At 35.2% G+C, this 72,089-nt stretch overlaps 3 protein-coding genes across 3 annotated transcripts; 1 reads left to right on the top strand and 2 right to left on the bottom strand.

Moving 5' to 3' along the window:
• Positions 1-1,271: 1,271 nt before the first annotated feature.
• AMS (basic helix-loop-helix (bHLH) DNA-binding superfamily protein) lies at positions 1,272-4,917 on the top strand. Its single transcript, XM_079039820.1, has 8 exons — positions 1,272-1,369; positions 1,445-1,621; positions 1,740-1,818; positions 1,921-1,989; positions 2,457-3,152; positions 3,706-4,014; positions 4,254-4,430; positions 4,585-4,917. Exons 1-8 carry the CDS (start codon positions 1,272-1,274, stop codon positions 4,828-4,830), a joined length of 1,851 nt encoding a protein of 616 aa, XP_078895946.1. The 3' UTR covers positions 4,831-4,917.
• Positions 4,918-4,996: 79 nt separating this feature from the next.
• On the bottom strand, positions 4,997-5,800 carry LOC145102427 (uncharacterized). The gene has a single exon (XM_079039821.1). The coding sequence runs from the start codon at positions 5,612-5,614 to the stop codon at positions 5,192-5,194; it is 423 nt and encodes a 140-aa protein (XP_078895947.1). The 5' UTR covers positions 5,615-5,800; the 3' UTR covers positions 4,997-5,191.
• Positions 5,801-26,358: 20,558 nt separating this feature from the next.
• Positions 26,359-30,947, bottom strand: LOC145102424 (protein ALTERED PHOSPHATE STARVATION RESPONSE 1-like). Its single transcript, XM_079039819.1, has 4 exons — positions 29,447-30,947; positions 28,325-28,545; positions 27,802-28,025; positions 26,359-27,524 (listed from the first exon to the last, which is right to left on the bottom strand). Exons 1-4 carry the CDS (start codon positions 30,405-30,407, stop codon positions 26,732-26,734), a joined length of 2,199 nt encoding a protein of 732 aa, XP_078895945.1. The 5' UTR covers positions 30,408-30,947; the 3' UTR covers positions 26,359-26,731.
• Positions 30,948-72,089: the final 41,142 nt, after the last annotated feature.

The raw sequence follows: 72,089 nt of genomic DNA, 5'->3' as shown, positions 1-72,089 counted from the left end.
CAACAAGCTTAATTTGTAAGTGGCGTATACATTTAATTTTTTCTCAAAATTTGTGATTGAACGAGTACCTTTTTAAATTTGGATTTGTCTTGGTAGATAAGTCTTATATGGTTTCTTCATTTATAGAGTATTTATAAATACATGAAGCACTTATTAGTCTTTTAACATTTGAAAATTTATGTAACTTGTTATTAATATTAATGGTATATATGTCACTTTTCCTAGATTCGTTTTGGACGAAATTTCTTAGAAAAATTTAGGGTTTCATCGTCGTTTACATATATATAATATCTGTATATGGTTTTCTTAAATCTTTGTACAAAGTAGATGAAAGTTTATAATAGTTTGCTTTTAAGAGTTTTCGTACATACTTTCTTTGTATTTTGAATTCAAATTCACACATTATTTGTCTAAGATATACTACGTAAAGAGCCTTTATGATGAAAATATAGATTTCAACATGCATAAAGACATATAGAAGTCTACCAGATGTGATAAGACACACTAAGAATTTGTATTAAAAATTCCTTTAAGCCAATTTGTTTACAAATCACAACTTTTCCTATATTATGAGGTACATGTGAATATTGGTTGTTGTTAATAGTATTATTACATATTTTTCATGTATTTTGAATTCTGGTGTAATTCGATTTATATATAAAAAAAAACTCTTTAGGGGTTTCTTCATTTACAAATAAAACGAACTCATGCCGCTAGCAACATAAGAGAAATAAATGTGTATTATCAACGGATTTAGAAAGTGTCGCTAAAATCAATTTATAGTAGCGTTACCATTTTCTATTTTACATGATCACCAAAAGACATGCATTTCCTTTTTGGGAAATTCTGTTTTCAAATATGCCTATTTAATTCGCACATTAATTTTTTACACGACATAACAGAGAATACTTCCCATGTTTCAAAAATCTTCTATTATTTTGTCTTCCGAATGATATTCTAGTTCTAAGTGTTTAATTATTTATTAGTCGAAAACTTATTTAATCAAGTAAAAATAAAAAATTCTGTTTCTTTTTCTTTCAATTCCATGGTTTCTTCGCTTACAAAATTATCTCTTTTTCTTTTTTTTTTTTACTTTCTTTCTTGGGGTCTATATAATTAAGTCGATCCACGTAAACCAGTATATCCATCATAGATACACATGACATTTACATGTATGTATATGTATATGTATATATACGTGTATATATGGATATTTATGTATATGACCTTCACTAGGGCTTCTTATTGTGTTTTATTTTGGGTGTAGGGAGATGGAAGTGCTTCAAGAGGTAATGGAGAGGCTAAGATCAATTGTGGGTCCTGAGAGTTGGGATTACTGTGTCCTTTGGAAACCAAGTAAAGATCAAAGGTACATACATATGTGTGTGTTGATGGAGTGTGATAAATTTAAGAAAAGTGGTGATTAAAATGTGAAATGAATTAGGTTGATTGAATGGGCGGATTGCTGTTGTTCTGGGAGCAATGGAAGCCATGGAAATGGTGGAGAGGATGAACAACGAGTTCTCTTTCAATGCAAAGATGTCACCTTCAATCACTCAACCAAGGATGCTTGCCACCTTCTTTCACTTTTACCTTCTTCCATGCCTTATGATCACTCTGGGTTAAATTTCTTCTCTTAAATTTTCTTTCTTCTAGTATATTTTCTTTTGTAATATATTTGAGTAATCAGACTATTTAATATATTTTTTCCTTTGGTTTACTAAATTTATGTTCATCAGGATATATGGACAAACCATGATATCTAATCAACCACGATGGCTAAACTTTTCCAATAGCTCCAATACTGATTTTTCTGAGGTAAAATTAACCATCAATATTTACCCAATTTTATAACTTTTACCATGTATAAGTTACTGTTGTTACACCAATAATAAGTACGTAATTTCACTTGTATTGCAGGATAATCTTGGGACCAAAGCTTTGATTCCTGTTCCAATTGGACTTGTTGAACTCTTTGTATCTAAACAAGTAACTTTTTTTACAATATGATTAATTTGAGAACTAGTAGCAAAATATTGTTGATTTGTTTATTATAGCATCCAACTTCCATTTCCTCGTATTACAAAATTTGTATTTTCAAAATCTACCTAGTTTATAGCAATGTCATCAAAATACAAAGCCATTCTCACTACTATATTGAGGTAGGGTTTATAAAGTATAATGCCCCTAATAGAAAAATGTGAAACTATAATGCTATAATTGGACAGATTTTTCAAAGTAGAATAGCTTAATAAAGGAAAATTAAACATAAGTTGTGTAGTAGAAGTACATGAATAGAGCATTAGAGTGTTAAAAGTATGTTGTTTCTTGAATTTAGTATTTTGTTTATCATAAATAACAAGAATGGAAACTATGTGCTTTCGCCTTTAAAAGAAAAAATGAACTCAAGATTTCCTTGCATGTTTTTTTTCTCAAATATATGTTATTGTATGTAGATACCAGAAGATCAAAGCATCATTGATTTTGTGACCACTCTATTTAACATGTCACTAGAACAACATCCTATCTTGAACACGAACAACAATGTGGACTCAAGCTTCTCGGTAAACATGGACAATTTAGACAATGAAGAATCAAAGGATTACATAGCTCAAGTACTCGACGACCAAAAAGATCCAAATAACCATTTCCAACCACCGATTTCTCCGGCTACCATGTTAGAAAACCTAAACCTCTCACCCCACAATATCTCTGATAACCATTTGCATCCGATGAACTTCTTGCAACAATTCAACTATAGTGAAAATCGAAATGGCAAGAACATGTTCTTGGAAGGCACAAGTGAGCCGATGATGATGAACCATGATGACCCTTTTGACCCTAATTCAGAGGAGAATGTAGGGTTTGACCATGAGATTGATATGGCCTTGCAAGGGCAAATGATGGGTGAGAATATGAACAAGGGGCACCTCATGGAGCCATTGGAGAATGGTGCAAAGAAGCAAGGGGACATGAATCGTTCGGATTCTGTCTCCGATTGTAGTGATCAAAATGATGAAGAAGATGATCCAAAATGTCGGAGGAGGAATGGAAAGCCACAGTCAAAGAACCTTATGGCTGAGCGGAAGAGACGAAAGAAGCTTAATGATCGCCTCTATACTCTTCGTTCTTTAGTACCCAAAATCACCAAGGTACACTTAAAAGCTATAGTTATCATATGAGTTTGATTATCAAGTTAAATGGTAGTCTAATAAATGATGTTAAAAAATATTTAAGAAACTGATTCCACATTTCGAAGATGGGAGGAAAAATATAAATGACAAATCTGTAAAAAATTTGGGCTTGATGAATAAAATCTCGTCTTTCTGATTTTTTTTTTTTTCTATTAAGTCGTTCTTTTTTGCATTATGTCAAAGAAAAACATCAATTTATACCTTAGCATATTAAATCATGTTTATTTTTATGTTTGTTAAGTAAAAAAAAAATAGCACCCTAATAAGACTAAAAGTCAAATGTACCCATAACGGAACATTTGAGCTTTGATTTTGTAGTAAGATAGAGCCTCGATACTCAAGAATGCGATTGAGAAAGCCTCATTGATCTCACTTTCTCTATTGAGTTGTTATTTGTATGTTAAGCTAAAATGAAACACTTATATGTAGCCTACATGATTAAGTCATGTTCATGTTAAGTTTATTAAGTAAAAAAGTATCACCTATATGACATTGAGTTATGTTATGGTAGTTGGATAGAGCCTCTATACTAAAAGATGCAATCGAGTATGTGATGGAGTTGAAGAGACAAGTAGAAGAGCTCCAAAATGAGTTGGAAGAGAACTCCGATGACGAGGGTACCACAAATAACCAAAGCACAATTGTTGAACAAGAGGTGATGCATGGCAATGGAAGCAACCTAAAACGTAGGTTTAGCCATGGACACGGGATGTTTGTGAATGGTCCTCAATTAGAAGCTTATTCAGGCGTCGGTGCCATTGATGTCCCAAAACATACCCCAGACACCGAAGGTGCTAACGAGAAAGGGCAACAAATGGAGGTAAAACACACACATTATTTCATTTTTTTCTTGATAAATAATATGTAAAATAATATCTTAGAAAATTACAACACACTTGAAGAGACGAAAAGAACAAATAAATGTTCTCAAATTAGTAAAAAAATACATTTATACATAGCACTTAATACTCGATTAAGCCCATCAAGTAAAATGTAAACACCATATGAGTGTTGACTAGAAAACTTTCTAACTCATTTCTCTATTCATGTTTTGCATAGCCACAAGTGGAAGTTGCATCCTTAGATGGAAACGAATTTTACGTGAAGGTATTTTGTGAGCACAAACCAGGAGAATTTGTGAGGTTAATGGAAGCATTCAACTCTCTAGGACTCGAAGTGACAAATGTGAATGTTACTAGCTTCAGATGTTTGGTTTTGAATGTCTTCAAAGTTGAGGTAAGCACAGAAACAAAAACAAAAACCATTCCACTTCTCTTTTTCGGTATAAATGCAAGAAATAGCAACATACTTTCATTTATTTGTTTATTAGCATTCTACTTTAATGAAGAGTGATGAGTTTATTGACATATATTTGTGTTTGTTGTAACAGAGGAAAGATAGTGAAATGGTGCAAGCAGACCATGTCAGGGAATCCCTGCTTGAGATAACACGAAACCCTTCTAGAGGGTGGCCGGAAACCACCACCAAAGCACCAGAAAATGGGCATGGCATGGCGGACCACCAACTCCACCACCACCATCACAACCACAATCACCACCACAACCACCATTCCCACCTCCATAATCACCAGAAACCACAGTACCACTACAATGCAATTTATCAAGTTCTTAACTGAAGTGTTCAAAACACTTTTTAGTTTCCATGTTTTAGCTTCATATGAAACACATGATCTGTTGTCTACTTGTCTTACATTCCATCAATAAATTGCAGTTTCTGATACTATAAATTGCTATTCAATGGAGATAATTGTACAATTTCTTGATAATAGTATCACATAATCATACATAAGTGGTATTTAACTATTTATTAATCAACGAAGAAGAGTCATTAAGCACAACATCAAAATAATTGTACAAAACGATCAACTATGGCATCCAGCAAAACTCAGTATCCTTTTCTAACAAGAACAATTCACAACTCCCTAAGTTTTTGGTGATAAAAAGCACTTCTGATTCAATAAAGATGAAATGAGACGATCATACACTGCTTTTAATTATTTGTCTCCTTGCTAAAAACTTTGCTATGGAAGGAGTGAGAGCAATTGTGATTGGAACCCTTACCGGAAAAAGAGCCTTATTACAGAGAACAGCCAGCGCCAGTGCACCGCCGCTCGACGCCGCTAGTTCAGCCGTCCGATTCCTCGGTTTCACTTCCTGATTTGATTGGGACATAGTTACAACTTCTCCTTCCGTTTCTTCCTTTGGGCCTCCCATACCAACTTTTTCGAGGATCGATTCAAGCTGTTTGAAACGGACCTTTTCTAGAGCGGATTCAACGTCGACGTTGTTTTTTATAGCAACGTATAAACCGGAGATGCTTGCGGCGGAGACGGAAAAGTGTACTCCGAGAGCTACCTTTCCGTACTTCTTTAATAACTCACGGAATCGACCTCCAGCCATTGATGTAAGAATTTCTTCGTGGATTTGATAGTCTAGGGTTTGTTGACAGGGTTTTAGATGTCGGAGAGGATGAAAAGTCGTTTGACGGGCGCCGCCGATGGTAGACTTTTCAGCATGCTATCGGGCTGGGCTTTATCGGTCCAAGGAAAGTGAACCCAACCGGGATAATCGTAAATCGTAACAAATAGCAATCTATTTATCTTATCACTAGGAGTTACCCGTGCGATGTGGAGATGAGAGATAGTCAAATTGTTTTTATAATTGTTTCATTTTCGTGTCAGATAGTTGGTTTCGTTTTTTTGTTGAGTGTTTTTTGTTGGATATTTCATTTCGACGAATAGCTTCTAGCTAGACACGTAGATGTAGGAGCGGAATAGTTTCTATTTCTAATGCGATGTGGTTTTTATTTTACGATTAAATTAAATATAAAAATGTATGTAGAGGTCTTCAATGTGGGATCCATGAATATGTTCGATGGTCAATTAGTTTCATTTATTAAATAACGAATAATTTATTTTTTAATGTCAGTTTCTTTTCGACGGTTAATTTTTTTGTAGTTATTAGTTTTTATCATGGAAATTGGTTTTATTTGGTGATTGGTTTGGATTCGACAGACCACTAAAAATTTCTTTCGGCAAGTGTGGTATTCAAAAGTATGCAATTCAACAATAAATATATTTTACCTTTCAATGACACACACTATTTTATAAGTATTCAAAAGTATGCAATGCAACAATAAATATATTTTACCTTTCAATGACACACACTATTTTATAAGGTTTTTTTTACGTTGATTAAAAAATCTTATTTTATTTATTTTCATTTTTAAACCACTAACACGTATATTTTAACTGTAGATTGAAAGGTACGTTGTGTCTTGATTTCAAAAAATACCAAAATAAATCAAATTAAACTTTTTCAAATGTTTTTTAATATTTGAATAAATAATAAAATATAGAAAACGTAAAATCCTATCTAATCATTATATAACTATTTTTTAGTTTTATTAAAGATTTCTTAAATAATCTTATTATCATAAAATATATATTTTCATATTTGATTATGTGTATAAGAATCATATTACATGATTTTGATAATTATTTAAAAAGTATTATTGAACTATTATTATGAAGAATTATTAATAACCAAGTAAACAAATATTATTTTCATATTTTTATCAGAAAATATTGCCTATGATTTCCCAAAACATTGATAGTTCGTTTAATTTGGAACAGAAAATGAAAAGTAATTAAATACATGAATACACGAAAATTTCAAAGAACAATTTCCATAATTTTATAATATAATTTGAGTTTAACATGTGACTTATATAATATTGAAATCTAAACCACCCTTCATGTATTCTAAAAACAATGTACAAAAGTAGTTGTTAGAGAAGTTAGTCATGAAAAATAAATATGATGCTTTATGGATGGGCATAACGGTCATCGCCAAAGCTCCTATGGAAGATGAAGTAGCCTATATTTCTAGTACAAACTCAGAAATAGAAAAACATTGTATGAACAGTGGAAAAAAGAAATTACTAACATTGCATACATAGAAACCAAACAAAAAGGAACCTCACATATCACTTTGATGTGAGTCCTATCTTATATAAGAAGTAAACCAACACTATATTTCTTGTCCATTTTATTAGTTTAATAAAAATAAGTAATTGATAATGAAATATCTTATTAAAAGAAAACGTTGTAAATGGACATTTCTTACAGAAAAATAATCACTGCCACCAGCTTTCTTATTCTCAACTCAGGCACATTCGGAATTGGGTTCATATTGTAACATCCCAAAAATACGACCCGAAAATTTCATTTTTAATATAACCAAAAATCATAAAACTGAGTATCATATAATAAAACCATACGCTGCGTATCTCAAACCATACTAAAATACTGTGAGAAAACTGTGTCACAACTGTATCAAAACATATCTAAGTAAACTGAATCAACTCCCAGGACAAAAACTGAAGCTGTGGTGTGTGCGATGTCATCATCCCGAGCTCTTCCCTTTACTTGCGGAAGTACCTGAAACCAAAAACTGAAACCGTAAGCACGAAGCTTAGTGAGCTCCTCCAAACTACCATATACCACACAATAACAAATAAAAGCACATACTGGGCCTTGCCCACTGCATCGGACTGAAGTCCGGAACTAGCTGCATCGGACTGAAGTCCGGAACTGACTGCATCGGACCGAAGTCCGGAACTAGCTGCATCGGACCGAAGTCCGGAACTGACTGGGACCTTGTCCCCTGCATCGGACCGGAGTCCGGAACTAACTGCATCAGACCGAAGTCCGGAACTGTCTGAACATAGCATATCATAAACACGTATTCGCTAACATAACACATATACTGCATCAGACCGAAGTCCGGAACACATAACACAAAACATGCTTGAATCACAAAGACATCAAACACTCTAACTACTGCATTGGACTGAAGTCCGGAACTACTGTTAACTAAACGGACCAGCATTGTGGCCGTAGACCCGTTCCTACTAGAAGGAAACTCACCTCGTGAACTGGCTGCTGTGTGTATGGCTCTAGAAGCTATCTGTTGCTGCTCCGGTATCTCCCCGGCTACAATTCCATAAACACACTCAATCAACTACTAATAACTGAATTGGGGTAAAATGACTCTTTTACCCCTGGTCAAAGTCAACTCTCCCGGTCAAAGTCAACCTACAGTTGACCTGACTTGTCGAGTTGGGCCGCCAACTCGCCGAGTCTCTATTCTCACTTCTCAATCCTACTCGCTGCTACTCGTCGAGTATGGCATCAACTCGACGAGTTCCCTTTCGATTCTAAGACTCAGGCAATCTGCATCCGACTCGCCGAGTCGTATGAACAACTCGACGAGTTGTTCTTCGAGCTAAGAAGATTGCCTTGGACTCGCCGAGTTGTATGAACAACTCGTCGAGTCCCTCCATTACTGAGTCTGACCTCCAAGTCACTGAGTCCACTCTACTACTCACTGGTCCCCACTCGGCATTGCTCAAAAGGGGAAAATCGGGGACTCGCGACTCGACTCGCCGAGTCGCTTGCATGCAGCTACTCTAAACTCGATTCTGCTTGAATCCAGCGTATAAAACTTATAGATCTGGGCTCCCTTAGCTTGATTAACACGTAAAGATTCTATCTTTACGTGCCCATAAGCATCCATGAAGATTATAAGGCTCAAAAAGCATAATAAAGGCTAGATCTAGGGTTCTCATGCGAAGCAACTTCGAAAAGGCAATAGATCTGGGCTCTACAACTCCTAAATGAACAGATCTAGGGATATCTCGACCTATTAAGGCATCCGTACGACTATAAGGTTTGGAAACTACATCAAACTAGCCCTAGAAGTGTTCTAATGGAGGTTTTAAGCATAAAACAGAAGGACTCCGAGAAATACCTCAATGAACTCTGATTTTGACCTTGGATCCTTGCTCTACACCTCTTCTCTTTGATCCTTTCTTCTTTTTCTTCTTCAAGCCTTCAAGAATTCACACAAAACACAATAAATCAATCAAGGGATGGTTTAGGGTTTCTCACAGCTCTCTGAGGGTGAAGGAGGCGAGTTTGGGGCACATAACATTGCTTAAATAGTGAGCAACCCGGGGATTTAGGGTTTCTTCCTGGCAGGCAGACTCGCCGAGTCCCGAATATGGACTCGCCGAGTCGCCGACTTACACGTGCTCTAAATCCCGTCCCTACTCGACGAGTCGGGCTATAGACTCGCCGAGTCCCTCTTGAAAACTTCTAAATAAATACCATGGAAGCAACATACCAAAGACGGGTCGTTACACATATAAAAGCATAAGTTTAAATGGACCTGAACCAAATTTATGCTTGTAAGAAAATGAAAACAGGGGTGCACACATACATAAGCTACAATCAAAAGGGATCACAATGAATCATAAATCAGTTCCATTATTTAATCTCAAAGAAATTTGTTTCACATCATTAATTATAGGTCAACCGAGTCATGAACAGTCAAACAACACAATAAGTAAATTAATATAGTAGATCTCAGTAGATGTATAAGCATAAAAGTACATTCCAAGACTTGGGTTGACCTGTTGTAGTTGACTTTGACTTTGACAGTTGACTTTGACCAAGTTTGACTTAAGGGTATTTTGAGTATTCAGAGTAGTAATTGAGTTTGGTCTCTATTTGATGAATAGGTGACCAGTTGAGTTGGCATTCAGAGTTGTGTCCTACCAAAGATATTTTCATATTGAGAGATGAGTCTTCCTTGTTGTACTTGTGGGTCCAAGGCACCAAGTCCGGCCCAATGGATTGATATCCTGTTAGATACCGATTAATGATATGTGTTGCATGCGATAAGCCTCTATGATTATTTGATGGTTGTTGATATGCGTTAGAATGGTATGCATGTAGGACTGCCTATGATTATTGGTTGTATAATTATCTGTCTGCTGAATATGTATGTTATATGTTATATGTCGACATGTTATGTTGGGGTTGAGACTACTGCTTTGTGCTGACAGTCAACAGATCGGGGTAATCCAACCGGGAGGTTTTAGGCTAAGGGTTAATCCAAACAAGAGGTTGTGGACTCGTTATGTATTAGGCAATCCAACCAAAAGGTTTTGGGCATGGGCATTCCAGCTGAAAGGTTGTGGGCCTGTGGTAATCCAATCGGGAGGTTGTGGACCCGATACATGTTGCTTGTATGTTGTGTGTTGATACTGTGGGGGAACTCACTAAGCTTTGACTTACAGTTTCAGTTTATTGTTTCAAGTACTTCAGATGATCACGAAAAAGTAAAGGCGTGATCGTGCACATCTTCATGTGTTGTGTTATTGGGTCTTGGGGAACTCTAATTTATAATAATACTTTTAAATCAATGGTTCTTTTGTAAAACAATTATGATATATGGTGTTTTTTTAGTTTTAAATTTTTATGATTTTTGGAGTGTTACATGGGGGGGGGGGGGATTTTGTGACACGACTTGCTAAGTCGTATGGATTTTTAGAGCCACCCATTATGCGGATGTTGATACTTTTTCTAGGTCGTAGAATTACGGTAACACGGATCGATACCATGAAGATAGTTGATCAGGGATTTTATAGACATTTTATATTGGACGACAATCTGATCGAACCATTGGAAGGCATCAAATGACCCCATCCACACTTATCTATGAGGACATACGACAGACCGGTCCAGGAGCCATTGTGCGTTATCGATTTACGACATGTTTCTACACATGTTGAGGGGCTATCTGAACAGGTAGAAGGGCTTGGATTGTATTTCGACGACGAGTTGGCACATGATGTGTGGGTTGGAGGCTCATTGGAGACTATTATGAATCCTTTAGGAGTAGCACCATCACCACCATTTGACACCCATATGCCATACGTTCATAGCTAGAACAAACGTTTCCCAAGATGAGGATGTCGGACCTTCGGGAACTTATCACTCAGGGGATGACGATTGATTTTATCTTTTTATTTATGTTTTAATTTGGTTTGGTTAGACTATGTTTTTATTTGATTTTATTTTGGTTTGTTTATGTGTTTTATTTGGTTTTTAGATTGTAAACCATATGATTTTCCTTGTTATTACTTTTTGGTTGTTTTTTTATCTCACTGAATATTTATAATGTTGTCACTAAGTTCTGCGAATAGGTCAAGAGGGTTAATGAGCAATTATCGAGAGGCGTGAAAAAAATTAGGTGAAGGGTGTGACATTTTAAATCGAGAGAAATTTGAGCAAATTTGTGGGTATACACCCTTAAATACGGGAAAGAGACGTTTATGACATGAGTGGAATGTGTCATCGAACACCGTTCTTACTTATTATTTTCCAGCGACAATTTCACATATCTGCATAATGACAACGTGGTAACACTTTCACCACATCGTGATGCTCCCTTCAACAGTGATGTTTTCTCATTCATATCTCGTCACCACGTTGTGGTCCTACCTTTTCCACAGGGCGATGAAATTACATGTTTATTTTCACTAACTGGAGCAAACATGCCGAAGTCCACTTACTTGGTACATGATCTAATTCCATAGCAGTTTAGAATTCCCGTATTCCAGTATTTATACGAGATGTCAACGACTACCCATGACCATCGATTCGATCTTGTCACTACTATCACATAGGAGTTTGTTCTTTTTTCTCCCTTTTAACTTTTTTATGTGTTTTACTATTGTTTATGCATACAATGGGGACATTATATGAAATAAGTGTGGTAGGGGATCAAATAAGGAAAACGCATGCTATTTTTTTTTTTTTTTTAAAAATTGAAAAATGATAAAAATTGAAAAAAATGAAGACTTGAAAATTGGTCTAAAATAGAAAAAATCTAGCAAATTTTTTAAAAAAAAATGTTTTGGTATTATTGCATTATAATTGCGTTTGCTAGTGTTATATGAGATAATTTGAAGCGAATTCTAAGGTTTTGTTTAGCTAACAAGTATATATGCGACTTTCCAGTTGTAGTGAAATAATAAGACAAAAATGAAAACATGTGTAGTTTAAAGGATATAATATTTTTTTTCATTATTTACTCAAATGAATCTGTCACAACTAGCATTTTAGGGCTAGAAATCCCTATCCATATACAACTAGCATCCTTTGTGTAACTATGTAACACTACGTGTAGTATAAATTAATTTAAGTGTTATGCAAGTTTATACATCCAAAATTGTGTTTCAAGTCGGAACCTCCTCGTGTCAGCCCAAAATCTAACCCAATAAGCCATGATCACTCAACTTTGGGCCTTAACCCAAGCCTTCGACCTAAACCTTCTAACGGACTTAGACCTTCTTATTGGGCCCTTCTTGGTCCAAAAGCCCTAGTTAACCTTATTATGGGCCGAGAACCCATATTTGGGCCGAAATTTTTTTAATTAACATAGTTTTGGGCCGTAAGACCCTTATTGGGTCGTGAAGTAATATCTCAAAGCTTAATGGGCCCTAATCATTATTGGGCTTTCTCACCTAAACCAAAAATCCTTATAGGGATTAATTCACTTCTTTGGGCCTAGTATTGGACCGAAAACCATTCTTGGGCCGATCCAAGCCCAAAAACTCGAGCAAACCGCAAACCCTATTGGGCTTAAAGTGTTCTCGGCTATCCTCCAAGCCCAAACGATTTTTCTTTCTTCCCTTCTCATGGGCCGATCGGTTAGCCCATAAGTAAAAAAACAAAAAAAAAATAAAAAAAATACAAGGGTTGATTTATGGGGTGCCACCTCCATATTGTTCACCATGTAACTAGGCATTACCTTGCATACTTCCATGCAAGGAGTGAATATCCCTCATGTAACCAAGTTCTAATTTCTCTCATTCCTCCTCTTTAAGATCGGCCGAGACCACCCATCCCTCTCTCACTTCTAATTCCAACTCTCACTCACATCCTCCTTCATCTCTAAACTTTCAAGAGCTCTCTCGTTTTCCTTCAAGAAACTGTGAGATTGTGTGTGTTTTCAAGAGGTTTTCATCAAGTTTCATACTTTTGGTAAGATGATAACTATACTTAAGTTGTTACATTCCATTTTATGCTAAGATTATCCCTCATAACCACCTTACTTTCGTGATCATACTTCTAGAACCCTCTAAGTTTCGAAAATTGTTCCCAAAGGAGCATTCAAGATCGAAAACATCCTTCCTCTTCATCTTCAAAACCGATCAAAACCCAAGGTGAGCTTCATACCCCTTTTTTTCGTGTTTTACTAACTTTTGGGGGAGAATACAAGCTAGTTTTGTGTAAAATCTTGTTATGTATGCTTGTATGTGTATTTTTGGTATAATATATATGTTATTATGTTGTGATATTATGCTAAAAGCTCCAAAATTTCGATATTTACTCAAGCCTTGAATTTGTTGGAATAACTTACATTATGTAGTTTCTTATGTTTGGTTAAAGAGGCTAAGTAAGTTTGAATATTCAAAATAAAACTAAAGAAATCATAAAAAGGGGCCATATATGTCATTTTTAATAAAAGTGGGCTTTTATTGACATTCATGGTTTTAATGGGACAAAAATGTCATTTTCCATAAATATGGGCTTTTATCGACATTCACGGTTTTAGTGGGCCAAAAATGTCATTTTTCACAAATATGAGCTTTTATTGACATTCTCGGTATTTATTGGGCCAAAAATGTCATTTTTCATAAATATGGTCTTTTATTGACATTCTGGTATTATTGGGCCAAAAATGTCATTTTTGATAAAAAAAAATGGGCTTTTATTTGACAATCACAGTATTTAGAGGCCAAAAGTATCAATTTTTTATAAAAATGGGTGTTATTTGACTTTCACGATTTTATTGAGCCAAAAGTGTCATTTTTAATTAAAAATGGGCTCCTATGTCATTTTCGGTATCTTTGGGCCAAAATGGTTATTTACAATAAAAATAGGCCATTTACGACATTTTAAATCATAATGGGTCGAAAATGAACAAACAAACTGTGACAACCCAATATTTCGACTCTATGTAAAGACCTAAAAAGTCTAGTATTGTAACCACTTTTGATATAATGAAATTAACTTCGAAAAATAAATGTGCAAAAGTCTTTATAGGAATATCTATTATGTTAGATATTGTGTCAAGGTTTACAGAAATACTAAGAACACTAAAATCCGAGTTACAACGAAGAAGTTATGACCATTCTAAGATTTCCAACAAAACCGGCAACATCGATTAAACGAAAAACGAGAAGTTTCAAACAATGGTTTTTAGACTTAAGTATCTAAATGAAAGTTGTAGATATCATTAAACCGTGAGCGTACACAAAAGAACGTCCAAATCTGACTTCGTATGAGGAAGTTATGATTTTTCCAAGATACGGATATAGCAGTAGACATCTAAAAACTCGAAATAGAGCTCGAGAGACTTTTGACCGAAACAACCTAAATGAGAATTGAAGGTCTCAACAATAGTAGCGCAACGGCGAAAATTCTGACGAAAACGGACATCGGATGAAGAAGTTATGGATTTTTAACGGACTTTTCGTGTCCCGGCCCGTTAAAAATAGATAATTAAAAATAAAGTCAAAATTAGCCGACGAAGTCTAAACGAGAGTTGTATAGCATATTTTCAGCTACGCGTGCATATAAAGAACGTTGAAAACGGAGCTCATACGCGAAAGTTATGGATTTTACAAGTTTGGGATCCAAAATTTGAGGCTGTCAGGTCTGCCACAACGTGGCACAGTTTGGCGCGACCCGGCAAATGACTGAGGGCGTCCAATCAACGGAAGGAGATAAGATTTGCTCCCCATGACGTGGCCAGCATTTTCCACGACATGGCACCCAAAAATCCACCCCTTTAAATAGAACTCTTGGGGTGTCGGGTTTAGGTGCTCCATTCTTCCATCTCTCGTGCCGAAACTCTACGGTTAAGCTCCCGAAGCCCCGGTTTTCACACTCAAGTTCTGAAGGAAGGTTCTACACTCCCAAGATTCCCTAGATTCCCGAGAATCCCGAGAAAAATCAACTCTTCCAAGTCGAAGTTCTGCTCGATTATCATCTCGCTTTCTTCGATCTATCAAGTGAGTTCATACCCCTATAAACTACACTTTCAAATGTTTTATCAATGCTTTTTATACACTTTTAAAGGGGGGAATACAAGTAAACACGCGGTTATTATCGTGTGTAACATAAAGTTTCACTATATACGCTTTGTTATCAAGTGAATCATATGTGATTCATAACTACTACATAGGAACTTTCGTATGCAATATATGTTCTTGATAACATCTTGTCTTTTGGAAATAAAACATGTTTATATATGTATATACGAATCAAACACTTTATTTATACTTTAAGTACATGTGTTCATTTATGGCACAACAGAAGTTATACTTTTCATAACAGGTGAGCATTACACTAGGGTTTACTATACAAACGAAACACACATTTTGAGAAACTATAATAGGTATAGTTTACGAGAAAATCATGAACATTTACATACTAGAAACACTATATCAAAGAGATACTTTCATACACAAGAACAAATGGACATTTTCATATGTAAATCTGTTTTATACTAAGTTTTGTGAGACATTTCACGTACTTTCGAGTATGCATTTTAAGTCTTGTATTATATACCATAATCCCTTGTAGGGGGAGCGTGATACTTGTGTATAGATCTATACGGGATTGACAATCCCACACCTAAGTTGTTAGCTACAGTTAGGCCGGCATGCCTGGGGTGACAAACGTCATAACATTCCAACACCTGAAGAACGTTGTTACAGGCAGTCTGGGTCATTAGTATGGTTATAAAACTCACATGGAGTATTAGAAACATGTTGGTTTACGAGGTTATCAAATGCCTTAGTGATTTTATATTTACACAAATCTACTACTCTAGGCATGAAAAACACGATTTCATTTCAGTTTTGGAACTTTTAAACTACCACACACTTATGGATAAATGTTGGACTTTTAGAAACAAATATTCAAAAACAGTTGGGCCTCGATAAAAGGCTACTTTTATACTAGTAGAAAATATGGGATTTTCTAGGAGTTTTCAAAACATATACAAACAATTACATTGAACGATTCCAAATGTTATCATCAAACTTATACCAACAATGACATTAAATACTTATGAACTCACCAGCTTAAATGTTGACCTACAATTTCAAAATAACTTGTATTCTCAAGTCACCAGTAGACAGTACGATGACCAGGTTTTGAGAAGACGGAGCAGTCAAGACTCGTCTTTTATTTTGATTACTTGTTGTAATGTCTTATCACTATGAAAGAACACACATGTATTAAACTATTACTGTTAATGCAATGGACGATGTTGTTGCTTGTTTACTACTTTGCATTGTTGTGATACATTACATGATGTCCTCCGCCCCAGAACGTTTCCGCCGTTCCGGTTTTGGGGTGTGACAGATTGGTATCAGAGCATTGTTTATAGTGAATTGAGTATGTCAACCCATAAAAGATATACTAACTATAAATACAATGAGATTAAAGCACTCTGACCAAGAGTTAATACTTTTAAATAATAAAATATTTAATAAAGTATACGTGCCTGCATTCATACTAAAATCAGTGTCATAATGACAAGAACAAAAGTATTACGATTGTTGAATATCACAGGTAAGCTCGGGGATGTATGGTCAGTCTTGGGAGTGGCATAGCCTGATCAACTATGCTGGTCCGAGGAGTGATTAGCACATGCCCAAGAATGGTTGTGGTATGGCAACAAGTCTAAAAACCTACCAACACTACCACAATGAGAACATTATAACAGAACCTAAGTCTAAAATACTATAGGAGTATTTTGTGTTACTATAATTACTTACTTGAGAACTAAAAAGGATCTTCATTACTAAGTTGATAATTGCTAAGTGGATACACTAAGGTTATATGTAACTAGGATATCATAGACTTAGAATCTATGAAAATTTTGCTTTACCCCTATTCCTTGTGAATTTGGAGTTAAGGTCACTTATTCGAAGGCCTATCCTGTTTTGATTTCATATAACTAGTATGCACTTTACAAATAGTGATGTAACTAATGGATATTTTCTAATAATTATCTAGATAGTTCGTCTAATAGTTATTTCCTTACCCCAATTCTCGCGTAGATAACATGGTTGGACTCCATCCCCACGGCAACCCGTACCTTCCAAACGAAGGCAATGCTGGATGGTTTGGAGAAGAACCCGAGAATGATCATCCAATCCCTTTGAATGATCACCATGTAGAAGACCTTTCGGATGTTGATAACTCCGAACTCGAGGTTGATAACCTACCCCCGGTAGCTCCATTTCTAAATCCTAACCCTAGTCCGGCTTTTCATGGCCCGACGCCCCCTTGGGTAGAATGTTTGGAGTCATGGAGCGAAAAGCAAGATCAGCCTATGCCATTTAATGGAGACCAAAGCTTCTATAGCATAAGCGAAGGAAGCTCAGCAGACAGAATTCTTCTAATTCTGGTCCGTAGAGTTGCCCGAAACGAAATTTAGGGAAGGACGACTCTCCATCGTATCGAAGAGGTTAATGCCAATGCAAGAATGCATACCATTCACACCAATCGCCTTGATCACAAGTGAGAGATCTGAGAGAAACCATGAGACCCTGCTGCAAGCAATAGCTGAAACCCGAGCCAAAGTTATAGAGCTCCAAGTACGCCAAAGGGTGTACGAAAGATACATGCTTGATATGGAACGTCAACTAGCCGAACTAAGGGTTCACCATAGGGGTGACCGTCGCCAGCAGGAGATACCTTACTTCCTTCTTTCCTTGTTTTAAAGAACCGTGTTCCTGTCTATGTTTTGTGTAGTGCTTTCTATGTGACTACTTTGTACTATAAGTACTTTTAGTTAAGTCTTTATGCTGTCAAAGACTTTTCTACTCCGAATATGATGTAAGACCTACAACAAGGTCAATTTACCCATACCTATTACATCTTAAACATCAATGATATCGACAGTCGGCTAACTTCCGTGTCAATCTTCGTTCAAATGCTTTCATCATGCTTTCATTGGGGTCTATCTGAAACCCCATTTAGTCAAGTTATTGGACTATGGTAATTTAACTCTGGAATCATTTCCAAGTCTCTTTCAAAGGTTGGATCATGTTATCCACCAACCAATAATACCCTGGTTTGAACGTCAAACGTCTTGAGACCATTCTATGAACTTACTTTTGCTCTGTACTAGGACTGCATCTTAGGGATGTAGGTCAAACTCTCGAGAACATACTTCTACCCTTTACATGAACGATCAAGATACATCTAGGTTCAACCATAATAGCTCACGAACTCCTTTCCTTTCATGTTACAGAATCATGTCGTCATCCAGAAGTAGACAGCCGAACAACGAAGCCCCTATACTTCATATCGACGCCGCCACATTCCAAGCCGCGGTAACAGTTGCCGTGATGGCTGTCCTTGTAAACCTCAACGCTAAAAACGCAATCACGGCTGGAAAAGGAATTGAAAATTTCGATGGTTGTATAGATCCAAGAAGCCAACGAATGGCAACAGTTACGGACGTGCAAAGTTGTAAAACCGAGAGGAGGAAATGAAATCGCCGAGCTCGAAAGGAGCGCCAACGATTCCAAAGGTTTGCCATGCAACAGCAGCAAGTGGCAACTCCTGCCCCTTCAGCACCGGCATGACCCATTTCTCAAGTCCCTGGCATCGGGACCAACCCTACACACAAAGGTGGTGGTAAAGCCGGACTCTTTAAAAGGCAATTTTCAAAGTGGAGGAACGAGGAGGGCACCCGTGTCCACGTAACCCTGAGTAAACACCTCACTCCCACCACCAATACTAGTACGAACCAGGCATGTCACCAATGCGGAGAGATAGGACACCTCAAAAAAGACTATCCAATAACAAAGAACTCCAGCGCAGACGGGAAGATACTAAGGATCACTGCCGTAGGAGAAACTACTTCGGACCCTCGTTAAAGTATCTAAGGTGTTCGTTGTAACAGACTCGTAAACTGTTTAAAACTAGTGCAACTCGAATCTTATCTTTTGTAAGGACCCGTCAGTTAAGGGACCCTCGTGTTGCGTATACTTGTCTTTCGTAGTATACCTAGTTCCCAACATTAGTCTTATAGTAAACCTATATTACGGTAACTCTGTTAAAAGTTGCACTGTTGTGTTTTGTCTGTAACACCGTTATGATCAAATCTAGTGCCTTATTTCCAAGTGATTCCGATTTCATCATATGATCAGAGTCTATTTGATCCTCACAATACCAGTTTCGTGCGTAAATCTCTTTCTCCAAAATCATCTCTCTAACAAAACTATCACTTCAGAACTCCGAAGTACTCATGCGTAGAGTACCTCATGTTTCTTATCCTTTCCAAAGAAACCTCGGCAAACCTCCCTGAAGTACCACTCGTGCAGTACATCAAGTTCAATCCAAAGACCCACCTTTTCAATCTTAATTATATACGACTCGTATACCCGAGACTGTGATTGATGAACCAGGTATGAGCTCTACTATGAACTTCAGGACGGAGACTGCCTAAGACTGCGAGTGATCGTGCTTCCGTGAGAATAAACTTAGAAATACCTATCCTTTTCCCTAATTCATGAGTAGTCATACTTTCTTTTAGATCTTCATGGCATCTAATCCACCCCAAGGTTTTGACATCATAATCAGTAGGAGTTGGTTAAGTCTACATCGAGCCAACATCAGGTGCTTTGATAAAGCAATTCGTCCTAACCTCCCTAAACAACGAAGCTCTAGCTATTTACAGCGATGAACCAAGTACGAACCTTCTCATCATTTTGTGTATGCAAGCTTAGAAGTGCTTACGAAAGGAATATCATGCATTCCTTGCACACATCGCCGAGACGTTCCGAGAAGTGAAGGACATTCAGAACATCCAAGAAGTACGAGGCTTTCCCGACACCTTTCCAGAAGGACTACCGAGACTACCACCACAGCGTCAAGTCGAATTCAGAATCGACTTAGTTCCAGGGGCTACCCCAGTAGCAAAATAACCTTATCGTCTAGCTCCAACTGAGATGCAAGAACTTCCTAGTGAGCTTAACAAACTCCTCAGAAGGGGATTCTTTATGCCAAGTTTCTCACCTTGGGGAGCACCGGACTTGTCTGTAAACAAGAAAGAGCGTTCCAAACGCTAAAGTAAGCTTGATGCATCGCACCAATATTATCCCTCCCAAAAGGGATAGAATATTTCATGGTGTAATGTGATGCATCCAACCAAGGGCTTGGTTGTGTTCTTAAGCAAGAGGAAAGGTCACTTCCTATACCTCAAGACAGCTTAAGACACATGAAGTTAATTATTCAACACGTGATCTTGAGCCATGAACAGCGGTAATTGCTCTGAAGATCTGGAGACACTACTTGTAGGGTACAAGGCGTACTACGTTCACAGACCACAAAAACATTTAACATACATTCGACCAAGAAGAGTTATGCGGACAAAAGATGGAAGCCCTTGGAATTTCAGGTCGGGGACCGAGTGTTATTAAAGGTCTCGCCCTGGAAAGGGTTAATACGTTTCGGAAAACGTGGGAAACTAAACCCAAGATAAATTGGACCATTCAAGATCCTTGCAAGGATCGGCCCGGTAGCCTACAAACTTCGTCTACCGCAGGAACTCAATAACGTACACCCTACCTTTCATGTGTCAAACTTGAAGAAATGTTTGTCCGATGAGACCCTCGTCGTCCCTCTAGACGAAATCGAAATCAACAAGAGTCTCCACCTTATAGAAGAGCCAATTGAAATCATAGATAGGGAAATTAAAAGAACAAAACAAAGTCACATACCCATCGTGAAGGTCCACAGGAATGCAAAGCGAGGACCTGAATACACATGGGAACACGAAGATCAGATAAAACAAAAATAACCTCATCTGTTTCCCTAGTCCACAAATAATTACCTTACATTAAATTTCGGGACGAAATTCCCTCTAACGGGGGGATGATGTGACAACCTGATATTTCGACTCTATGTAATGACCTAAAAAGTCTAGTATTGTAACCACTTTTGATATAATGAAATTAACTTCGAAAAATAAATGTGCAAAAGTCTTTATAGGAATATCTATTATGTTAGATATTGTGTCAAGGTTTACAGAAATACTAAGAACACTAAAATCTGAGTTATAACGAAGAAGTTATGACCATTCTAAGATTTCCGACAAAACCGGCAACATCGATTACACGAAAAACGCGAAGTTTCAATACAATGGTTTTTAGCCTTACGTATCTAAATGAAAGTTGTAGATATCATTAAACCGTGAGCGTACATAAAAAGAACGTCCAAATCTGACTTCGTATGAGGAAGTTATGATTTTTCCAAGATCCGGATATAGCAGTAGACAGCTAAAAACTCGAAATAGAGCTCGAGAGACTTTTGACCGAAACAACCTAAATGAGAATCGAAGGTCTCAACAATAGTAGCGCAACGGCGAAAAGTCTGACGAAAACGGACTTTTCGTGTCCCGGCCTGTTAAAAATAGATAATTAAAAATAAAGTCAAAATTAGCCGACGAATTCTAAACAAGAGTTGTAGAGAATATTTTTAGCTACGCGTGCACATAAAGAACGTCGAAAACGGAGCTCTTAAGCGAAAGTTATGGATTTTACAAGTTCGGGATCCAAAATCCGAAGCTGTCAGGTCTGCCACGACGTGGCACAGTTTGTCGCGACCCGACAAGTGGCTGAGGGCATCCAATCAACAGAAGGAGATAAGATTTGCTCCACACGACATGGCCAGCCTTTGCCACAACGTGGCACCCAAAAATCCACCCCTATAAATAGAACTCTTGGGGTGCCGGGTTTAGGTGCTCCATTCTTCCATCTCTCGTGCCGAAACTCTGCGGTTAAGCTCCCGAAGCCCTCCCGAATCCCCGGTTTTCACACTCAAGTTCCGAAGGAAGGTTCTACACTCCCGAGATTCCCGAGATTCTCGAGAATCCCGAGAAAAATCAACTCTTCCCAAGTTGAATTTCTGCTCAATTATCATCTCGCTTTCTTCGATCTATCAAGTGAGTTCATACCCCTATAAACTACACTTTCAAATGTTTTAGCAATGCTTTTTATACACTTTTAAAGGGGGAATACAAGTAAACACGCGGTTATTATCGTGTGTAACATAAAGTTTCACTATATACTCTTTGTTATCAAGTGAATCATATGTGATTCATAACTACTACATAGGAACTTTCGTATGCAATATATGTTCTTGATAACATCTTGTCTTTTGGAAATAAAACATGTTTATATATGTATATACGAATCAAACACTTTATTTATACTTTAAGTACATGTGTTCATTTATGGCACAACAGAAGTTATACTTTTCATAACAGGTGAGCATTACACTAGGGTTTACTATACAAACGAAACACACATTTTGAGAAACTATAATAGGTATAGTTTACGAGAAAATCATGAACATTTACATACTAGAAACACTATATCAAAGAGATACTTTCATACACAAGAACAAATGGACATTTTCATACGTAAATCTTTTTTATACTAAGTTTTGTGAGACATTTCACGTACTTTCGAGTATGCATTTTAAGTCTTGTATTATATACCATAATCCCTTGTAGGGGGAGCGTGATACTTGTGTATAGATCTATACGGGATTGACAATCCCACACCTAAGTTGTTAGCTACAGTTAGGCCGGCATGCCTGGGGTGACAAACGTCATAACATTCCAACACCTGAAGAACGTTGTTACAGGCAGTCTGGGTCATTAGTATGGTTATAAAACTCACATGGAGTATTAGAAACACGTTGGTTTACGAGGTTATCAAATGCCTTAGTGATTTTATATTTACACAAATCTACTACTCTAGGCATGAAAAACACGATTTCATTTCAGTTTTGGAACTTTTAAACTACCACACACTTATGGATAAATGTTGGACTTTTAGAAACAAATATTCAAAAACAGTTGGGCCTCGATAAAAGGCTACTTTTATACTAGTAGAAAATATGGGATTTTCTAGGAGTTTTCAAAACATATACAAACAATTACATTGAACGATTCCAAATGTTATCATCAAACTTATACCAACAATGACATTAAATACTTATGAACTCACCAGCTTAAATGTTGACCTACAATTTCAAAATAACTTGTATTCTCAAGTCACCAGTAGACAGTACGATGACCAGGTTTTGAGAAGACGGAGCAGTCAAGACTCGTCTTTTATTTTGATTACTTGTTGTAATGTCTTATCACTATGAAAGAACACACATGTATTAAACTATTACTGTTAATGCAATGGACGATGTTGTTGCTTGTTTACTACTTTGCATTGTTGTGATACATTACATGACATCCTCCGCCCCAAAACGTTTCCGCCGTTCCTGTTTTGGGGTGTGACACAAACAAATACGGGCCATCCTTGAGTATTTAAGTCAAAATGGGCCTCTTATGGCCATTTTATCCTAATTGGGCCTTATATAACATCTTTTGTGTTAAATGGGCATTAGCATCAATTTTATGAAAAATTGGGCCTTAGTGTCCATTTTATGTAAAATGGGCCTCTCGTGGACTTATCATTAACAATCGACTATTTTGATAACAATGATGAAACAACGAACTATTCTGACACTCTCGATAAAAATGATTACATTTTTACTATTTATGAGTTATAGTCAGAAATATATACTCGTATCATTATTTTAACACTAAATAATGGAACACACTATTCGCGTAAAAATTTCGATAAGGCTATTGTGAGACGCACCTTCACCGTACCTACCTTAGTGTACACCGTAAGTCCTGTAGTTATAACCAGCGTCTCCAAGAGGGAGAACGAGAATTTGTGTATAGATCTATACGGGGTTGACACCCCACACCTGAGCTGCTTGCTATAGCTAAACATGCCATTCTAGGGTGACAAATGTCTTCTACGAAACTGACGCCTGAAGAACGTCAAGACAGGCACTCCGTCATATTAGTATGTTTATAACGACTCACATAGAGAATAACAAAACTATTATAAATTTTACGTTGAATATACATATCACTCAGTTTTGCAAAGTATAAACATTGTGTTGATTATTTGTACTACTCACCTCACTCCAGTCTTTGGGTTTAAGACCACGATTTCTCATGACACAAAAAATACAGGATTTTCTAGGAATTATTCTCGATACCTTTTTCAAACAAGATAAAACAAGGATACACATGCTTTACTACAAGATTTGAAACAAAGCTCACAAACTATTTTTATGGAAAATATCGGATTTTCTGGAGTTTGCAACTAATACAAATTTTTCATCCAAATATGTTTATGAACTCACCAACATTTTATATGTTAATGCTTTCAAAATAACTTGTATTCTCAGGAACCCATTAAGTAGGTTGGCAGCTTTGGACTTTTGAGATGTTGTTGTATTATGTTTTTCATCATACACTTGATATTTTTGAGATGTAATTTTATCAACAAACACAATGATGTAAATTATGTATGTTGTTATATTTTATGCATGGTGATGATGATGTCTATGTTTCATTTATACACACTTGTTATGATATTACAAGATGAAGTCATTCGCCCCCGTACGTTTCCGCCGTTCCGGTTCGGGGGTGTGACAGTATCCATGAAAAATTATTTTAGTCATTATACATTAAACTATATCAATAAATGTTGAAGTTAAGTTTTCAAGCTTAGGCATATGTTTTATTTAGGTTTTATGTAGAGAAAAAAAATATGAGTATGAAAAAAAAAGTGAAAAAAGTTATGAAAAGAAAAGTGTGCAAAAGTTATTATAAGAGCTTATAAAGTATGAAGATCAAGAAATCATGGAAAAAAATACATAAGTCGATAGTTGTAAAGACCTAAAAGTTACAAAAGCTGTAATTTTTATTTTTATGTTATTTTATCGTATGTATGTTTTGAAATTTAGCAAAAATATCTCAAGCATAAGGGGATTTTTTGAGGGTATATTTTGATACGATGCAAAAATGAATATGGTTCAAAATAAGTGTGATATGTTTATGAAGATTGTATGTAGGATTTTGAAGTAATTAGGCTTTTAGATACAAATATATGCATTGAGTCGAAACATAATTGTGAATTCAATTTAGGCTATTCTATGTGATATTGGTGGTTTTTTGAGCTGTCAAAAATCGACCCGACCCATTAACCTAACTTGAACTCAACCCAAAATTAGCGGGTTGGGTTGAGATTTGCAACCCACTTAAGTTAAATGGGTCAATTCACTTAACCCATTTAATTAAATAGGTTGGGTTGGGTAAAAATTATCAACTTGTTTTCAACCCGCAACTCATTTAACTTTAATATATATTTAATTTAATGATTATTTGAATATTATTATGTATTAATTTATAAATTATAATTTTGTACTATTATTTATGTTTAAAAAAATTCAATCATAGTTGTCATTCTTTTTTTTAGCATTGACAATATTAGTCACTCTTCAAAATCACTTCGAAATTAAATATTTTTAATGTTATTTGGATAACTTATATGTACTTTTGAATTAGGATTTTGCTTTTGTCATACTGTGAAGTTTTATTTATGTTTGGAACTAATTTAAATGATAAATGTTTAGTTAATTTTTTTTATTTTAAATGGATTAACCAAAGTTTAACCAATTTATATAGTAGGTTGTGTTGGAAACTACATAAGCAAGTCAACCCAGTGATAACCCATTTATCTAAAGATTGAGTTGGGTTGGAAATATCAACCCATTTAAGTAAACAGGTTTGGTTGGAAACTTCAATCCAATTAATAAATGGGTTGAATCCGAACCCAACTCAGATTGATCCATTACCAACTCTAGTGGTTTTTATGTATTAAAATGAGGTTATAATAAAAAGTAGCTTTGTTTGGGGATAATCAAAAAAACAAGTGTCGGGTATTTTAATATCATATATAATCATATATTTTACATGATATCTTATTAATTTTAGGCTTTTGGCTACATTTTATTCATATTTGGTATGTTGATATGTTGTGTTGGAAGCTAGAGAGCTGGAAACAATTCTCAAGGAAGAAAAATCGACAAAAGAAGACCACCACGCTGCCTTGAGGTATCATTATCAATATATTTACCGAATAGAGTACAAGTCGGATTACTTGGAGGGCACATGTAGAAGACAACACGACCCCGTTGTAATGGCACAATATTTGGGTATCTACTCCTGATTTTCAATTTTCTTAATTCTTTTTGACCAAAATCTTCCTTTTTGATTTACAACTACCAAGAATATGAACTTTTTAGCAGATTAATATCAAACCCAAATGAACAATAAACTGCAGAAAGCTACTCAACAAATAAACAATAGAACCCCTGTTCCTTCAGAAAAACAGAGACTACTACTTACAAACCAATTGCCCACTTGAATCTCCAACTTTCTCTACAACTTCTTGGAACTTATTACCAATAAAGATTGCAAGAAATTAGGAAATTTCAGTTCTTACCAACAAAATTGTGAGCAAAAACACCAAACCCTAATCAAATCAAGAAGAAAAAACCACTTCTTGATCACCTTAAACAAATCCAACTAATCATCTAAAGTCTAAACCAATGTTATCTCAGCAAGCAGCTTCGATCACAATCTAATGTACAACAATCACCACTAAACAAACCATTAATCAATAAATAAATAAACCTGTCATCTCCTGCTCTCATCGTCTTCCTGAGAAGAGCCAACAAGATCATTATACATCTTTATCGACCCTTTTGAGAACTCAATTGACGCCTCAAAAACCCGACAAAATCCCGTTTGGAATCCATTCAATGTGATCCTCTGAGTCTCTTGCATACAAATTTGATGTTTTCCTTTCTCTAATTCCACTTTTGCCCTAAACCCATCTAAAAAATCCTTCCTTTCTTTCAAATAATCTGCCCGATGATCAACCCCAATCTCACATAGTTCAAGATTCGGCTCAAAAACCCTGTTTTCAGTCTTCTGAAAAGCAAGAATCTTGCGATCGAGTTCTTTTGACAAGCTATCAACTTTCCTCTTTTGGTCTTGTTCCTTTCCTTGTTGCGTCCACAAAGAGTGTAAATCTTTTGAGAAGCTTTTCATGGCAAAGTAAACCGATTTATCAGGCAATTTATCCATCAAATTAAACCAATCTTGGCAAATCATGAGCAATCGAGGCCCATTTATTGTTTGAAAAGGTTGAGATGTGTTTCGGCTTTTTGAGTAGAATTCTATTTCAGGTACTATGAACTTTGAAAGCCAACTGTAAAGAGCTCCAACGTATTGTTTTTGTGCAGTGAGATATTCTCTGAAGCATGTCCTCCAGTTTTGAAGCTCAGCCTCCAGCTGTAGGGTTGCAAGACGATGAGTGTTGTTTGAGAATTTTCCATACGTTGGACAAGTGAATAGTTTGACTTCATTCATGATCTTGTTTTGAATTTCATGTGATTCCAACATAACCTTCCACATGTTCATCATGCTGCATCAAATATGAAACGGGTTATCAAAAAGATTGTTTCTTACTTTCTTAAATGATTGAAAAGCTCGTTTCTTTAAGGGTGTACAAGTTTTATTGCATATAGTACAATTGTCCGATGATTTAGCACATCAAATTGTACTAATGCAGAGAACAAAATACAACATGGGTATTAACAAGATCATCGCTTTAACAATGTACCATCTTTATTGCGTCTAGTACAAGTATCAAATGTATGAGTATGTGGAAATTTACTTGTTATTAACTATTAAGTACTTACCCATGTAAAAGTTCAATGATTTGAGGCTGCAATTCTTCATCTCTGAGTTTCTCGATTCTTTCAGAGATTGATTCAGCACTTCGAATTGCAACCAAAATTCGGCTATACAAATCTTTAACTGCAGCTCGTGTTTTGTCTATTGAAACTCCCTCATCCCCCTTCACATCTTGATTCCTCAATTGGCTGCATTTTCTCTCGTATAATTTCCGAGTGTTGTCTCCCGCCTATGAATTATGCAAATGTTTCAATGACTATTAACTAAATGTCTAAAATACCCTTTCAGAAAAAGCTAGCCCTGTTTTTATAGAGGTCAAACATACAGTTTTTCAAATTATATATCCACTCCGATATTGAAAGATCGACCACCAATATTTTCTCTATTTATATTATATGTTAGATGGTTCAATGGGTAACAAATGTTTTCTTGTAATTTGAACAACTCATATCAATTTTGATATTAAAACTTTACGCAGTTTGACCAGAAAAGTCAATCACACAAAGATGATAGGATTATAGCAATTACCTTAACTTCTTCATATAGCTTCTTCTCCCAAGCATAAAGTCTTCCTAATGTTAATGTATGGCTTCCTGAATTCATTCCCCCTCCATCATCAAAGAGATCATTATTGAATTCTGTCCATGTAGAAGCCGTTTTAGAATTTGATGCCACAAGACTCTTACATGTTGTTAATCGATAGGATGTTGATCTGTGTGCGATTGCTTGAATGAGTTTAGTTGAGTTTTCTGCATAAGCATATGACAATAACTATTACAAATATTAAATGAAAGAAAGGTAGAGGAAAAGTAGATTTGTTAAGCTCACACCACATTTTAATTTGTGAATTCCTAAGTTTGACTCTAGAAAGTCAAAAGTATACAGATATTTTTTAAAAGAAAGGGGTAATTCAAGAAACAAGAATAGGATAAGATAAGCATTAAACATGTGAAAGGTAATATTGATGTAGAATAGACTTCTTTTAGTTAAGAAAAAAGGAATGACCTCATCGACTGCATGAGTTATATGTAGGGCTGACAATGGGCAAATAAGTAATTCACACATAAGCAATTACTGCAATTCTCATGGGGCTTAGGAGTACTTTTTAAAGGGTCCACTTTTTTTTTTTTGATCGTTTTTCTTAATTAGCCCCAGCCTCACAAACAAGGTCCCATGAAAATTAAATGCAAAAAGTAGCTAAAACAAATAAAACCTGAAATAATTAAGTACCCTTTTTGGTTTTTACAATAATAAAGGAATAACAAAATTGGTAAAGAAAAAAGCTTAAACAGATGCATGTCCAATGAAACATGCAAAAAAACAATCATAAATAAAAATTTAACATTGACTTTAGATAGTCAAACCAAATACTACTCAAATAAGTACTCAGTAAAGGCTTTTCTTACAGTTATGTAGAGTAATCTTATAAAATTTAAATCATGTCAAAATAAGATAAATTAATGTTCTTTTGAAAATCTTGATTAAAGAAAGAAGTGACATTTTTTGAGGAGAAAAATGGCAAATCAGAAGGAAAGATCTACTCGCATAAGAAGACAAGTGAAGTTATGAAGAAGTAATTTGTACAAATTTGAATGAAAACCAACCAACCAGGTGTGGGTTTATGATGTAAAAAGACGAAAAAGACCCTACCTTTTATTTCCTCTAAGCCAGATTGTGATTGGATCCTGTTAGATTCCAACATCTTGGATACACCTTTTCCAGAATCATAAATCCGTATAAAATAGTCTTCAATATCTTTCAATGCTTCCAACAACTCTCTTCCACTTTCGGGTGTATCAATGACTGTTAAACCCTTTTGAGGTTCACCCTGGCTCACGTTAGCACACTCCACTGTGGACCCTAGAACTTCACCCCCACAACTTTCCTCTTTCTTTTCTTCACCCCTCACCACCTTGTTTTTCACTTCATCCACTCTCTCAACTTCTTCTTCAAGCTCTGGTATCCCTTCTTCTTCCCTAACTACCCTCAAATCATCATCGGAATTACGATTATACCCACTGATGACCTCTGGCCTCATCGTCACAAAAGGGTCAAAGAAATCCCACCCAAACTCCCTCTGTGGTGATGGCATCGATGGAATATTTGAAACTGGAGGAGGCATAGGCATATGCATATGCATCGGCATTTGCATTCCCATATAAAAATACCCACAACTCTCTACTTGTTCTCTTTCTCTCTCTACCTCCCTCTCTCTCTTAAACTTATCTTCTCTCTCTTCGTCTTCTTCGGAAGACGTTGAAGAGGAGGAGCAAGAACATGAACCAGACGCACATGCAGTGGCATCTTTATTCTTTTTGTTGGGTTCTTCAGAAGGGTTTTGTTGAAGAAACAAAGGGTTTGAAACAACCTTGTTTTCTTTAGGAGGAGATGGTGGTGGAAAAGTGATGAGAAATGGCGAAGAAGATGAAGAATGTCTGGCAACAAAAAGTCGTATGGCTGCTGAAACGCCATAGACTGATTGACAGTACCTGAAATGAGCTTCTGCAAGCGCGTACCTTTTCTCTACGGCTAACTTCAAGAAATGCTTTCTCTCTCTACAAATAGACACCACTTCCTCTTCTTCTTCTAACTTTGTAGCAACACACCCCATTATAAATGTAAACCCCCGAAAAAAAAAATTAAAGGAATGGTTTTTAGAAGGAATGAACGAAGGGTTTTACAGATTTTTGGTAGAAAAGTAATGGGTTTGCGTAAAAAAGGTATCTTTCTTTGAGGTTTTCAGAGGGAGTTCAAGAAAGTGTTGATTTTTAAAGGAGGAAACAAACACATTTCGATTTTGAAGATCTGGGTGAGCTTTAGCTAAAAGAAATCTTGTTTGATAAAAACCCAAGAGAAACCCATGTCGCGGTAATCATTTTTCTGAAGAAAAAAGTTGGAGCTTGAGACAAAAATGGAGGTGGGTTGCAGAGAAAGAGAGAAGAGAAATGGTAAAGCTAGGTTTTTTCTGAAAATGGCTTGTCAAACATAAGTGTGTATGAGAGAGAGAGAGAGAGAGAGAGAGAGAGAGAGGGAATGTGTGTGTTATATTTGTTTGAATTAACTCCTTACTCAAAACCCCAAATGCAGAGTAATGATGTTGCATTGACTTGTATATTATTGATTAGAACTTGTACGTACTTCAGTAAGACCTCCATATATACCGAATTGGGACCTGTAATGCTTATATTTTGGCCTCTTTGGCTTAGATTATATAAATAAATCAGAGTAAATTACAGTTTTGGTCCCTGCGATTGGTATTATTCTCAGTTTTAGTTTAAATTTTAGACTTTTGATGCGGGTGGTCCTTATGTTTTTAAATGCATCCGAGTTGATCCTTTTGGTTGCTACCATTAAAAGACCTTGTGTACCCCTCACATCACGGGTTTTCGTCTTTTTACTTAGACAAAACTTCATAAATAGTACATGTGTTATGTAAAATTTAGAGTTTCCGTTCTAAATTTAAAATACCGTATGGATGTTGTGATTTCAAAACTTTTAATAAAAGGTTTTTATTGTTAACTTTGTCAAATTTTATCAGTTAAGTGAATGGTATTTCCGTTATTTCATTATCACAGGGACTATTTATGAGTTTTTTTTATTTAAGAAAGAAAAAAAAAATTAATATACAGTGGGTCCTCTCTCTCTCTCTCTCTCTCTCTCTCTCTCTCTCTCTCTCTCTCTTTATATATATATATATATATATATATATATATATATATATATATATATATATATATATATATATATATATATATATCGTCGCCTCCCATTTGATCACCGCCACAACCGGTTGAGATTGTCTCTCTCCATCTAGCACCACCAAAGCCAATTGATAACCATCACAACGTACCATAATTCATCCTTAAATCTCTCTCTCTCTCACACACACACACACACTTTATGTTCTCTTTTATTTTATAGGTATAAGAATAGATCTAGAAATATTGTCGCCTCTCATTGGGTCACCGCCACAACCAGTTGAGACTGTATATCTCCGTCTAGCACCACCAAAGCCAATCGAGAACCACCACAACGTACCATAATTCATCCTTAATATATATAAATCTCTCTCTCTCTAATATATATATATATATATATATATATATATATATATATATATATATATATATATCCCTCTCTCTCTACGATCTGATTCAGAAACTCACTACTCATCCAGTCTTTTTTTTGTTCACAAAAGTTACCAGGGTTCCGCCTCATCTTCGACCACTACCACAACCCATCCCTGTCACTATGGAAAAGTGATAGTCTGGTGTTGATTTGGCGGTGGAAGCGTAGGCTGTGAGATTGTGATTTGGCGGTAACCGTGGTGGAGGTATGATTCTGAAAGGCTGGTGGTAACGTGGTTTATGAAGGTGGAGATGAAGTAAAATTATGGTGATGGTTATATGGTGGTGAATGAAGGTTGTGTATATAAAGAAACTGATTGTTGGAATGGAGGAATAACATGTTATTGGGATGTAGGGAAGGTAATGGACGGGACAGGTGGTCGGTTATGGAAGTATTGGTTTTTGAGATGATGAATATTATATCTTGGATGGTGTTTTGGTGCAAGGTGGAGGTTGTTGTTATAGGGTTCATGGTGTTTGAAGTTTAGTGGCTATGGGTATATCAATATTGTAACTAAAAGACAAAACTGCAAATTTGGTCCTTATGGTTTCCAAAAATCTTTAGATGGGGTCCAAAACGTTTCCAGCTTGTACAGAAGGTCCGAAATCAAGGTTTTTCTGGATTTTTGGTCCAAAAAATTTGAAATTACCGATTTAACCTTTTAATTTCAGTTTTTTATTTTCTTTTCTTATTTATTTTAATACTTTATGAATCGATCCCAATTGAAGCCACGAAGGAACTGAAGTAGATGAACATGGAGGTAGTCATCTCGAAATGGGAGGCGACTGTGAGGCCTGATGGGCGATCGTCATCTCGAAATGGGAACAGGGTACCTCAGAGGTCGACGAGGCCGAAGAAGGGGAAGGATTGAAGCGGCGGGGAAGTGACATATGAGGATAGTGGCGCTGCTTCTGGGAATCGTTGGGGTGAACGATTCGAGGGTTCGATGTGGATAAAAGGTTACGATGGGAAAGAGACCAAAAAAGGTTTCATCGGTCTTGGTGGTTCAGGGGTGGCAGGCCCATCAAGAAGGGAAGTAGCCGACAATCCTCCTTGGCCTTCTTGAACCTGTCGCCAATCGTAAGGTCTTCGGTGGTTCCCAGCAGTAGCAACACCACCATTGATGGTGGTGGGGTTTTCTTGGTAGTTGAAAGTTATGTGAGCAGGGCTGCTTCGACAGCCTCCCTTGCTCCTCTTTTCTCCTCTTTTTTTTTGTAGTGGTGTCGTGGGAGGCAGCAACAACTCCGGTTGTTGTTGTGTTGTTTTTCTCTTGTGTTCTTGTTTTGTTGTTGACTAGTTTGAAAGGGAATGTGCAAGTGTTTGAGTTGAGGCTTGGTTACCGAAACAAGAAAGGACAGAGGTGGAATGGTGGTAGGGTGGTGACAGTGTAAGTTGGTGTTGGGGGAGGCAGTAACTTCGGTTGTTGTTGTGTTTTCCAGTGAGCATGGCAGAAATGAGAGAGATAAAGGAGGACTTTGAAGGAATTCAACAAAGGATAGATATTTGATCAGGTTTCTCTATGATCTCTTTATACAATTATGAAGCATGATCTCTAGTTGAAAGTTATGTGAACAGGGCTTCTTCGGCAGCCTCCCTTGCTCCTCTTTTCTCCTCTCTTTTTTTTATTTGTGGTGGTGTTGTGGGAGGTAGCAACAACTCCAGTTGTTGTGTTGTTTTTCTCTTGTGTTCTTGTTTTGTTCTTGATTGGTTTGAAAGGGGATGTGTAAGTGTTTGAGTTGAGGCTTGGTCACCGAAACAAGAGGTGGAATGGTGGTAGGGTGGTGACGGTGTAAGGTGGTGTTAGGGGATTCAACAACTTCAGTTGTTGCTGTGTTTTCCAGTAAGCAGGGCAGAAACGAGAGAGAGAGAGAGAGAGAGAGAGAGAGAGAGAAAGGAGGACTTTGAAGGAATTCAACAAAGGATAGATATTTGATTAGGTTTCTCTATGATCTCTTTATACAATTATGAAGCATGATCTCTTTATACAACTGTGAATCAAACATTCATTAGGATTTGTTTATGTGGATAGATATTTGATCAGGCTTCAATTGAGATCGTTACTCCCCATCCTCGAATCAACTACCTCTCGTTTGGTTTATGTGGATTTGTTTTTATTTTCAGGCAAGAAAGAAGCACACAAGTCCAACCATGGAGTTTTATTTTAAGAGAAAGAGAGAGAGAGAGAGAGAGAGAGAGAGAGAGAGAGAGAGAGAGAGGGGGAGGAGGAGGAAGAGACGGAAAGGGGAGGCTCCGGTGGGGTGGGTAGAGAGAGAGAGAGAGATGGGGTAAGCCAACTTAATTCCTTTTTTGCATTAATATTTATAAAATAAAAATATAAAAAAATACAAAAAAGAAATTTAAAAGGCAAAACAGTCAATTCAAGTGTTCCATGGACCAAAACTATAAAAAATTCTTAAGTTTAGGACCAAAAACCCAGAAAAACCTTAACTTTGGATCTTCTGTGGAAGCTGGAAACTTTTTGGATCCCATCCAAAGATTTTTGCAAACCACAAGGACCAAATTTGTAGTTTTGTCAAACTAAAATGACATCTATTGATTTTTTCTGCCTACCAAATGTTCGATGTAATGCCCCTGTCAGAAAATAGGTATGTGATGGTTGTTGGGGAAGCATTATTGAAGGTCATCCTAAACGCTTGGTTTTACTCGTATGGTGGTGACCTATTGAACTGGGAAAATCCATCGGTGGGTATTTTGAAGTGTGTATTTGTTGGGTTTTGAGCATTCTAACACTCCTATGGTGTACATGCAACCCTATAAACCTTGGATCTATGTTTTATCTAAAATACATGCAAATTTGATTTCCAAGGTTTACAACCTAACTAGCATGTTATGTGGTACTTGTAATATAAAACTTTAAGTAGAACAACATACCTTTTATTGTGGTTGATTGCTTGGAGTTTTAGAGCCTAGCACCAATAGTGTGGATGCCTCAAATGGTGTCACAAATCACCCAAAACAACTTGGAAATACTTAAGAGAATATGATGCTTGCTAAAATCGGCCCACCCTTGTTTCTCACACACACTAGTGCCAATTCTAGAACCAATGATATCTTATACTATGGAGGATTAGGGTTACACCCTAATACCCATGACTCTTCATTTACCTAGGATCCATGGGTTAAAAGCTCCATGGACTTCCATATACTCTTAGCCCATTCCATATATATATATATATATATATATATATATATATATATATATATATATATATATATATATATATATATGTAAGATTCCATATTTAATTAGCTTCTTTTGATCATTAAATTAATTTCAAAAATAAATTCTTGATCAACACTAATTAAATAATATGAGTTCATATTGATATTTTATAACTTATAATATATTAATAGATCATCAACATCTTATTCTCAAAAATATATCCATACAAATTGTTAGGTGAAGTGCAACCCAAATGGACCATGCCGGTCGGGTTAAGTTCATACCAAATATAGTTACGGACTTAGACACCTTATCCAACAGTCTCCCACTTGGATAAGTCTGATAACTATAGTTGCAAGTACAACTTCAGGAACCTACCAATAATCATAACTCTTTAAAACTCTGTTGAACTATGAAGCACCATTTTAGATAAGTAATCATATAATCCTCTGTTCTCAAGATATCAGCCAAACAAATACATGGAACAATGTCGTACTTATTGTCTAGCGGTTGTTTCTCAATCCATGCTTTGTTTGACATAGAACTAAATTGAACACATCAATTAGGTTCTGATCGGGCCCAACACATAAGTTAAAACCAAATCATCTAGGGGACCAAATATCGCTTCTATTGCTAGAAGGAATAGATAAACTTTGACTCATATGCTTGTACTAACTACTAGTTGAATTATGCACAAAAGCACGTTTTATGACATCAAGTTACTGATGCGATTTCGTACAATCAATGGATAACCAACTGATAGTCAACAACTCACATCTCTAGGTTTGAAGATATATATGATATTACCGTCTCACGATCATTCAAGATAAATTCCATGAAGTTATACAAGTAAGCGTGGGTTTAATCAAATACTCAGAACTTATGAGCATTCATGAATGTTGTAGCAACCATTGTATTGTCTAATGCACCTTAGACAAATCTTACAAGCCAAATTCATGACAGTCTTAATTCAATACCTACTTCCAACGTATGACCGACTGTGGAGAGTGTTGAATAAAATAATTATTCTGGAAGTGAAAACATGCAAAGTTGAAACAATAGTAAATGATTAACATAAGATAGCAACACTTCACTTATAAATAAACAACAACTTTTATTTAGTCATCAAATGTCAATTACATTTTACAAGTTTCAGAAATAGCTATCTAATTATTAAAAATAATATCGTCTCTCAGCCCGATGCTTCTCGCATGCTGCAAATGCCTAACCCTAGTCAGTCCCTTCGTGAGGGGATCTGATGGGTTCTCTTCTGACGATACCCTCTTTGCCACAAGGAGTCCTTCTTCTTTCTTGTGTCTTATGAAGTGATATTTTTTGTCAATGTGTATGGATCTACCATGATCTCTTGGCTCCTTGGCTAAGGCAACCGCACTATTGCTGTCACAGAAAATCTCCATAGGCTCATGTATAGCTGGTACAACTCCAAGGTCTCCAATGAAGTTTTTCAGCCATATCGCATCCTTTGTCGCTTCACTTGCTGATATGGGCTCTGATTCACAAGTAGAATTAGCTACTATCTCCTGCTTGGAACTTTTCCAAGTAATTGCTCCTCCATTCAGGGTAAAGACCCAGCCTAACTGAGAGCGGAAATTATCCCTATCATTCTGAAAGCTAGCATCACTATACCCTACTACTCTCAAGTCATCACTCCCACCGAGAGTAAGAACCCAGTCCTTAGTCCTTCGCAGGTACTTGAGAATATTCTTTACTGTAGTTCAGTGAGCCTTGCCAGGGTTTCCCTGATATTTGTTGACCATGCTCAAGGCAAAGGCCACATCAAGGCGAGTACAAGTCATAGCATACATGATCGAGCCAACAACGGAAGCATATGGTAATCGACTCATCTCAGCTATCTCAACCTCTGTACTCGAACTTTGAGTTTTACTCAGTCTGGCATTGTGTTGGATCGGTAACTCCCCTTTCTTGGAATTCTCCATGTTGAACTTCTTCAACACTTTATCCAAGTAGGTACTCCGACTGAGTCCAATTAGTCTTTTACTCATGTCTCTTAGTACCATTATCCCTAGGATATAGGCGGCTTCTCCAAGGTCCTTCATAGCGAAACACTTCCCAAGCCAGGACTTAACCTCCTGAAAAGTTGGGATGTCATTTCCTATGAGTAGTATGTCATCCACATACAGTACCAAAAAGCTAACTATACTCCCACTAGCCCTAACATATACACAAGACTCATCCTCGCGCCTCAAAAAGCCAAACTCTTTGACTTTCTCATCAAAGCAAAGATTCCATCTACGAGTGCTTGTTTCAATCCATAAATGGATTTTTCAAGCTTACACACTCTATTAGGGTACTTTGCATCGACAAAACCCTCTGGCTGATTCATGTAAACATCCTCAACCAACTTTCCATTAAGGAAAGAGGTTTTGACATCCATTTGCCATATTTCATAATCATGAAATGCAACTATGGCTAGCAGAACTCTAATAGACTTAATGTTCGCTACTGGTGAGAAGGTCGCATCATAGTTAACTCCCGGAGTTTGAGTAAAGCCCTTCGCAAACAGTCGCGCTTTGTAAGTGTGTACCTTCCCATCCATGTCGGTCTTCTTCTTGAAGATCCATTTGCACCCAACTGTCTTACGACCCAGTACATTTTCAACCAAGTTCCAAACTTAATTGTCATACATGGACTAAATCTCGCTGTCCATAGCCTCCTTCCATTTAGCAGACTCGGGGCCTGCCATGGCTTCCCTGTAATTATTAGGTTCATCCAAATCTATCAGTGTATTGTCACTGATAAATGTATCACCTTCAGTAGTGATGTGATAACCATAATAAAAATCACGTGTGTTCCTAACTCTAGTGGAACGCCTCGGAGGTACGGACTCATCTATCGGCTCAACAGGAGTTTCCTTCTCAGGTTGGTCACTAGTGTTTGAGGTTCCTTCACCACTTAACTCTTGAATCTCTTCAAGGTCAATTTGCCTCCCACTGTCTCCTTGGCTTATAAATTCTCTCTCACGAAAGACTCCTCTTCTTGCCACAAAGACCACATTCTCACTAGGTCTGTAGAAGAGGTAACCAAAGGATTTTTGTGGGTGGCCGATGAAAATACACCTCTTACTTCGAGGTTCGAGCTTGTCATGAGACTCGCGCCTCACAAAAGCCTCACAACCCCAAATCTTGATGTGGTCTAGATTGGGAACTTTCCAAATCCACATCTCCTGAGGTGTTTTGGCAACCATTTTGGTAAGGACTAGATTAAGGATATGGGCGGCAGTCTCTAAGGCATACCCCCAGAATGAGATTGGTAACGAAGCTCGACTCATCATGGAACGAACCATATACAACAAGGTTCGATTGCGCCTCTCAACCACACCATTCAGCTGTGGTGTCCTAGGAGATGTCAATTGTGAGACGATCCCACATTCCTTAAGATAGTCAAGGAACTCAATACTAAGATACTCTCCTCCCCGATCGGATCAGAGCATCTTGATGTTCCTGCCCAGTTGATTCTCCACTTCCTGCTTAAACTCTTTGAATTTTTCAAAGATTTCTGACTTATGCTTGATTAAGTAGATATATCCATATCTATTGTAATCATCAGTAAAAGTCACATAATAACGATATCTCTTGTGGCGATTTTGAAGGGTCCACACACATCTGTGTGTATGAGGTCCAACAAACCTTCACCCCTCTCACAAGAACCAGTGAAGGGTGACTTTGTCATTTTTCCAAGCAAACAAGAATCGTAACTATCATCTGATTTTAGGTCAAATGATTCCAAAACTCCAGCCTTTTGGAGTTGACCTCTGCGCTTCTTGTTGACATGTCCAAGACGACAATGCCACAAGGATGCTTTATCCAAGGTAATCGAAGAATCAATATGAAATACATTATTTTCTAAGTTGTCTACAATCGACACAGTTTCATATACACCATCAAGGTAATTCTCTAAAATAAAACACATCATTATAAAAAGCATCAATAACACCAATTTTATTATCAAATGAAAATGTGAATCCTTGCTTGTACAAACTATGAAAGGAAATAATATTTCTCGCCATTTCTGACGAGTAACAACATTTATTCAAATCTAAAGTTAACCCATTATTAAGCAATAAAGAATAAACTCCAATCTTGGTCATAGGTGATGCTTTCCTATTGCCCATGATTAAGTTTATCTTCCCGTGCTCCACTTCTTCACTACTTCTTTGGCCCTGCAAATCAGTACAAATGTAAATACCACAACCTGTATCAAGCACCCAAGAGTTAGTATGGAATGAGTTTGTAGACAATATGGTATAAATACCTACATGGGTGGGTTTAACTTTCCCATCCTTTACATCCTGCAAGTACTTAGGGCAGATTCGCTTCTAGTGCCCCTTTTCGTGGCAGTAGAAGCATTGTACTTCCTTTGGGTTTTAAGAAGGAGGAATGGGACATTTTTTGGTCCCACCTGAAGAGGAGCCATTAAGAGACTTTCCCTTAGTACCCTTCGAAGGGGTCTTCCTCTTCTTCCCCTTTCCCTGCCTAATTGCCAGAACAGGGGCTGTTGTAGGAGCAGGAGTAGAAGTAACAACCGATTTACCTTTAAGGCCACTTTCAGCGGTCCTTAAAAGTCCCTGAAGTTTATTGAGTGTAACTTCCTCCTTGTTTATGATAAGTCATACGAAACTGATCATAACTTGGAGGTAAGGAATGGAGAATGATATCAATCGCCATGTCCTCAGGGAAGTCCACATTAAGTTTCAGCAACCGATCCACAAACCTTTGCATTTTCTGCAAGTGATCGGTGATGGTTTCACCATCCTTCATCCTAGCTGTTATTATGGAGGAGATGATTTCATACCTCTCTTGATGCGCGCTCTAATGGTACCTATCCATCAGATCCAGGTGCATCTCATAGGGGTATAAATCTTCATAGGATTTCTGGAGTTCGGGAGTCATAGTAGCCAACATAATGCATGACACCTTAGTAGCATCCCTCTCATGTGCAACATACTCCGCAATCTCCTCAGGAGTAGCAATGGACTCATTGATAACCTTAAGCTCCCTGTCAAGGACATATTCCTTGTCCTCATAGCAGGTAATCATTTTGATGTTCCTAATCCATTCATTGAAATTAGAACCATCAAAAGTGACCTTCCCACATAAGTTTATGAGGGAAAAGGAACTTGTAGCGTTTGAGCCAACAGCAGTGTTGGAAGACATCTGAAAGAAAAGAAAGACAAGTTTTAATTAGATAAGAAGTCCTTAATAAGTCACCCAATTGAAATATTAAGTCTAGGATCCTACAAACTATTTCATAACTTGGAAGAGGAATGCTGTAATCCAAGCTATAAAACACCCAAATGAAATATTAAGGCTAGGATCCTACAAACTATTTCATAACTTGGAAGAGGGATGTCGTAATCCAAGCTATAAAATATTTGAAGGTAGGTAAATGACGATTTACCAATTTCCACCATTATAAACAAAATAAATTATTAAGTTTTAATTGGATTTGAAACTCCTAGATCTTTTGAGATACATTGTACTTTCAATGGAATGTTTAAATCTCGATTGTACCCTCTCAAGTTTGTGACTGGGATGCCGAGGATCACAAACAAGGTGTGAATAACCATGCAAATTGACTTGTTACCCTTAATTTTATCACCCAATCAATGTGCCGGTTAACCACACACGCTCCACCGATCTATGATAAAACTTAAGTCACCTTTTGCCACTCTTACTAGTCCTTGTTAGTGTGTCGGTTAACCACACACGCTCCACTAACGACTTGGTAAGTTACAAAGTGTAAATTCATGGGTTAGCACCTATTTCACATTTTCCTAAAGTAACTAAGATTGGGAATTAATAAAGGTTTAGTTACTTTATAATTTCATTATACTTTTAATGAGGATTAAAGTCCTATCCTACCTGTTCGACTAACGACCCTCCACCATTAAAGGAAGCGGTGGGTGAGAGTGGACACCCATTAAACCTCCATTTTATAAGTAGTAACCTTATACCCCCTTTATAAACTGGCTTCGTGAATGAGGCCTACTAACAGTAAGACTGACTTATTCTTATACATATATATAATAATTAAACTTATAATATTATAGAAGTATAAGGGTTGAATTTTAAACTATAAAATTCTAAGGTTCAATTTGGAATTAAAGTATTAATGTGTGAGACTTTACAAATTCCAAACTTGAGGGAAAATTTTGAAACTATTCAAGACTTTTCAATTAACTTCATAACTTATGAGTTAATGGTTTATTAAAATGAGTGACTTTTCATTTTATGTAACCTATGTGTTTTTATATGGACTTTAAAAAAGAGACTTTTGGTAATCCATAACTTGAGGACAAATTATGGATTCCATTAAAACACATAATTGATCAAGAATTAATCATTAAACATTTCAGCAAATAATCCCTATGATCTAACAATAACTCATAACAACATGAACATTCATATCGAAATTTCAAGAATCATATTAACACATATAAAATATGGAATTTTGATATTACCCTTTGTAAATGGATTAGCATAAACATTACACCATTTAAAAAAAGTTTTAAAACACCAAAACAGTTTAGGGCAATGTTTCTAGTCCATTTCCAGCAGAGAAACTCGAAAAACTACAATTAAGGGCTCCTACTCGTCGAGTGCAAGAACCTACTCGACGAGTAGGATGAATTATCACATGGACTCGTCGAGTCCCCCCATGGACTCGACGAGTTCATGCAGTAGATAGTAGATTTTTGAGATTTTTTTAACAAGTTGCATCAAGTATCAAGAAAACAACCCTAGGCTCTGATACCACTGTTGGGTTTTGAGCATTCTAACACTCCTATGGTGTACATGCAACCCTAGAAACCTTGGATCTATGTTTTCTCTAAAATACGTGCAAATTTGAATTCCAAGGTTTACAACCTAACTAGCATGTTAATAGGTACTTGTAAATACTTGGAAATACTTGAGAGAATATGATGCTTGCTAAAATCGGCCCACCCTTGTTTCTCACACACACTAGTGCCAATTCTAGAACCAAGGACCTCTTTATATACTATGGAGGATTAGGGTTACACCCTAATACCCATGACTCTTCATTTACCTAGGATCCATGGGTTAAAAGCTCCATAGACTTCCATATACTCTTAGCCCGTCCTAAATAAATCTTAGCCCATTCCGTATATATGTAAGAGTCTATATTTAATTAGCTTCTTTTAATCATTTTATTAATTCCAAAAATCAATTCTTGATCAACACTAATTAAATAATATGATTTCATATTAATATATTATAACTTATAATATATTAATAGATCATAAACATCTTATTCTCAAAAATATATCCATATAAATAGTTAGGTGAAGTGCAACCCAAATGGACATGCCGGGTCGGGTCAAGTTCATACCAAGTATAGTTACAGACTTAGACACCTTATCCAACAATATTTTGGTTTAATGTTTCTTGATCGTTTGATTTGGGATTATTGATTTCTCGGTGAGAAGAAAGGAATGGATCAAACAAATTTTGTTCTTCAGGTTTCCTTTGCAGGTTTTTTCTTTTTAATCTGTTTCTCAATAAATGAGGGGGTATTGACAGGTATATAGGGAGAAATAAGGCATATACCATCGTAAGGAGGTGATCGATGGATTTTAAGGGTGAAGTACTTACCAGCAAGAAGGTCAACGATGAAGGTGGTTAAGGTTTACCGGCTGGAATAGTATGACAGAACGACTGAGAAAATAGGATGGAGTCGATTGTCAAAGAATAGGGGTGGGTCTGTTGGCACAATGTATCTCACGATTTTATAAAAAACAAGAAGTGTTCTCGATCTGGTTTATCAGAGTTTGTGTGTGTGTGTGTTGTTGTTGAGAGAAAGAGATAGAGATGTGTGTGTATGTGTCTGTGTTTATAGATAGAGAGAGAAAGAAAGAGAGGGGATGGAAGGAGGGTGGGTGGGACCCTTTATTATATAATATATTTTCTTTTTGCTTTTGTTTTAAATAAGTCAAAACCTCATAAATGGTAATTGGGGTAGTGAAATGATGAAAATACTCTTCATTTAATTGTAGAAAGTTGACGAAGTTAGGCATAAGGACCAAACATTAAAATTTTTGAAACCACAGGGACCACCTGTGAGGTCTTTTAAACTTAGGGACTAAACTTTAGATTTCGAGATACCATATGGACCATTTATAAAGTTTTGTCTTTTACTTATCCCTTTCTACTTTCAACATCTATATTAAACTTGCTAGATTAAAAACATATTTCCCTTTTACATTATCTTCTACAGTTATGAAGCTACAATTGATCAGTCAAAGAAACATTAAATGGTCATGTGGAAGCAAGAAGATCATCATCACACCATAGACTAACCTCAACCCAAATGAGAGATTCTAAAGTTGTTCTATGTTTGGCTCGAAGTACAACTTTATTGGATGGATTGACCTGCCAATATACAGTATGTCGATAGACATTATTCTAGGTTTGCTAAGCTTGAAGAACAGACTTAAAGACTCACTAAAAGTTGTAAGGTATATAATATCATGTTTTATGTTAGTTGGGTTTTTTCATTATTATTTTCTTTAGTAATTTTTACTAATGTATTGGTTTTTAGACGTACTTTTTTCAAGTAAAAGCGATTTTTTTTTGTCGTGTTTGGTAGTTAAGTGATGATAAAAGTGAATTTTTTTGTTTACTTACTGAAATGGCTAATTTAAAACCATGGAGAATATTTTATAATGTAATGGTCAAATGGATTCAGATATGATTACTGAATTTTAGCCAAATAAAATTGTAAAATTTTATCCACTTATTGTCAAAAGAATTTTGTGGAGACGAAATGGTGAGATTATTACACATAGTAACCCTTAACAAGTGTTTAAACCATTCAAAAATACAATGCAACCGTTAAATGATCATAAAAGTTACAAATACTATTTTTAAGATAATGTAATCATGTTAGACAAAAAAACATATTTCAATGTCATTCCAAGAATTATGTGGATACTTGAATTTATATGATTGCAATATAATTTCAAACACAATACCAATTCAACAAACTTGTAGCAACATAATACCATATGATGAAAAAAAACATATGGCACCCATAAAACATAAATCAAATCAAGAAAAAAAAAATATAGTTTACCAAATAGAACATAAGCAACAACTAACAATTCCAAATTTCATACGATGAGCATTCAACAAAAAATGGACAATTGTTTCTTTACGAAAATGACTTGGTATGAGGGGAACATGAGGCCCTTTAATTGTAAGGGATTGAAGATAACAACAAAAGAGAGCAACGATGATGCATTTATAAATCATAAGGATCATTCATATCAAAGTCTTTTTAAGTATCCGACCAATAAAAGTTATAGCTAATAGAGGCATTGTTACTAGTACATTAAGAATATTGTCGAACACCACCATATATGTCATCGAACAACAATACAAATTCATGTTCTAGTTCTCCTTAATTGTTAAGGATCACTGAATTACCGCTCCGTGGGCTATTACTATTGGGATAAACGAATACTTGTATGCCTCTATCAATGTAGTAACCATCTTTCTCTAATCTGAATGTGAAAGCGGAGTAGCTCGCCGAATCCAAAGTGTCTAGGGACTCCTTGTAACGGGTCGCGACATTCTCATCCGCGATTACTACGTCATCCCCGGGGACGGCGTAGTTGGTAAACACCCTTCCCGGGTACACAAGTTCTGCACACCACCAAATAATTAGGTGGCGGGACAACACGAAAAGAGGCCATGCACCAAGATAGCCTAACGGGTACCCACTCATACTGACAGTAGATCCCGGGGTCGTCACCCACGGGGCATTAAATTCACCACCAGACAAGATAACAAGAAACTAACCGCTTCGGATAAATCGTAGTCGAATAACTTGGATACAACCCTCTCAAGAAACACGATCGGCCACCTATCGGTGGCAGACCACGGATCAAACGAGAAGCAGACTCGCGAACCAACAAGCAAGTCACTAGTCAACTAGCATGGTAACTACGTCCATACAGCTGGCCCCAGATGTACCCTCACAATAGGGGAACTGGGTAACCAAGTCGCGATCCGAATGAATGGTAGTTCGTTGGGCCTGTCTTTTGCTCCCAGAGGTGCTGGTTAGAATCCAGTTCGTGACAACCACAAAGCCTTTGATCGCCCTTGCCTCTATGGGATTACTACCTTATATAAAAAAAATAGAAAGCACCAAAGGTAAGCAGTTCCCAGTCGAAAGATAAAATTATTCTTAGCAGTTAAACAAGCGAATGAAATTTTTTCCCCCTATTGGTTGACTAGGCTTCCCCAATGTCATCATCGACCCGCTCCTGCACCATCTCATCCTTAGTGAATAAAAAAGGGTGCTATTTTTTATATTGAAGTACATGTTGTTTTTGTTATGTTTTGTAAAATAGTTAATATTTTTTACTATTATTGTTACCCCTGTTGCATTTGTAATTGTGCATATAAAAAGATTTGTTGAAAGTATATACTCAATATCAAACTTATCATCATCATTTGTTCTTTAAAAGTAATTTATTTTATTTAAGGGTAAGAATTATAAGTTCTTGAATGTAGTGGGTGTTAGTTGTTTTCATATGCAGGTTAATAGAAACATGCGGGTCATGGGTACCTGACAGGTGTCCAACCATATTCGTTGACCCGAGTATATATTGTACTCGAGAGTTGCAAATGATTTATTCGTTTATTCCTTCACTTACAGATTATGTGTGTTTCCTCTCACTTCATGGTATTCTTATACACAGTTAGGGTTTGTTCAGTTTAGGGTTTCTTAATGATCTTTATACTCCATTTATGTTCTTGTGCATCTTATATACCTTCTGAGTGTGAGAGAATCTATAGTGAGGTTTCAGTTGTATATTGTTGATGTAAACCATCTCATTCATAAATAAATAAATTAATGATGTTGGGAATGTGTTGTATCTGTCTCGTTTATACTTTCTAACATGGAATTAGAGCCACTGGAGATTCCGGTTGGTTGTTGGTGACGTTTGTCAACGATCAATGATGATTTATCAGGTTTTTCTCTTTTTTTTCTTGTTCTTCCACAAATTTTCTTCTATTTTATGCTATTTGGTTGTGTAACCTTGTAGACCTGACACCAATTGTGTCAGTTATAGGGTTTCCTTCTTGTGGTTGTTATCGCTTCTTGTAACCTTGTAGATTTGACATCGATGGTGTTCGATTTAGGGTTACTTGTGTTCTTTTCTTTTATCAGTTACTTTTGTGTGAATTCGGTTATTGCGAGTCTTTCGTTTACTCTTGCAGTTATGGTGGATCGTTTCTCTGGTCATGAAGGATCTGTGGTGTTGGAAAATCTCCTCAGAGATGATGTTGATTCTCTGCTCTATGTCTCCTCACCCAATCTCAAATTTAGGGTTGATTAATTCTTTTTAGAGAACAGATCTTCGATCTATTATAACTCTAATACGAAACGAACTCTAGGAGAGGTGAGCGGTTATATGGATCTTGAAGTTGCACTGGACCTTTGTGACGCTTTGTCGTTCTCTTATATCTTCTTTATTAGTTGTAGTTCTAAGAGATCCTTGTGTCTTGAGTACACCAGTTATTTTTTGTCCTTATTTTCTCTTTTATTTCATTGTGCTTTTTTCATGTGTGTTTTTCGACTTTGTATTAGAAACGTGGTGACCATCTAGACTTTAAGGTAAATACAATTGTTTGTGTTTTTCTTATTGTGTTTGCTTATCTGTTTGCTTATTTGTGTATAATTTGTTTCTATGGTTGGTCCTAATACTCCTCTTGAGGGAAGTGGAAAGGATGACTCGAATCCAATTAACTTCGATGATACCATTTACATTCATCCCTCAGATAATGCAACAACCACCATTGTCACTTTAAGACTTACTGGTAATGAGAACTTCCGTTTGTGGAGAAGTTGTGACAACTGGAAAATTCTAGAACAAGCAAGGTCTAAATTTTAACCGTGTACAAGTGAATTCACAACGTAAATTGATGCAATAGAAATTTGAAAGCCAAGTGGGCATGTTTATATAAGTTAATATGTTTAGATATGTTAAAAACCATGATGTAGTAAACTTTCCCAAGTCAACAAGTCAACAATGAATTAAATGAGTCAAAGGTCAAAAGAGTCAAACCACAAAGAACATGGGATTTCGGTTGGCACTAGACCAAAATCACATGTGATTTCGGTTGGACCAAGACCGAAATCGCCATGTTGATTTTGGTTTGAGCCAAGACCGAAATCACAAGTGATTTCGGTTGGTGTTGGCCGAAATCACCTTTTATTTGGTTAATGCTTGGCCGAAATCTTCCCAAATATCTAGATAACGTGCAACTTGATTGGTGGATTATTTCCCCAAGAAGATAATTACACATATCAAGGCAAATGTCACTTCACCTTATCCTCCTATTTACCCTATATAATCACGTTTAGAGCCCCTTCAAAACACTTCTCAGTTAAAACATCTTCACCACAATTCTCTTAAAGAAGCACCTTCAACATTGATATATTAATCCCATGTAACACATTCAAATCTTCCAGGAAGTTAATACCACAAGTTGATTCCTTAGGAATTGTTGTAAGTATCTTCTTGTTAATATAGTGTTCAATGCTCTTTAATATTAGTTTCATCTAATTTACACATGTCATTATGTGTTTAAAACCATTAGGATACGACTATCTTTATGTATTCAAACTCGAAGATCATCGTTTTTACCTTGTTATCTTGCCAAGAACACACTCGAGGTGAGTTCATACCCCAACATTTTTCAAGAATTTTTTTTGTTTTGGGGAGGAGGGGGGAGGAATACAAGTAACACACAAGAAAATTTATGTTAGAATGCAAAATTTAAAATACGTTTATTTACTATTCTTACAAAAAGTGTTAAATACGTGAAACAACTTTACTAACAACCTCATATATTTTTACATATAATGTTTTGATAAAAACGTAAAGATATGAAAAACGAGTGCAAAATACACCACATTATTCTTATATATATATATATATATATATATATATATATATATATATATATATATATATATATAGAGTACAAAACATTTGCTACATTAAACTATATAAATATAGTTTACGAAATTTTACCGCCTTTGTAACCCGTTGAGCTAAGGGTGTAATTATATAAAGTACATATATAACTGTTTTACGCCATACCTTAATTATCCTGGAAAAAGGGGATAATTACATATACAAACATTTTCATTACAAAAACATGTACTCTCGTTGAATAAATTTGTAAGACATTGTCTTCATCGTACCTAATCAAGGTATACACGAAAGTCCGGTTTCATAACCAGAATCTCCCGTAAGAGAGCGTCATACTTGTGTATAGATCTATATGAGACTGATGATCCCACACCCTGACTGTTAGCTACAGTGATACCGGCAGGTTATGGGTGACAAATGTCATAAACACTTCGACGCCTGAAGAATGTCGCGGCAGACAATTCATTTTTAGCATGGTTATGAAAACTCACATGGGGAAACGACCATATGTATATTTTTACACAAAAACACATTTCTTCAAACAGTTTTATACACAAATAAAACTACATATTACTATTTTAAATGGCAAACATTGGTTCCTTTCGATCTTGGAACCTTTAAAACTACAACTCATTTCTACGGAAAATATTGGATTTTCTAGAACGAACACCTTCATTTTACAAGTAAACTGCTTACAACTCATTTTTATGGAAAATATTGGATTTTCTGAAAACAAACACGATTTCTTTACACGAAAAGGCTTACAATTATTCATACAAACTCTTATGGACTCACCGACTTAATTATTGACACTTTTTCAAAACAACTTGTATTCTTAGGGAATCATTAAAACAGGTAACCACTAGCTTTTAAGGATGGGACGCTAAGGCGCCAAACAAATCTTGTATTATCATATTGTAATTGACTTTTGAAATATGTAACACTTACAATGATGTAACTTTTTCAATTATATATATATATATATATATATATATATATATATATATATATATATATATATATATGATGGTTGTGTTTGCTTTGATCTCTGTTTTACAATTGTTATGATATTGTACATGAAAGTCATCCACCCCCGGATGTTTCTGCCATCCTTCTTATATTTCTCATATCTCTATTCTTGCAGATCATGGCAACATATAACATCCTATTGATGGGTTTTGAGCATTATAACACTTCCAAAGTGTACATGCAACCCTAATAACCTTGGATCTATGTTTGTCTAATAATCATGCAAAGTTGTTTTCCAAGGTTATGAACCTATCTAGCATACATGGGGTACAATTTTCTTTGTATAAAATATAGAACTACATACCTGGTTGTTGAAAGTGTTCCTTGAAACCTTGTGAGCCTAGCACCTCAAGTGTGATGCCTCAAATGCTTCACACAACACCAAATGCAAAGAATAAACTTGAGAGAATACTTTAACACATGCAAAATCGGCCACGCCCTCTTGTTTCTTAGTGTGTGTCCGATTTTAGGGAGAGTTACATTGCTTATAAGTGTGTTGCATTAGGTAAACCCTAATGTTCCATGACTCTTCATTTCTTGATCCATGGGTTAACTCCATGGAGCATCTTATGGGTGGAACCCAACTTGATAATCCATGGAGCATCTTAGTCCACTATATAAGATATGGAAGATTTACTTAATTTACCCATATATCTAATTAGTTATCTTTTGATCACTTAATTAATTCTTGATCAAAACTAATTAAATAATATTATTAATATATTAGAACTTATAATATATTAATAAACCATATGTGTTATTTCTCTCATTTAGTTTATCCAATTGCATGGTGCCATGCAACCCAAATGGACCATGCCGGGTCGGGTCAAGTACTTACCAGAAATAGTTATGGACTTAGACACCTTATCCAACACCTATCTACCAGGATACTGATCTCACAGATCATAACAACATATAACATCCTATATACCAGGATACTGATTTAACATATCATAACAACATATAACATCCTATCTACCAAGATACTGATCTAACAATCATAACAACACTCGAGAATAAACATATCAGGATAGCAACCTAAAAGGGTCGGCCTTGGTGCCTTAGATCCTTGAGTATAGTGAGGAAAACTCACCTCGCAAAGCTGATCCGAACTGAAGAATCGAACTCCCGAATCGCTGCCTCACCAAAGATCCCGAACTATCCAAATAATAAATACCAAGTCATTACACAACATAACAATCTTTACTAAGGGGTACACACAATCCATCATGACCATTCTCTTTATTGGGCCAAGGCCCAATGCCAATTCCATAACCTTGAAAGTCCTTACGCCAAGCCTATTATTGGCCCAATTTACCAAATTGGGCCCAACTCCCTAATTGGGCCTAATTCCAAGATCCATTATCAAAACTTGGCCCAAAACATTATATTCATAAAGTCTTGCAAAGGCCCAAATCCAACTTGTCCATAAACAACCCAATACCAGAATCCCAATTGCCAAAGGCCCAACAGAGGACGTACGCGGGGCGTACTCCTCTGGTACGCTGGGCGTACTTGTCCTGATGTTGACCACCATCGGGGTGGTTGACCCAATACACTGGGCGTACGGGATTTATGCTGGGCGTATGCAGGGTTTCGCCAAAACCCTAATAAGTGCTTAATGGAACACATCAACTTAATTGAACACATCAACTTAGTTCTGACCAGGCCCGGTACATAGGTCAAAACAAAATTATTGAGGGTCCCAAATATCAGCTTCTAATCCAAGAAGGAACAGATAAACTTCGACTCATATGTTTGTTCTACTACTAGTTGAATTATACACAAAAGCACGTTTTATAACATCGAGTTACCAATGTGTTTTCGTTCAATCAATTCATAGGCAACAAATCATATCTCTACGTTTGAAGACTTATATGATATTACCGTCTCACGATCACTCGAGATAAAATTCCATGAAGTGATTCCAGTGAGCGTGGGTTGATTCCAATACTCATAACTTATGAGCACTCATGATTGTTGTAGCCATGTCCAACACCTTAGACCTCTGCAACCAATCATGACAGTCTTGATTCATACCTACTTCCGACATATGACCGACTGTGGAGGTTCGAATAATATTATATACCAAACATAATTATTGTGGAAGTCAAAACATGCAAAAGAAATATAGTAAACGATTGACAAAAGATAGTAACACTTTACTCATAAATAAACATAAGTTTTATTCATCATCAAATGTCAATTACACTTTACAAATTTCATAATGTATCTAACTACTAAAACTTATATCATCCTTCAGCCCTATGCTCCGAGCATGTTGGAGATGCTTAACCCTACTCAGTCCCTTCGTGAGGGGATCTGTTGGGTTCTCATCCGATGATACCCTCTTTGCCACGAGGATTCCTTCTTCTATGCGATGTTTGATAAAATGATATTTTTTGTCGATGTGTCTGGATCTCCCGTGATCCCTTGGTTCCTTGGCTAATGCAACAACACTTTCACTATCACAAAAAATTTCCATGGGCTCCTTTATAGCTGGTACTACTCCAAGGTCTCCAATGAAGTTCTTCAACCATATAGCCTCCTTTGCTGCCTCGCTCGCTGCTATTTACTCTGATTCACATGTGGAATCAGCCACTGTCTCCTACTTGGAACTCTTCCAAGTGATTTCCCCTCCGTTTAGGGTGAAGACCCAGCCCGACTGAGAGCGGAAATTATCCCTATCAGTCTGGAAGCCAACATCACAATACCCTACAACTCTCAAGTCATCACTCCCACCAAGGGTAAGGACCCATTCCTTTGTCCTCCTCAGGTACTTGAGAATATTCTTTACCGCAATCCAGTGAGCCTTGCCAGGGTTCCCCTGATACCTGCTAACCATGCTCAAGGCAAAGGCTACATCAGGTTGAGTACAAGTCATAGCATACATGATCGAGCCTACTGCCGAAGCATAAGGTACTCGACTCATTTCTGCTATCTCAGCCTCAGTACTAGGGCTTTGTGTCTTACTCAATCCGGCATTACTTTGGTTGGGTAACTCTCCTTCTTGGAGTTCTACATGTTGAATCTCCTCAACACCTTGTCCAAGTTGGTACTTTGACTAAGTCCAATTAGTCTTTTACTCCGGTCTCTCAAAATCCTTATCCCTATAATATAGGCAACTTCTCCTAGGTCCTTCATAGAGAAACACTTCCCAAGCCAGGACTTAACTTCCTGCAAAGTTGGGATGTCATTTCCTATGAGTAGTATGTCATCCACATACAATACCAAAAAGCTAACTATACTCCCACTAGCCTTGACATACACACAAGATTCATCTTCACTCCTAGAAAAGCCAAATTCCTTGACTTTCTCATCAAAGCAAAGATTCCATCTGCGAGGTGCTTGCTTTAATCCATAAATGGATTTCTCAAGCTTACACACTCTATTAGGATACTCGTTACTGACAAAACCTTCTGGCTAACTCATGTAAACATCTTCAGTCAACTTTCCATTAAGGAAAGAGGTTTTAACATCCATTTGCCATATTTCATAGTCATGAAATGCGGCTATGGCTAACATAACCCTAATAGACTTAATCTTGGCTACTGGAGAAAAAGTCTCATCATAATCCACTCCAAGAGTTTGAGAGAAGCCCTTTGCAACCAGTCGAGCCTTATAAGTGTGTACATTACCATCCATGTCGGTCTTCTTCTTGAAGATCCATTTGCACCCTACAGTTTTATGACCTGGTACATTTTCAACCAAGTTCCAAACTTGATTGTCATACATGGATTGTATCTCGCTATCCATAGCCTCTTTCCATTTAGCAGACTCAGGGCCTGCCATGGCTTCCGCGTAACTGTTAGGTTCATCCAGACCTACTAGTGTCTCGTCACTAATAAGTGTCTCACCTTCCACAGTAATATGGAAACCATAGTAATGCTCAGGTGCATTCCTAACTCTCGTGGAACGCCTCAGATGTACATACTCATCAATTGGCTCAACAGGAGTTTCCTCCTCAACTTGAGGGCTAGGGTTTGAAGTTCCTTCACCACTTGACTCTTGAAGTTCTTCAAGGTCAATTTGCCTCCCACTGTCTCCTTGGCTTATAAACTCCCTCTCTCAAAAGACTCCGCTTCTTGCTACAAAGACCACATTATCACTAGGTCTGTAGAAGAGGTAACCAAAAGATCTTTGTGGGTAGCTGATGAAAATACACCTCTCGCTTCGGGGTTCAAGCTTATCATGAGTCTCACATCTCAAGAAAGCGTCACAACCCCAAATCTTGATGTGGTCTAGTTTGGGTACTTTACCAGTCCACATCTCGTGAGGAGTTTTGGCAACTTTCTTTGTAGGGACTAGATTAAGGATATGGGCGGCAGTCTCTAAGGCATACCCCCAGAGTGAGATTGGTAGCGAAGCTCGACTCATCATGGAACGAACCATATCCAGCAAGGTTTGATTGCGCCTCTCAGCCACACCATTCAACTGCGGTGTTCTGGGAGGTGTCAATTGTGAGACAATCCCGCATTCCCTAAGATAGTCGAGGAACTTTGAACTAAGATACTCACCACCTCGGTCGGATCGAAGCATCTTAATGTTCCTGCCCATTTGATTCTCGACTTCCTATTTAAATTCCTTAAACCTTTCAAAAGTCGTTGACTTATGCTTGATTAAGTAGACATACTCATATCTACTATAATCAGCAGTAAAAGTCAAATAATAACGATTAGCATCCCTTATGGCATGTTTGAAGGGTCCACACACATCCGTGTGTACAAGATCCAACAAACCTTCACCCCTCTCACAAGAACCTGTGAAGGGTGACTTTGTCATTTTTTCAAGTAAGCATGATTCGCAACTATCATCTGATTTTAGGTCAAATGACTCCAAGACTCCATCCTTTTGGAGTTGGCCTATGCGTTTCTTGCTTATATGTCCAAGACGACAATGCCATAATGATGCTTTATCCAAGTTATTATTATTAAGAGAATCAATACACAAAACATTATTTCCTAAGTTATCAACCATAAATACAATTTCATACACACCATCACAAGGTAATGCTTTAAAATAAAGAATATTGTTAAAGAAAGCATTAATCGAACCAACTTCATTATCAAATGAAAAGGTAAAACCTTGTTTATACAATGCATGAAAGGAAATAATATTTCTTGCCATTTCTAGCGAATAACAACATTTATTCAAATCTAAACTAAACCCACTACTTAGCGATAAAGTATAAACTCCAATCTTGGTGACAGGTCCCATGATCAAGTTTATTCTTCCTTGCTCTACATTCTCACTTCTTCTTAGTCCCTGCAGATCAGAACAAATATGAATACCACAACCGGTATCAAGGACCCATGAGTTAGAATAGGGTGAATTATTAGATAAGATAGTGTAAATACCTGCATGGTTGGGTTTAACTTTCCCATCATTCACATCTTGCTGGTACTTTGGGCAGTTCCGCTTCCAATGTGCCCTTTCATGGCAATAGAAGCATTCAACCTCTTTTGGGTCAGAAGAAGGAGTGACGGAACCTTTCTTGGTTCCACTTGAAGAAGGGCCATCAAGGGTCCTAGCCTTGGTACCCTTTGAAGAACTCTTTCTCTTCTTCCCTCGTCCTTTCCCGATTGCCAAGAAAGGGGTGGATTTGGTAGGAGTAGGATTAGTAACAACCGCCTTACCCTTAAGACCACTTTCTGCGGTCTTTAAGAGTCCTTGAAGTTTGCTGAGAGTGACCTCTTCCTTGTTCATGTGATATGTCATGCGGAATTGATCATAGCACGATGGTAAGGAGTGCAAAATGATATCTATAGCAAGCTCCTCGGGGAAGTTCACATCGAGCTTCAGCAACCGGTCCACAAACCTTTGCATTTTCTGCATGTGGCCCGTGATGGGTTCACCATCCTTCATTCGGGTTGTTATCATGGAGGAGATGATTTCATACCTCTCTTGTCTTGCACTTTGATGGTATCTTTCCATCAAATCTTGGTGCATTTCAAAGGGGTAGAAGTCCTCGTATGAATTTTGGAGTTCGGCTATCATAGTAGCCATCATGATGCATGCCACCTTGGTGGCATCCCTTTCATGTGCCCTAAAGTCAGCGATCTCTTGAGGAGTAGCAACTGTCTCATCAATCTCCTTAAGCTCCTTATCGAGGACATATTCTTTGTCCTCGTAGCGGGTAATCATTCAGATGTTTCTGATCCATTCATTAAAGTTGGATCCATCAAAAGTGACTTTCCCACACAAGTTCATTAGAGAAAAGGAGCCATTAGGATTAGAGCCAGAAGTAGCAGTGTTTGCAGACATCTGAAAAGAAGAAAAGTTTAGTTTAGAAATAGAGATAGTCCTTAATAAAACACCTAAATGTAGTATTAAGGCTAGGACCCAATCACAATATATTTTACTTAGAAGAGGTATGTCGTAATCTAAGTAATAACATATTTGAAAGGTAGGTGAATGACGATTCACCAATTTCCACCGAAGACGAAATATTAAGAATATTTAATTTGGTTCTTAGAAACTCCTAGATTCTTTTTAGATTCAACAAACTTTTCAAAGGAATGTTTCAATCTCGAGTGTGCCCTCCAAGTTTTGTGACTGGGATGCCGAGGATCACAAAACAAGGTGTGAAGTAACCATGCGAATCACATGGTACCCTTAATGTTTATCACTCAATCGATGTGCCGGTTAACCACACACGCTCCACCGATACTATGATAAACTTTAAGTCACCCTTTACCTACCTTTTTAAGTCCAAGTTAGTGTACCGGTTAACCACACACACTCCACTAACGACTTAAACAAAGTGTAAAGTGTAATTTCATGGATTAGCACCTTATTCACATTTTTCCTAAAGTAACTAAGATTGGGAATTTAATAAAACATTTAGTTACTTTATAATTATCATTATACTTTTAATGAGAATTTATAAGTCCTTGTCCTACCCGTTCGGCTAACGACCCTCCACCGATCAAGGAAGCGGTGGGTGAGAATGGACACCCATTAAGTTGTCATTTTATAGGCAACAACCTTATACCTCCCTTATAGACCGGCTTCGTGAATGAGGCGTACTAGCGGTAAGACGACTTGATCTTATATATATATATATATATATATATATATATATATATATATATATATATATATATTATTAACTTATAATATTATAAAGTATAACGGTTGAATTTTAACTTTTAAAATTCTAAGGGTTGGAACTAAAGTTTTAATCAAGACTTTACTTGTTCCAAAACTTGAGGGCAAGTTTTGTAAACTTTCAAAACTTTTCATTTCTTGTAACTTATGAGTTAATTAGAGTATTAAAAATGAAGACTCTTCATTTTTATAACTCATGTGTTATTTTAATGGTTTTTAAAACAAAGTGACTTTTGGTTTTCCATAACTTGAGGACAAGTTATGGACTCCATTAAAACACATAATGATCATGAATTAATCTACCACATAGGTTACAAACAATTCCTATGATCATCTAAACATCATAAGATCAAGAACATGAATATGAACACTTTCATGAATCAAAAATTACACTTAAAAACTTGTAATTTTGATAATTTGTCATTGTAAATGGATTAACATGAACATTACACCAACTAAAACAAGTTTTAAAACACCAAAATAGTTAAAGGTAATGTTCCTAGTCCATTTCCAGCAACAAAAATCAAAATTCTGAAAACTGCAGCCTCTACTCGTCGAGTGCATGAACTGACTCGACAAGTAGCTTGGATTTTGTCATGGACTCGTCGATTCCCCCCATGGACTCGGTGAGTTCATACGGGCAGAAAGCAGAAAACTCGATTTTTTCAAGCAGTTTGCAAAAAAATCAAACAAGCAAGCCTAGGCTCTGATACTACTGATGGATTTTGAGCATTGTAACACTTCCTAAGTGTACATGCAACCCTAATAACCTTGGATCTATGTTTGTCTAATAATCATGCAAAGTTGTTTTCCAAGGTTATGAACCTATCTAGCATACATGGGGTACAATTTTCTTTGTATAAAATATAGAACTACATACCTTGTTGTTGAAAGTGTTCCTTGAAACCTTGTGAGCCTAGCACCTCAAGTGTGATGCCTCAAATGCTTCACACAACACCAAATGCAAAGAATAAACTTGAGAGAATACTTTAACACATGCAAAATCGGCCAAGCCCTCTTGTTTCTTAGTGTGTGTCCGATTTTAGGGAGAGTTACATTGCTTATAAGTGTGTTGCATTAGGTAAACCCTAATGTTCCATGACTCTTCATTTCTTGATCCATGGGTTAACTCCATGGAGCATCTTATAGGTGGAACCCAACTTGATAATCCATGGAGCATCTTAGTCCACTATATAAGATATGGAAGATTTACTTAATTTACCCATATATCTAATTAGTTATCTTTTGATCACTTAATTAATTCTTGATCAAAACTAATTAAATAATATTATTAATATATTAGAACTTATAATATATTAATAAACCATATGTGTTATTTCTCTCATTTAGTTTATCCAATTGCATGGTGCCATGCAACCCAAATGGACCATGCCGGGTCGGGTCAAGTACTTACCAGAAATAGTTATGGACTTAGACACCTTATCCAACACCTATCTACCAGGATACTGATCTCACAGATCATAACAACATATAACATCCTACATACCAGGACACTGATTTAACATATCATAACAACAGATAACATCCTATCTACCAGGATACTGATCTAACAATCATAACAACACTCGAGAATAAACATATCAGGATAGCAATCTAAAAGGTTCGGCCTTGGTGCCTTAGATCCTTGAGTATAGTGAGGAAAACTCACCTCGCAAAGCTGATCCGAACTGAAGAATCGAGCTCCGGAATCGCTGCCTCACCAAAGATCCCGAACTATCCAAATAATAAATACCAAGTCATTTCACAACATAACAATCTTGACTAAGGGATACACACAATCCATCATGACCATTCTCTTTATTGGGCCAAGGCCCAATGCCAATTCCATTACCTTGAAAGTCCTTATGCTAAGCCTATTATTGGCCCAATTTACCAAATTGGGCCCAACTCCCTAATTGGGCCTAATTCCAAGATCCATTATCAAAACTTGGCCCAAAACATTATATTCATAAATTCTTGCAAAGGCCCAAATCCAACTAGTCCATAAACAACCGAATACCCAATTGCCAAAGGCCCAACAGAGGACGTACGCGGGGCGTACTCCTCTGGTACGTTGGGCGTACTTGTCCTGATGTTGACCACCATCGGGGTGGTTGACCCAGTACACTGGGCGTACGGGATTTATGCTGGGCGTATGCGGGGTTTCGCCAAAACCCTAATAAGTGCTTAATGGCTTAAGCATTTAAGCCCAAACTCTAGATCCATCGACCAAATGTGCCATAGGACTATAAAGTCTCGAGCTTTATCACATTGGACGTCCAGAAAGTTCTTAACACATGGCCTTAATCCATTAAGACCTCCCTACTTCATGCATGAGACAAATCTAGCTATTGGGACACCATTTTATCACTTAGGACCTCTTTTAAGGTCTGAAAGGATAACTCATTTCGTCCAAAACATAACATGCACCATTTTGGGACTTTTGGGACAAGAATGCTTCCATAAAGCTTATATATATATATATATATATATATATATATATATCATACAAGTATAAAGCTCCAAGATTTTTACCTTCTGGAGCTTCTAGGGCACAAACCAACTTCAGATCTATAAGCTTGATCTTCTTCTCCAACTCCTTGATGCAACACCTTCTTCTTAAAATACTCAAGAAACATTCAAAAAGCTCAAACACTCAAGGAAATGGCTAGGGTTTTGGGGAAAACGACTATAAGTAGTGGAGGCTAGGGTAAGGGAGGGTTTTATGCTCATAATGTTGCTTATATAGTCCCCAAACCCTAAATATTAGGGTTTCCTTTTGCCATGAGTACGCCCAACCTACACAAATGTACACCCAGGGTACTAGGGCGCGCCTAGTACGCTCAACGTACCCTTATGTACACGCAGCGTACTCCTCCTGATCCTAAAATTGCAATTTAGCCTTTAGACTTTTCATGGCTTCACCCTTCCATCCCTATGGACTATAAATGACAAATGTTGGGATGTTACAGCGTCAGTGCTACTCTTTTCCTGTATGTAGGTTCAGCCCTGCGAATAAGTGAATACACTGTTCATGGGCCATTATGCTGTCAAAATTTTCCCTTACATTGATGTACTATAGACCTTCTTCAAGGCCAAATTTTCCCAATACTATGTACTAAAAAAATATCAATGAAATTGGCATGCATTTTATTTCATTGGAGTGCCACTATTAGATTCATAAATTGATTGTAAGCATTTAATTATCTAAGGTAGATTTCCATCATGAATCGCTTACAAAATACACTAAATTCGGAACAAAAAACGCATAAAACTAAAATAAACTAGTCCGTTAACACCCGACTTGTAGCCACTATTGAAAACCCATCATCGTTTAATCTTTAAACTTTATGGCAGGAAAATGACACCGCGAAATCTAACATGCGTTACAACAACACAACAGCAGTACCACCACCACCAACGTCACCACCACCGATGGATACTGTTGTCGTTCAAGTTGTTGTAACCCAGATTAACTCCAATGGTACCAATGGGGATGAAATTGGTACTAATTGCTCTAACCAAGGCGACAACCATGGGTGATCAAGAGGATGCTCCTATAAGGACTTCTCAAACTGCAAACCAAAAGCATTCTATGGTGACAGAGGTGTCATCGCCCTGACAAGGTGGTTCGAGAAAACTGAGTCAGTATTTGAAATATGTGCCTGTCCGGAAGAGAGTAAGGTCAAATTCGCGACCTGCACATTCACCGACGGGGCCCTCTCCTGGTGAAATGGCCAGGTCAAATCATTAACACTCCCCGTGGCCAACGATTTGAGCTGGGAGTACCTAAAGTTTATGATGCTAGCAGAGTATTGCCCAAGGGGCGAAGCTCACAAACTGGAGCAAGAACTCTGGAACCTCACAATGGAGGGTTTCGATATAACAACATATACCACCAGATTCAGTGACTTGGTGGTGCTTTGTCCCGAGACGGTCACCCCGAAAAGCAAAAAGGTGGAGCGTTACATCTGGGGACTATCCCCCCAGATTCAAGGAAACGTGGTATCTTCAAACCCTCCACTTTTGATAGTGCCAAATGCTTGGCACGAACACTTGTGGATCATGGAGTCTACTAGGGCTTTATGACGGCCATTCCCGAAAAAGCAAAAGGAAGTGACAACAAAAGAAGACTCTTGAATAAAAGAAAGGGAAAATCAGCGCAAGAGCCCGCCAAGAAACAACAAATAGTGGCAACCCACACTGTCACAGTCCTGGCCGTCCCAACACCAACAAAACAATATGCTGGAAGACTACCAAATGCAACAAGTGCAACTTTCTCCATGTTGGAGCTTTTCGGGAAATGCACTGCACAAATTGCAACAAGAAAGGACACACTGTCTGTTTCTGTAAGGAGCCAGCCCAGCAGGCTGTCCCAACCATAAATACCGGAGTGAACCGAACATGCTACATGTGCGGGGAAACGGGACATTTCAGGAGTGAATGCCCAAAAGCCAATAACAGGAATGTTGGGGGTACAGGAAGGGTTCTGACATTAGGGCATGAGGAAGCCCTGACGGACCCCATGGTGGTTACCGGTACGTTCCTTCTCAATAACTCATATGCATGCATACTCTTCGATAGTGGTGCGGAGAGAAGTTTCGTGAGCCAAAAATTTAGGTCGTCGAACTCGGCATGCCAAGTTCGTGGCGCGGTGTTTGTTGAGTCCATATTAGATTCGCCGAACCTCATCGAGCTCCACTCCGCCTAGCCTAATAGCTATTTTCTTAAGAAAACTCGGATATCCTTCTATTTTTTTCTCTTATCCACATTTCCTACACTTCAATTATGCAAGTGTCCCGTTTATTTTCTAATAGTATTTTATGACATTTGTCATAATTTTAAATTGGTAAGAATTTGGATGTTACTAATTTGTAGTCCTCACTCGATCCAACTTCTCTCTGTGTGTGTGTGCATCTCTCTCTCTCTCACACACATACTCTCTCTCTCTCTCTCTCTCTCTATATATATATATATATATATATATATATATATATATATATATATATATATATATATATATAAGTTGGATTGAGTGATGACTCAAAAAATAGCAAGGACTGTGAGGACAAATCCGCTTATTGCTGAAATTTAATTGTTGAGATTTAATACCCCAAAAATAAATAATTCTAAAAAACGAGGGTGCAATTATGTAATTATCAGACTATAAGAAGGGGCCATTTATGTAACGTTTGAGGGTAGGATTGTAATTGGAAAAACGTCGATGATGTCCAAGGAAACGCTTATTTTCAATTTAATTTTGTTTTTTTTTTCAATATTTTTTTTCTGAAAAAAAAGTATCCTTAAAAAAACAAAGTTTTTAAAATTTAATTATTTACCAAATGAACATAGTTACGAATATATATATATATATATATATATATATATATATATATATATATATATATATATATATATATATATATAAACTCAGATAAAATTCTATAAAAATCATTAAAAATTTAAAAAATACTTTACTCATTATATTAGAGACTTTCTAAAAAGAGTTTTTTAAAAATAAGTTTTAGAGGTGTTTATTTTTTAATTTTATGAAATATTGTTTATTATAAAATATAACAAATTTTTTATTTAAATTAAAAAAAACAGACAATAGATTTATTCATAATACTATTTTAGTTAGTTTGTAAGGCTAAGAAATGATGTCAAATTTGTCATGGTCCATATAAGTGTCACCTTGGATTTGACACATTGCTTTAAACTTTTGTCATTACTTGAAACGGGTTGCCACACTTGCAACGCTATTTTTTAATTAATTAATTAAAAAAAACATTTCAAACATGCTATTTTTTTAAAAACTAAAATTTTATTAAACTAGAGAAAAAAATTACCACACACCGCTAGAAACTAAAAACACCACAAGACCACTACAAATTTTAAAACACCTCACTTCAAATTAAACTAAAACACAAGACCATTAGAAATTTAAACACATATCCCACTAGAAATTAGAAGACAATGATATTAAATTTAACGTAATTTCCGGCACTACCCGTACAATTTACAAAAACTTAACATGTTGAAAATGTTTGTTAGTTCTAACACAGTAAGCCTCAAAAACATTCTCTAGAAAAATAGTTTTTTTTTCACCATTTTCGGTTTCATACATCACCTTATGAAACACATTGTTAAACTGAGTTGCAAGCACGTTTGCATGTCTCCATTTGGAGAAGAGTTGATATTTACTTCGAGGATCAAGGGTTTGATTGTTGTATGTTTCGACGACTCTCTCTCTCTCTCTCTCTCTCTCTCTCTCTCTCTCTCCCCCAAAAAAAAAAAAAACTATGCATATTGACGTTAATGATGATTGAGTCTTTTGATTCATCCACCTGTGAACGAGTCGGAAACATCTCTTCTTTAAGGGACCAAACACGAGTCATTTTTAATGAGGAGGTCAACAAGAAAATGAAAAATATGAAAATTAGGAGAATTGAATTAAAAAAATTTGAATGTGGTGAAAAATGAATAAGGGTGATATTTATAGTTGATGATTGAGGGATTAAAATTTGAAATTTTGAAGAAAAAAAAGGTTATATTTTGAAGAGTTTTTTTTTTTTTTTTTTTTTTTTTTTTTTTTTTTTTTTTTTGAAAATATGGTAATTTTGAAACATGAAAAAATGATTTAATGGTAAAAAAGGAAAAATGGGTTAATATCGTTTCTCTCTCATCATTGAAACCTCACCGAGTTGCCTAACCGAGCTCGGCAAGCCAAGTGGTCGGCCTCGTGTTCGTCAAGTATGCCAAGGCCTTCGCCGAGACTATTTTGTCGAGTCTAAAAGAATTTTTTTTAAATATATTGTTAAAGATACAAACGTTTTTGTTTAATGATTTCAAATTTTTATAAACAATAAGACGTGAAAAATTTTTGTTATCCAAATTAAAAATCATTTTAAAAGTTGTCATATATTATATATTATAAAAAATTTAAAAATAAGATTGTTTAGATATCAAACTTTATTATAAAAACTATAAGTTTTTTTTTTATTTATATGTTGAACATACCATGATCCAAAAAGAGATGATTCAAAATATTTATGTTTCAAAAAATATTACGATTCAACATGTTTATGATCCTTAATTTGGTGTGATCTAAAAATACTTTGATTCAAATATTTTATGATCATTAATTATATCTTTATGATTCAAAATTAAACGATTCACAATATATAATGATCCAATTTGTTTTTTAATAAATACTTTATCTAATTGAATATATTATTAATCAAAAATCATATGATTCAAAAATGATATGATTCAAAAATAATATGATTCAAAAATAATAAGAATGGAAAGTTTTATTATCCTTAATAAACATTAAAAACTCAAACCGATATTTAGTTAAAAAGATTTATATATATATATATATATATATATATATATATATATAGAGAGAGAGAGAGAGAGAAAGAGAGAGAGTTAGGTTCAAATGTTTTCAACAAGTATTGTGTGTACATATGGACCAATCAGAATTTAGCACAAATTAAATGTTTAAATAAATCAATAAGGGTAAATTAGTAATATTGCATTTATATTAAATAAATTCCAAAATTAAAATCAAATCAAATCTCTATAAAATTGCAATCAGTTTTTAAACCGTACAAAAACCACCATAACACAAAAGTAATCGACATTTTTGTGTCATGTTCAATTCACTTGCAAACAACCGACCCTTTTTCTTCCTCACAGTGCGAACAAGACGCAACTACTATCGACGTCCTCCTCCTTCCTCATTGCTACTGTTGCCAACATGTTCTTTCCCCGCAACAACTGTCAAACACCACATCACAACCACCGATTACTGCCTTCCTCTAGTCCTATCTTCAACGCCTATTTCACTCCGTCGACATCCTAATCCTTGTTCAATTAGTGATCGTCGCCATCTACTCTTTCCCCTTTGTCGCCATCAATCACGACAATAGTAGTATCATTTAGGCTTTTCCCTATTTTTTTTTTTTTTTACATAAATCGTGTTTTTTTTCTCCCTTTCCCATGATTTCATGAATATTTCACATGCTTTCGGTGCAATTTCTCGTGTTGTGAAGGTGTTTGGTGTTTAATGCAACTTGTTCAAGGCGTTGGACATTATATTTCAAGGTAAAGATATGACAATTGGATAATGCACAGAAAGTGTTCGATAGAATGCATAAGAGATGTTTCAAGCCAAATTCTCGGTAATTGACTAATTCCATATTTAAAACATACTTTCTAGTAATTTTTACAATCAACATGTTTGTGAAATATTTGACCAGTTATGTCTGTGGTAAGGATGAAATTTCCAAGAAAATATTGCTAACACACCCATGTATTCTGTCGTATTCTATGTATTCTACCTTCATATATCAAGATTTTGAAGACTCTATGCATTATTAAACTCGTAATTCTCAGTATGATACCATTAGTGTTTGTTTTTTTAATTTTTCTCTCCTGCAATGTATAAAAAATGCCAATTGGTGTTGTTTTTTAGAAGAAATTAGTCTGTTATGATGTGAAAGTTAAGTATGAGGTGTGAATGAATTTGTGTGTATTATGTCAGAATTTATTTATATAAATACATTCTTTCAGAATGTTTGTATTCTAGCATAATGTATTTTATGTATTCTGCCAAAATTTATAAAAAAATCTTATCAACAGTATTATTTTAGAATGGATTAGTGTTTTTTTTTAGATTTTTTTGTTTTCTTTTTATGTTTTGAAGAGTTTGTCATTCATGTGGAAAAGAAAGAAAATATGGAGAACAAGAATGTCTTATAATAGAATGTATTCAGCCAGAATGTATAAAATAAATCTTAGCAATATTATTTTTTCAGAATGAATTAGTTTTTTTGTTGCATTTGTGATAGAAATGACTTTAAAGAATGTCACAAACTGTATTTAGAATTGAAATTGAATTAATTTTAAAAAAATTAAAATTATCCCTTCAAAAATTTCTTTTTTTAAACATAGTTAATTGTCTATAATTCTCTTTTAATTAAATTTGAGTGATATTATGGTATATGATATTCTATTGTAATATCATAGACCCTTAAAATTATAATCATTCATTATTTTTATCTATTGATCCAAAATTCTCATTACATGCATACAATAGTAACATAAAACACAATAACCTAATATATCTCTCTCTCTCTCTCTCTCTATATATATATATATATATATATATATATATATATATATATATATATTTTAATGTTTTTTTTCTTTTGATAGATTGATACGCTTAAATGTAAAAAAAAAAAAGATAAATGATTGTATTAGGCTAAAAAGTGCGATCAAAGAACAACTTGTTATGCACTGTTATATAAAATTATTAAAAGTTTACAAAATGAGATATTAATAAAGTTTGAATGAAACTTAAATATCCACTTCTAGTTGTAATTCCATTTCGTGAAACTAAAAGGAGCAACAATTTTAATGAGTATTAGAGAAAATCGTTCGAAAAAATGTGTTCCATATTTTATTTACAAAATAAGTATATTTTATAATAAAATTAGAGTTACGTTTAATCTTTTTAGTATTTTAGTCATTAACTTATCCTATTATTTTTGAACAAAAATATATGTTTAAGTTGTTTTGTGTGTATTGGTAGTTGTACATGTCAGTGGATATTAATTTGTGTTGGTAAAGTAGTGGAAATGGAGACTATATGGAAGTGAGAAGAGGGGGCAGAATCCAAGGGTTGTAAGAAAAAGCTGATGGGGCTCGAGGAGGGAGGTGGATTTAGCCTCTTGGTGTATGCTAGATTAGAGAACATTTATTACTTTATTTCTGTTAAATGCATACAAAAATTAATTTATTTATTTCTAACTATTATATTTGTTACAAATTAATGACCATTTATCTTATAAGAAATTTTCATGAACAACGGTAAATCTAATTATATTAGTTTGTGCTATAAATATCATTTTCACTTATATAAAGTGTCACATCAGAAGGGTGTATAAAATATATAATAGGTATACAATATTAGGGATACATATAAAAAATGCCATTATATTATATGATACTGTCAAAGATGACTTATCTTATTATTTAATTATTTAAGATTATTAGCAACTTATTATTATATTAATTTAATCACTAATTAAATAACATTTTTAACGGTCAATAATTTTTAATATTTTTATTTATTTATAAAAATATATCTAATTTATCTATATCTATCTAAAATGTTATATAAAATCTTTATATTTGATTAGTCATTTTTGAACACATCATATTTCAATTTATTAGAAATGTTATAATACATTGTTTCAAAAGAAATAATATTACAACAAACCGTTTAAAAAAATTAATATGAAAAAGTTATTAGGTCGTGCTCATAAAAAAATTTAACAAGTTTATATAATTATTATAATTTTATAATTTATAGATACAATCAACAAATTAGTGAATAAATAAAAATATTTAAAGCTAAAATACATTTAGTAAAATAAAACATTACTAAAATATAAAATTGCTAAAATATAAAAGGTTAAATATATAAAACATAAAAGTATTGAACATTTATATAATTTAATATATTAAGTGGTTAATATGAAAACGAAACAATTTATATGTTTTCACGACAATAAGTGACCAATAAAAAAATTCAATAGTAATAAACTATAAAAGATGTTTTAAAAAATACAACACGTATAAAACGGCTATAAAATTATTGAAAAACTTTTACTTTCTAGCTTGCATAACTTTTAATATATAAAACTAGACGAATGCCCGCGCGTTGCGCAGAAACACCTATATAATTAAAGTCTTTACAAACATATAATTTTTTAAATATAACAATAACGTTGTTGTTAAATTTGATATAATAATTTGTATATACTAAATTGATATAATATATTGATTATTTTGAATTATATGATAATATATACATTTATTATAACTTCATAATCTCAATCGTTTGAATGACTTCTATCCGTGAGTTACAAATGAATAAAATTAAATATATTATATCATTTGATGTTATTTATAGTTGTTTTTATTGTTAATTAATTTTTTAAAACTTATTTGCTTAATGTTTTAATTTCTATCATTATAATTATTTAAAACATCAAACATTGTTTTTTATTTTAAAGCTCACAATATAATCATTTATATAGAGTTGTTTTTAACTATTGTTATTGTAAGTTATTTTAAGCTACTTATTTGGAAACTTTTAACGATTATAAAAATATATTTAAGAAATATTTTAGTTAAATTGAAATTACAATTTAGTTTTTGCTTTTATCACTACAATTTATCACTTTTAACTATTTACAAAATATTCTTTAGTTTTTTTAAATGGAACTGAAATTTATATTTGAGTTGACATTGTAATGCGCAGAAACACTTATATAGTTGAAGTCTTTACACACACACACACACACACACACACATATATATATATATATATATATATATATATATATAACATTAACGTTGTTGTTAAATTTGATATAATATATATATATATATATATATATATATATATATATATATTGCTTATTTTGAATTATATGATAATATATAATTCTATTATAACGTTATAATCTCAATCGTTTGAATAACTTCTACTCGCGAGTTACACATCAATAAAATTAAATATTATATATGGTTTAATATTATTTATAGTTGTTATTTTTAACTAATTTTTTAAAATTTATTTGCTTAATATTTTAATTTCTATTATTATAATTATTTAAAACATCAAACATTATTTTTTGATTTTAAAGGTAACAATATAATCATTTATATAGAGTTATTTTTAACTATTGTTATTATAAGTTATTTTAAGCTACTTATTTGAACAGTTTTAACGATTATATAAATATATTTAGGAAATATTTTAGCTAAACTAATATTACAATTTAGTTTTTGCATTTATCACTATAATTTATCACTTTTAACTATTTATAAAATATTATTTAGTTTTTTTAGTGGAACTGAACATTATATTTAAGTTGATACTGTAATGTTATATTTAAATTAACAATTTAAGTATTTTGTCCAAACTGTTCAAAAATTGCAGCTTTGAACTGATAATGGTTTACATGCAACAACATTTTAAATCTAATAAATTAAGTATAATATGTTAAAATTTAAAGACATAACTTTATAAATAGAAGTAAAAATATTATTTTAAAACTGAAATCTAGTCTATTTATGATTACACTTTAGGTTCGATATTTACTTAACATTATTAACCAACTTACAATCATTATTAGAAATACACTACAATTTATCACTTTTATTTATAAAATAATCTTTGGGTTGTTTAAGTTAAATAAAATTTATATTTAAGTTGAGCCTATAATGTTATATCTTAATTAAAAATTTAAGTATTTTATACAAATTGTTCAAAAATTATACCTTTAAAATGATAATGTTTTACATCTAACAATATATTAAAACTAATAAATTAAGTATAATATGTTAAAAGTTAAAAAACATAATTTTATAAGTAGAATTAAAGATATTATTTTAATATTGAAATTTAGTTTATATATGAATACACTTTATCTTTGATATTTATTTAACCTAATTACCAAATTATAATTATTATTATAAAGAAATTGAAAAGTCATGGGAGTTTCAAATGAATGTAGTGAAAAGAAAAAAGAATGGGGGTTTCAAATGCATGAAATATAAGAAAAAATGTTAGGTTTATAAGTATGTATGATAGTCCATTTTTATCCATATGAATAATTGTTTCTTTACTAAAAAATTGTTTATACTTTAGTGTTTCAATCTTTTTAATATAATTGTCAAATTTAGTAATTAAAAAAAAATTGTATATATTTTCGTCTTCTTTATTGTTATATAAATTGTAAAAACTTTTCAATCACTAAAGTGTAACTTGTATGTTTGAGATTTTTTTTTGGAATGATTACATATACACATTTGTTATTGTATTTTTAAATCTATATATTTTATTATCAATTAAATTTTAAACTTTTAATTTTTGGTCAAGTCATATCTATCCGTCAACTTTTAATGTTGTATAGCGTTAGACTAAAAACTAACAATAAATTAGGAGATGCGATGAAAAATTACAAAAAATAAAAGCAATACGAACGTCAAGAAAAAATAATTTTTATAACTTATGTGTTGTTTGTGTTTTTGAAACTAAAACGTCTAATAGTATATGAACCACATCTGCAATCCTCTATAATAGAAGATATGGACCAAACGTCTGCAAACTGCATTAAAATGTCTATTTGTTTTTGAACATGTACAAACTGTTGAAATAAACTGAAATCAATTATACAATTGGAATTAAAAATAATTCCAAATCAAAAATTTATTTAGTTTTAATCATATGCAAATCCAATATAAAGATCATTGTGATGATATGAATTTTAAATGGGTTAATATAAAATAATTAAACATATTTATGCTCGTTTTCTTCTCATCTTTTCCTCTTAATGCCTGCCCTAACCTCCAAGTTCCCAACTTTGTCCTATTTTAGTCCATTTTCTTTAAGAATGTCCTTCTTTGGCTACAAGATAGAACATATATCATATAAGTACCAAATATCTTTGTTTTTACCAAAATATTGCTAAAATGCATATAAATAACACACACACACACACATATATATATATATATATATATATATATATATATATATATATATATATATATATATATGACATTATCAAAATATCTCACACTTGTCTTTTGATTGTCCCCAAGCAAAACTTATTTTAATACATCACATCAAAACATTACCTACCAATATCATACAAAACAATCCAATTCAAAGTCACTAATTACGTCTCGCCTCAATGTATGTATTTTTGTCTAATAAATCCCAAGTACTTGCCAAACCCTAAATACTCACAATCCTCATAAACGTTTCCCATTTATTTTGAACAACATTTATTTATGACACTCCTACAACATATGCCATTTTATTTACCCCTTTCGTTTCAATAGTTATTGCCAAATTCCAAGTGACACACTTTAAAAAGAAAAATAATATATATAATAATTGTTCTAAAAGTATAAATACATTACCGCACCTTCATATTTTTGTGTAACATTTTCTCTTTCAACTTTTTTTACAACCTTTTTCAATATTTTATCTTTTTTTCTAATAATTTCAAAGTTCAACTTTCATAAATAAACAAACAAATAATACTAACTTTTTCTATTAATACTATAGTTTGTGACTTTTTAAGAAATTCATTGGGGTTCTCGTAATTCCTTAGGCCTCTAATAGAACCCATGACTTTCGATGAAAGTCATGTAACAATTTTCTTTCCATCTATCCATGATTTTATAATTAGGTGGATAAATATAAATATCTTCGAGGGAAATACTTCCTGAGTCTCAAAGGCCACAGATTGATCCTATTTCCTAACTGTTAATTATTTTTCATATATAACTAGACTCAAAATACATAAATTAAAGAGATAAAGCTTGCAAAATTGACTCGCTTTATTTTAACAGAAAGAACCTATGAGATAAATCGTAACTTGAAGGCTTTTTATTGGAACTAGGTATTCACAAAATAAAACTTATTATGTCCTTCAAGTGACAAAAGGTCGTGTTTTTGTCTCATTATTTCACTAGGATTGGGAAGACACAAATAGAGTTCTCCTTGAATCATCGCACATGACACTAGCAAACTAGTTCCAAGGCAATAATATCAAAAATTCAAAAATGTGTACTGGTCAGTTGACTTCGATTAGACCAGGCCGACTTAGAGAGGAATGTGCCCATGAGGGTACCACCAGATGTTGTATTTTTCAAATTAGACTATTTTTTCAGGTCTATAAGAAATTTTTGAAATTTTTTTTAAAAATCTAGCATTTTTTTTCAATCAAAACTTTTTAATGCTTGAAATCCATTTTTGACAGCCTACCCACACTTATTTTATACAATGTCCTCATGTATGCATAAAATAATATAAAGCAATAAAAGCAAATAAAAGGGAGAAAAAGGACTTGATTCCCCTGGGGTAGTAGGGACGAGATCGAATTGATTGCTGTAAAAATAGTTGTGACATCTCAAAATGTAAGTTGGAAACTGGACCTCCGCTGCTTCTTAATGTGTTGAAAAATGAATAAAAAACTTTGACTTCGACAATTTGGTGCGAAAAACCTTGAAAAATTGAGATGCTTAATTGTCATGACGTGGGAAGGTGTCTACCACGTCGTGGGATTATAAATGAAGAAACTACCATTGCGATGGAATGCCTCGCCACGACGTGGCATAAGGTCGGCCACGTCGTGGGAATTGGTGACTCCCAAAAATAGCTTCTGTTAAAAATGAATTTCTTGATGTCTCGTTTCACTTCTAAACTGCATCAAACATTTTAAATCCCCCATAAGTCTCTCGATACGCACCCCATACTTATCAAAAGTTATGGTTCTCGATTATAACCTTCAAACTCTCGCGACTTTTCTTATTCCCTCGAAAATCGTTTTAGTTTCTATGACAATAAAAATAAATCCTAAAGTAATACATAGAAAACAACATAATTATTTGGTTACAAGTTCAAATAAACAAATAAAACTTAAAACGCACCAAGATAAAAGAAAATAAATCACACCAAAAATTAAAATAAAAACAAAAAATAAAAAGGATAAAGGTTCACTCGTCTTCCTCATCCGCATGTGTTCCGCTATTTCCCGCTCCATCGTGTTGTACCGACCATATTTCACTCCAAGACACACAATATGGATATTGGTTGCCTAAATTTGGTGGTTGTGCAATATTTAAATATTGCACCATATTTTCCATTATGTCCCCAATCTGATTCATGCTCAAGTATATCCCATCCAAATAAGTTTCCATCATATCATCGCGAGACAGGCCACCACCCA

Source organism: Lactuca serriola, chromosome 4 (assembly GCF_051521515.1).
Source record: "Lactuca serriola cultivar US96UC23 chromosome 4, Lser_US96UC23_V15, whole genome shotgun sequence".
Taxonomy (NCBI): Eukaryota; Viridiplantae; Streptophyta; class Magnoliopsida; order Asterales; family Asteraceae; genus Lactuca; species Lactuca serriola.
This window is presented reverse-complemented; position numbering and strand designations above follow the sequence as displayed.

Bases quoted from the DNA above. Each gene is read 5' to 3' on its own strand.
- AMS (XM_079039820.1), top strand. From the start codon at position 1,272: ATGGAAGTGCTTCAAGAGGTAATGGAGAGGCTAAGATCAATTGTGGGT. The intron at 1,990-2,456 runs GTAACTTTTTTT...TATTGTATGTAG, and splicing joins AACTCTTTGTATCTAAACAA to ATACCAGAAGATCAAAGCAT. The intron at 4,015-4,253 runs GTAAAACACACA...TGTTTTGCATAG, and splicing joins AGAAAGGGCAACAAATGGAG to CCACAAGTGGAAGTTGCATC.
- LOC145102424 (XM_079039819.1), bottom strand. From the start codon at position 30,407: ATGGGGTGTGTTGCTACAAAGTTAGAAGAAGAAGAGGAAGTGGTGTCT. The intron at 28,546-29,446 runs GTAGGGTCTTTT...ATGCTTATGCAG, and splicing joins TGGCTTAGAGGAAATAAAAG to AAAACTCAACTAAACTCATT. The intron at 28,026-28,324 runs GTAATTGCTATA...CATAATTCATAG, and splicing joins AGCTATATGAAGAAGTTAAG to GCGGGAGACAACACTCGGAA.
- LOC145102427 (XM_079039821.1), bottom strand. From the start codon at position 5,614: ATGGCTGGAGGTCGATTCCGTGAGTTATTAAAGAAGTACGGAAAGGTA.